Source organism: Carettochelys insculpta, chromosome 17 (genome assembly GCF_033958435.1).
Source record: "Carettochelys insculpta isolate YL-2023 chromosome 17, ASM3395843v1, whole genome shotgun sequence".
NCBI lineage: Eukaryota > Metazoa > Chordata > Testudines > Carettochelyidae > Carettochelys > Carettochelys insculpta.
Window position 1 is genome coordinate 7,401,097 of NC_134153.1, and position 54,947 is coordinate 7,456,043.

General features: G+C 41.0%; 1 protein-coding gene across 2 annotated transcripts; it reads right to left on the reverse strand.

The window, feature by feature from the left end:
- Window positions 1-4,313: 4,313 nt before the first annotated feature.
- Window positions 4,314-43,400, reverse strand: ARFGAP1 (ARF GTPase activating protein 1). Of its 2 annotated transcripts, none has more exons than XM_075012214.1 (13): window positions 43,337-43,400; window positions 37,774-37,837; window positions 36,614-36,723; window positions 31,935-32,106; window positions 30,612-30,712; window positions 29,157-29,243; window positions 28,273-28,369; window positions 24,683-24,739; window positions 22,257-22,289; window positions 19,147-19,203; window positions 16,382-16,441; window positions 14,350-14,426; window positions 4,314-13,622 (listed from the first exon to the last, which is right to left on the reverse strand). In XM_075012214.1, the coding sequence occupies exons 2-13, from the start codon at window positions 37,831-37,833 to the stop codon at window positions 13,265-13,267; spliced, it is 1,269 nt and encodes a 422-aa protein (XP_074868315.1). In that variant the 5' UTR covers window positions 37,834-37,837; window positions 43,337-43,400; the 3' UTR covers window positions 4,314-13,264. The 2 variants fall into 2 exon arrangements, with proteins under 2 accessions (XP_074868315.1, XP_074868314.1); XM_075012213.1 differs by lacking the exon at window positions 43,337-43,400 and adding an exon at window positions 42,601-43,324.
- Window positions 43,401-54,947: the final 11,547 nt, after the last annotated feature.

Sequence of the window (54,947 nt, forward strand, 5' to 3'; positions counted from 1 at the left end):
CACTTAACCCCACAGCAACCAAGGAAAAGGAATTGCTGACAGTCTCTCTTCACCAGTCCCTAACAATGCAGTTCCTGCAGGGACCAAATTGAGCACCACAGTGCAGCAGCTCAGCACAAGGCTGCCATGATGCTGGGAAAGCTCACAAACCATCTGATGCACTGCTACCCCCAATGCGGATCTCCTAATCCCTCCCACTCTCAGGATGACCATGATAAAAGCCATGATCTTCCAGGAAGTGCTGTCTTCCACACAAGGTGTAAAGCTAAGCTCCTCATACAATTGGTCATTAGTTAGGGCCAAGCTATCAACCAAGTCAGAAGGAGAGTCCCAGCTGCTATTGCGTGTAAATAAATCCCCAATCTGTTTGTACACTCAAAGTAACTGCCTTCCCACTGGGGTTCACACATTGTCACCTGCCCTTCGGACCTTCTGCAAAATGTAGCCTATTGGAGCCCATCATCTTTTCACAAAAAGAAGGGCGTTAACACCAAAGTTCCTTCTAATTATTTCTGTCCACGTGCAGAATACATTTTGATAGCTGCACCACTTGTAGAAACACACGCTGCTGGTCAAGGACACTGCGCACACACCGCAAATCAGCTGGGTAGACTTTTAATCTCTCCTCATTCAGCTGACAAGGGTACGCTAGATAACACCATAATTAAATTCACCCTAAAGACAATCCCACTGCAGCTTCATCCTTAGTCCACACTCTGAAGTGGTACATACTGTGCAAGAGCACTTCTAAACCTGTTAAGCTCCACCCCAGAGCTGGCTGCAGTTCAGCACTGGGTAATACGATCCCTGGATAGACACCTTACCTATCTTCCCCCTTTACCCACCAATGCTGGATGGTTTAATTAGCTATCAGGTCCACAGAACATACTACACAATTTATTATTTTGCAATCTGAAGACACAGTGAATATGCATACACCACTGCAGAGTCACTTCATCTAGGTTTCCTCTCCAGAGGACGCATTTTTTCCGTTTCAGAGGATTAGTAACCAAATCAACTCCTTAGAAATACAGAAGAGGCAGAGGAGCCCTGGGTAAAGCTGGATGTCTTATTTTGCAGCTTGCAATTCTGAAAGTTGTTACATGAATCACAAGCTCCCAGCACCCTGTTCTATTTTGGAGTGGGGTTGAGGGACACACAAGGGAATTCGATGTGCTCATTTATAAATGATAAATGTGTGAGTCATCAAAAACGAAAAAGCAGGATTGCTACATATTTTATTTATGTGATGGTGTTTCAGACATAATGCGGAGGATGCTGCCGACTGTCTCAGTCATCCTTATCAATGACTGCAAAGTTCGGATTATTATTTCACCAAACTTTGTTCCCCACATTGCTGCTCAGGGGCTGTTGGCAAAAGCATATAAGTCACGGCATGCATAGAACTGTCAGAGAGGAAAAAGAGGCTGGCTGCATCTTGGTATTCAATTATTGCCATGTCCCCAATTCGTACATATATATCACTTGCCTGATGCAAGAAATCACTGCTCAGTTTTTCACTGATATTAGAGGCAAGATGGGGGAAATATGTTGTTGAACCATCTTCTGTCTCTTTCACCAACTGAAACTGGTCCAGTAAAATGCATTATCCCTCCTCCCCCCACCATGTCTTTCATTATTTTCCCTGTACTTGTTTCTTCTAAATTGCAAAACCTTAGTTACAATCAAGAGCAGGAGAGAAGAATCCCTGATTTTGGGGGCTGTGTTTCCACCAAGGGTGTGACAGTGACTCAGCCCCTCTCTAGCTGACAGCAAGCAGTTCTTGTATGTTTATGCCTACGCTTCTGTAGAAGTCAGGTTCCTACCTCTGCTCCTCAGAAGAGGTTTATGCTCAGCTTAAGTAGCTATGCGCTACTGCTGGGGCTGTTTGCTGTTTAGCTCACTGCTTTCTGCACTGCAACTGCAGATCATGCAAAGATGGAGGTTAGTACACATCAGAGGCCAAAATCCTCTGCAATGTTGCAGGACTGCTTCCTGCAGAAGAGGGGTGCAAAGGTGGTTTTGTGCTCCAACACCAGGGCCATTTCACTTAAGAACACTCTTTGTCCAGGGGTATACTCCCATGGGGCTAGGTGAGCTACAGCAAGGACAGCTCCGTACTGGGAAACGGTTCTAAAGGTGCCCTAATTTAATGAGACAGGACAGCAAATATTTCCAAGGTTAGGAAGATTTATTACATAGTGCTGGCAGAAACTGATCATGCTATTCAACAGCTTCTCATTAGCCACGTGTAAGTCTACAACTGGAACATACACATCCTTGATCATTCCACAAAATACCATGGTTATTGGATCCCAATGCGGTCATCAGGGCAATGCTGGTACAACCAGAGGAAACTAGCTCAATTTTTTTTCCCCAACAGAAACTGAGTATTGCCAAACTTAAGAGTATAAATATTATGTATAAAGCTCCTGGAAATTGTAAAAATTTACAAAAATTGGATGGGGGCGGTATTTGCTTTCTGGATTTTGGGTCTTTTGAGGACACGTTTTCAAGTTTTCCCTCCAGAAACGTTAGGGCTAGAAATTTATTTATTTATTTTTAAATTAAAGCCAAGTCTCTCTGATCATTTGACATCAGAAGCTAAAGCTTAATGCAAAGCAAATATCCCAAGACTTGTGATAAGGACCACGAGAATTTGAAACACTGACAATCAACAAACTTCTGTGAGAAAAGCCATCTAAGAGCCAGGTCTCCTTCGTTCTCAGTTTCCTCACTGTTATCGGTGGGTGTTTGGGAAAAGGTTATTCCAAAATACTTCCCTTCTTTCTAATAAATATAGTCAACCCTAATTGGGGCATACTTACAGTTCACTCGCTTGTGAATGTAGCACACGTGGCCAACAGTTGTTGGTCCAATTATCTGCAGAAAGAGATCAATTCAACTAATCTACATACTTCCCTCCTTCCAACCCCCTTGTTAAAAATACCCAAACCAAGGTTTTAGTGTCATATTGGAATAAAAGAATCTGGTTCCTGCAGGAGCCACTCAAGAGTGAAAGATCACACCTCTAAGTGGATTTCAACACTACTTTGCTGTGTGGCCTTATCTCCTGCTGGTAAGTCATGCTTAGTGAGCCATGCAAAGGAAACACTGCATTCAGATACTGCTGTTTCAGCAGAAACAGAAAAAGATGTGGATGATGAAAGCAGCATAGACTCATCCAGCATAACAACATTACCTTTCACCTTCCTTTTAAAATGCCCACGTTTGCCTTTCTGGGAAGCCTAGGGTATGTGTTGTTGTAGCAGACGTTTTTATATTTGCTTGAAAATACATTTGTTTAGTAGGAAATGGGACTTGCCCCTTTAAAAATAGGAGGGGCACTTGGTAAATCAATGTATGTATTTCTTTTATGAATCCTGACCACAGGTCCCTTGCAGGGAAGACCGAGCCTGTAGGAAGCTGCCTAAGAAAGGTGAAAATTCAAGAGATAATACATTTCTCTTCAAAAGCAAAGTCTCACCCTTAAGCATAATGCTGGAAAGTGAATTTGGTGTTTATGAGAGTGGCTTGGCTTCACCCAGGCATGAGACAGATACTAGAAACATCACTGAGCGAAGAAGGATGAAAGGCCCCTCACCCACGGGGTGAGCATGCTATCTCTGCAGCACACTCCAATCCAGCTTCCCTAGCAAGAAAGATAAAAGACAGTGACAATAAAACCCACAGAGCACCATATAGCCCCGCAGGCAATTTTCCCACCTCTCTTTGGAAATGTACAATCTTCCTGCCGCCCATAGGGCTCAGATTAGTTATGCTGCTTCTCCAGGAAAGAGGTTAACTGCAAAAGGGGAAGATTGCCTGACCATGATTATTATGAAACATGCTGCCTGTGCAGAGATACATGATCACAGTATAAATGAAAGGAAGGGCAGAAAGCCACATGCTTCCCCTTGAGTATTATATATTGTGTGTATTACAATTGTGCCTGAGAGCCCAACATCAGGACTCTTATGTGAGGCACTGTACAAACATGCAGAGGGTTGCTGCTCAGAAAAGCTGACTGACTGAAATAGGCAAGAAAAAAAGTAGTAGAGGAAAGAGACCCGGAGACTTGAAGTGCTTAGCCACAGATCTCATAGCTGGAGAATGTTTTCCTGACACAGCCAGTCTCCTGATTCCCAGTCCAGTGCCCTGTCCAATATCTTATCCTGCCTCTCAATAATTGGAGTACGTCATGAACAGGTAATAGCAGATTCTGGACCTAAAGTTTCCCCAGGGGATGAAAGGCCTCACAAACTTTAGAAAAGGAAGGAGTAATTTCTCAGCTTCTGTGCTCATTCCCCTGCTCCCTGCCCCCACCCCTCCGCACACTTCCGAGTAGACTGAGAACATACTAATTACATTATAATTAGCCTTCCACTTAGCTTGCCAGGAACAGTTCCTTCTGCTGTGTTGTGTCATCCTTATCAGACGCATTTTAAAACACTTACTCTGGGAGCAACTGCTGCTGCAGACATGAACAGAGCCTCTGATTAACGGCACTGGATCTCGCTAAGAAACAATACAACATTTTCCCATCACAAAGGAGTCTCTATTAGTCTAAAGGCTGAGGACCAGGTTGGACTATAAGATGGTTAAGTATCAGAGGGGTAGCCCTGTTAGTCTGTATCCCTCAAAACACCAAGTCCTGTGGCACCTTAGACACAATGTAATTGCATCTGACGAAGCAGATCTTTGTCCACAAAAGGTTATGCTGCAAAATATCAGTTGGTCTATAAGGTGCCACAAAACTTTGCATTGATTTTATATGAGGGTTAACTCTTCTTGATGGAATCAAACCAAACCCAGCACTTTAGACCGGCTTCCTCTAGTAAAATGCAGTAGCTCAGCCCAGTCTCTCTAACACTTCCACCCCCCAAAAAACCCCCCCAAGCTCAGCCACTCGATGTCTCTGCTATAGAAGCAACAACAAGAAGGACATCAGTGCATTCAAGCGTAAGATTATTGTAGAAGTCAGATGCAGACAAAAGAGGGTGCACTGAAAAGATAGGGGAGGAAAGAGAAGTCTGCTAGCTCTGTGTCTAATTTCTATTATGGCTGTTTTGTTTTGTTAGAATACAGCCTAACATGGCTACCTCTCTGTTAGTCTTTAAACTGGGTTTAATTACAACAGGCAGTAAAATAACCCCCTCTGGAAGTCATGGGGAAAATTGGGACTGATGCTGATCATGCATAAGGACATCAGTGTTCATCCTGTCATTATCCAGAGGTGGTTCTCAAAGTGTGGTCCATGGACAACTAGTGGTCTCTGACCATCTTGCAGCAGACCACTGGCTTAAGAATTGCCTCTCCTACAAAGAGGACCTCCCCACTTACCTTATCAGCCGCATATCTATGTTTAAAGTATTTGTATTAGTCTACTGGAGCATATAAATACTAAGGTATTTAGAGATAAGTAAATGCATTTTATCAACATGGGTGGTTGCCAGGTGGCTCCCGGAAAGTTTCATGTTGAATGGGACAGGCTCAAGTCTTGCCCAAGTCTTCAAAAATGTTTGAGAACCACTGCTCCCAAATCTTATTTCCAGATTTACAGAGTGAGCAACACAAAAGGGCCCTTTCTTTTCACTCCTTGGCGCTATTGCTGTACAAAGGGGTATGCAGTGTGATTAAAGCAAACTTAGAGATCACAGATTAAATGACTGTGCCAGGGAGAGCAATGCCAGTATTAAGCCCGAGAAAAGGAAGTGGCCTATTATCCAAGGAAGATAATACAAGTGCTGAAATACCCTTTATTCTTACTCTGACAGTGGGACAAAAGGACATGGCTACCAAATGCTTGATTCTCTCCTCTTCTAGCACTATTAAGTATCAGACTATGTTTAAACCTGAGCATTGTTTTCCTCATTTTATTTCATTCCCAGACAGCACTGGCTGGCAATAGCAGCTTTGACCTGAAAAAAGGCAGTAAAAGTCACAGTTCTGCACATCTAGGAGAAAGAATCCACTGCTGTTAGTGCGAGATGTGACTCAGGAAGGGGTCAGTGCATGAACAATAAAAGGAAGATTAGCCTCTGTACTGTAGTTCAGCAGCATTTTCATATAGCAGAGACTGCTTTTATATGGCACTTTGAAGAGGAAAAGCTAAGTGCTGATTATTTACATCAGAGCTGTGATGGGAAGACTGAACATTTCCAATTTTACAGATGTGGAAACAGAGCAAAAGATTTAATGGACTTGCCCCGTCTCCAAAAATCACTAACCAAACAGAAGTTGCTCAGTCTATACATTTCTCTATTAGTATCCTTATTGTTTGTACTACAGTAGCATCTATGAGCCTTAGTCCCCAGGACCAGAAGCCTACTGTGCTTGGCCTTGAATAGAGAGTTTTGTGTTTTTATCTGCCCTATAACTTAAACAGACCACACACTCTGTCAGCAGTTTTAGGAGGAGAAAGAGTCATTGACTTTTTAATGATATGAACCTCTGGATTGACTGGAATATGATATATGTATTTTATTTCTACGGTTTCCCACCCCGCACAGGGTCACAAACAATTTAAAGGGATACACAAGGTTTGAGTGCTTCTTATGTACTGAAAGAAGAGTGGCGTTCTGCACACTCTTTCAAGGGAACATTTCAATGGAACATTTATCTCCATTAGGATTATATCCACTCCCATGGATAAGGCTCTGCAAAGCATAAATGGTAAACAGCCAAAAAGATTTACTTCTATCACAGATCTAAGTGATTAAAACAGGCCCTCTCACCAGACAAAAGGGGGAAATAACAATGGGTAGTTTTTTTTAACTTTCTTTCCTTCATCCTCTTTCAAATAATCTTCATTGTCCTTTGGTCACTGAGGACATTCCAGTCTGCACCAGGCATGGATGTCAACTAGTATCGTGATTGCAGGAAGACTTCTGATACACAGGCCTTATTTTGGCTATTTATTTTGTGTGTGTGTGCGCGCATGTGTGCGAGAGAGAGAGTTCCTCACCCCGCAGTCATTAGTTCTGTCCCACAAGTGGAGCTAATGGTTAGTTACAGTGGTAAGGGTAGCAAGGCCCCCATGTCCCAGCATTTTAAACCACCATGGTATCTAGATTTGCTGTAAGCAGAGATGGAGAAGGTTACATGTGAGAAATATCACACACAAGTTGAACATTAAGACACCATATTATTAATGTGTGCGCTGGCTCAACTCTGCTCCCACTGATCAAACTTGTATTGACGTCAATAGGAGCAGAATTAGGTTAATGATGAATGCATATGAAAATCCTACCCAAGACTAGAACTGTGATTTCAATATAATTTATTATACCTTTGCAGTATTGGTGTATGACTAATTGCTAATATCAACAGAAATGTGTATTATAAAGATATGCATTAGTTTTAAGTAGAAGACATTCACCCAGAACTGTCACAGTTTTTATACAGAGACAAAGGCCGGAATATTTCTATGAGACTGAAGGCCTGATCTGGAACCAGGACTCCCTTGTTCAAGGTACAGCTGAGGTAGACGGTGGGACGTAAATTGCAGGGTCAAATATTTCTTTAAATCCCCTAGCCTTCAGTATACAGGGCAGCAAAGCAAAAATCCACGTAGTATGATGAAGAATCACAAACAACAGCACTCAACACATGAAAACAGATGTGGACAGAATAAATTTCACAGAAACAAACCTAAGCTTTTCTGCATTTCCTGGCAGAAAGTGACTTATCTATAGTGTGACACAACAGGATCAGAACCTCTCAAAGGGAAAGCTGCTTGGCAGAGCTTAAAAGGCAAAGACTAAGGCAGATTTACACACTGTCGAAAGCTGATAGCATTGTGTTTGCCTGTCTGAGCAGGGAATAGGAAGCTCAGCCAGTTACAGCACAAACTCTGTCTGGGAGATTCAGTCACCTCCCAAGAGCTCACAACATTTCAACCACCCAACAGAGTCTAGCACTGGTTCTGATTGTCACTTCACACAAACCATTTTTCAGATAGTTTATAAGCCACCAAGCTTTGGCAGGGTCTTGGTGAAATTCAGAGCCCTGAGAGGGAACATGAATTGAGGATCCCCAAAAAAATAAGGTGCATTTTGCTCAGGGGAGAATGTTTCCCTTCCCACAGCTCCAATGTCTTGATCAAGCACCGCTCTGCTGAGCTGAACCATTAGACACCTGACAGCTGGCACCATAGCAGACAAGCAAGAGTCTCTGGAGCTTCTTGCAAATTGCCCCTTTTAAAAGTTTGAATTTGAAGGCATGAATGATAATCCTAGCTAAAACCAGAAACTGATCAGACAACATTTTTTGCTCCTCTGGATTCTGAACAGTCCCCCTCCTTCATGGCCAAATCCCAGTAGACTTGCTTCAAAGACTAGCCCATTTAATCCTGTGAGGGTTCTTACATTGTTTGAAACATGCTGTGCAGTTTAAGAAAAGCAGCGATGACAGCCAACTCCTGAATCACTGGCAAACACCTCTCAGAGGCCAATGCTTATTTGAATAAAGTATCGTTAAAGCAGTTATATCCATGCAAGCAAAGAAGCCCAAATTTATAGTTACGGGTTTGTGGCATACCTCAGACTGCAGCTACTCCCCGGCAACCTTCCATTTATTCAGTACACCTTTGCTGCCTGCTGTCAAAAGTCCCAGAATATACATTTTGATACTTCTGAAATTCTTAAAATGGAACAGGCACAGAACCCATGGAAACACTAGGTGATACTATTCCAAATCAGCCTCCACTGTGAATGGTTGCTAGCAGTTCAACAGTAATGCAGTACCACTGGATCGTGAACATGCTCATTCAACAGGTATCATAGCACTGGAAAGACACTTATTCGGATGCTATCCTGATGCCTGATTTCAGATAGCCCCATACTATCAATTTATCTGCTTCATTTCTGCTAGCAAGACCATTTGCATTAAATAACCTATTTTGTACATCCCAGAAGTGGTCATTTAAAGCAGGCTTCATTTTACTGAAGACAAATCAAAAAAAAAAAAAAAGGACCAATGGAATGGCTTTTCCTAGGCTTTTAGAAATAAGTGTAGTCTCTCCAGAAGATTGACACCATTATACTCCATTTCTCTTTGCTTTATTGTAATGCTCCTTTAAGAGAGAACACTGCAGTTCAAGTCCAGTACCACTCAATAGAACAAGGAATATTTTTCACTGAAACTGCCATTCCTGTGAACTTCACACAATACATTAGGAAAATTAAAGACACAGTACCCCACTCATTTAACAAATTTTTAGTGGCCCAAACATGGCACTGTAAGAGATTATTCAAGGCCACTACCAACCAACACTTGAGTATTGGACATTAGATTCCACTTCTTTACTTCCAGCTCTGCTCTAGATTGAAGAAACTCTCTTTGGGCTGAGATTTTAGAACTAGATCACTTACAAAGGCAAAAGGGATACTGAAATGCTTTCACTGATTACTATTTTGATACCAAGTAGGGATACTGCGTCTTTAAATCTTGTTTCCTGGATTAGAATACAAAGGAGGTTTCACTCACACTTGTTAAATTATTGCACGTATTACTACATGGAATTACATTATCACCCATGGAATGTTACAGTGTTTAAAGCACATGGGGGTGGGGGAGGGAGAGCGCGAGGGAGCAGCAGCATTATCGTTTAGGTCTAGAATCAGGGAGAGTTGGCCAAGGATATCTAGTGACAAGCTTCAAGATGTAATGAAAGCAACATTTCAAAACAGTCAACTCTGCAAACAGAAGATCCAGTTTCCGGTTTGGGAACACTCAAGAACTATGATGTTTTGCTCCTTTGCCAACAGCACTGAATTTGAATGCCCTAGAAATAGAACTGTATAAAACAGACACTGATGAGATCAAGTTAAATGAAAGGTAAACTAAAATGTAGGCTGGCTAACCTGGATGATGCAGCATCCTACAGAAAACTACTCCAGTCCCAATTTCCCAAGTGCTTGTCTCCTTTGTTTAATATCAGTTTTGTGCTAGTGAAAGGTACATGATTTAGAGTCCTGAAAACAGAAGTCCTATTTATTCACAAAACAAGTGTAGCATACTGGGGCACTACAAGCTTGCACACACTGAGAAAGTGACTGAAACTCAGTGCTTAGTCACATCCATCTAGCTAAGCCTCCACCCTTCAATTATCGGTACCTCAAGAAAATAAAGAGTGCTGGCTAAGAAGGTGCTTCTCAGGATAAGTACGTATTTCCAATACAGAATTTGTCTCTGACCAGCTTTCAAATGACCACCTTTCAAATGGCAGTAATTTCCTATCCAGCTAGGAGCCAGTAACTAAACAGAGGAAAACAAAAATTGGACAATGAAAATGCTCTAGTTTCACTTTCATCTCACCTCCACTCAAAGACATCTTAGACCATCTGGAGCCAAATGACCAAAAAAAAAAAAAAAATTTGATTCAGCAGTCCTAAAATGAATGGGCTATGCATGTGCTCAGATTGAGGGACAGGCCTAGTGTTACTAGTCCGTATCTTTCACCACTATGCCACTTTTTAACTACCCTAAAATAACTCTCTGGAAGTGTAAAGACACATTAAGACTCCCCATGAAAGTGCAAAGAACTAAAGCATTCTTTCACTTTCTCCTGGACAGAAGGAATACCACTGTCAGGGCACTCATTTTTACTATGTCCAAGTGCAGACCTAAAAACTAGGTTGAGCCAATCTTAGCTGCAGGTATAATGTAAACAGTTCCCTATTACGCAAACCACAGAAGTGGAGAGAATAGGGATAATGATGTATGCACACAACTCAACTGATTATAATAAGCTATTTCAGGAGGATGGCAAAAAAGACAGTAATAAGTAGTACACAGGAAGCTGAATCAGCTTCGCAACACTTTAAACAAAACTTCAGAAGTCAGGCAACCCAGCTAATCAGGTGGATTTTGCTGTCACTACTACTGCAATGCTTCACAAAAGGTAGAGGCTAGCCAAGGACTGGGCAATAGCACTTCACATACAACTTACACAGTGTGGCCTTCAAAGTACATGCATTACAGTTTCAAACTAGGCAGCAGACAAGTAACAGAAGTGTATGCATAAAAATACAAGAACTTTCCGTGTTTAACATGCAGTCAAGCCATGACAACAATATCTTTGAAATGGAAGAGTAGAAATTCCAATAAAATCACTCATAGGGATTCTGGCTGTAAATTTTCTTGAAAATAATGCTTCTTGTGATAGTTACAACAAAGTCTTAGATCTTGCTGTGCTGCTGCCACTGCTGTGCTGCCAGATTCCTTGGTGTGACACACAGAGAGCCTTGCATTAGCCTGGCACAAGAAAACTCTAGATAATTACTAGCATTGCATGCAGATCTCAGGTTAGGTGAGGAATTCAACATATCACCAAATGGCTACTGAAAGGACACTAAACCAAGAGAAAACCATTGAGATAAAGGGTGGAAGAGCAGTACAAAAGAGGGGATAAAAAAAACAGACCAGAAAGTATTCAGTGGATAACTGGGAAGACTATAGCGATGGAAATATATTGAACACATCCTGCAAGATCAAAATTTCACAAGAGAAACATATATTTTACCACTTAACACTATAAACCAAGAAACCATTAATACTTCTTGGGCAATTCATGATTTGTTTCCTGGCTGCTGCAAACAGTTAATTCATGGCCGACATCCACTGGCTGAACTTGAACCTTCTCCTTAGTGAGTGACAGGAAGTGAACAATAGCTGAGACAGAAAAACTTAACAAATGATCAGCATCAGCTATAATTTGGTCAGCTCGTCAACACAAATATACTCTTAGATGCACTCACCAAAAGTTCCCAAATCATGTCCATGGTACAGAGTTCCACAGTGGTATCTGAATTATTAGCCAGTGGCACCTTAATTTGAAGATTTCAAGTGACTTCACAATATTGAATCATGTTGTATAATTATGACATTACACCACAGTGACAATAAGGAGCTACACCCCACCTACAGCAGACAAGTATTTAACAAAGGACATCCTTGTTAAAAGGAAAGAACTGAATTCCTCTATTCTAGCTTTTCATATTCAAAAGTTATGGGTGTATGTACCATGAAAGGAAGCTTTTATTCGGGAAAAAAAAAAAACAAAAAAACACACCACCAAGTATAGTCCAGGCTAACTAAAGCATCTGAATTTTCTTTAGAAGCATTAGGGAAATTGTGGAAGAAATGGTGGTTTACACGATTATACAAGTGTTTCTATTTGACAAATTGAAGAGAAGATTAGTTTACTCAATCGGCTGGATTTAAGTTTCACTGTTGAATCCAGAGTTCTATTCATCTCAAAAATAATTTGTCTCTATCTTTAATAATGCTCTGTTTTCACTCTTTTCTTCCATTTTGTCTTATGTGGCTGGATCCTTCCAGTTTCACTGCTATTTTGGTCAAGATATGCTGGGAAGAGCTCAAGTAGAGAGAAGAAAGATTTAATTTTATCAAAAAGAAAGCAGGTGAAATTAGGAATCCGGAAGGAAAAAAGCTGGAGAAAGGAAGACCCTTCTTAACAGTTACAGGGAAAAGATACCAGAACTATGCAGAAAATCTGCACTGTGTGTATCCCTAAAGCAAAGTGCAAGAATAAGGAATGGTGCCATTCTGAATACTCCTGTATGGTCAGGTTGACAAAATAGTGAGTTATGCACTATTATCTAGCTCTAGTTTTCTCTCCTCTAGGAATTCTCTCTTAGAAAAAAAATATTTAAAAAAGTTCTCAAAACCTTGCAAAGTTTAAAAATGTATCTTCAATAAAAAGTGTCTTGATGGCCATTTTGAACTGCCAGATTTAATACAGTCCCAGCAGTACAGAGAGACATTTAAACTGGAACTTCCTGAACTGCAGTTCACCCATTCAATTTCTGGCTATCTCCCTTACCTCTATCACCCCACTCCAGATGTTTTATAGAACTTCATTAGAAGTTAGGAATACTGGAGGGGCAATCATAAGAAACTACACATGCAATATTGTGCCATGAATACATGCTTGCACTGATTTTTTCCTTTGAATTCTCATTTTAAAAAGGTAGCTTACCCAGCTCCAATAGCACTATGGTGAAGAGAATACATCTATTACTACCCTTTACAATGGGCAAGCCGTATCTTCACATGGTAACAATGAGAATCAGACCCTATTTGTTTTTCTAAACTGGAACAGAAGAAAGGAGAACGAAGGAGAAGCACAAGGTAACAGGTCAGTAAAGGACAACCAAGTTAATCCAGCTGCGTGTGAAGCTTTTTTCCAGAGAGCATGGACTCCTTTCTTCACCATGTGAAGCAGGGTTACAGAGTCCTACCAGTTCTGGTTATCCCATCCATCATCAGCTGCTGAAGACACTTTTGTCACCTTCTTGGGAGCTTTTTTGTTCTTGCTCTCCCCTCCTGCATTCTCCCAGTTGGTCTCCCAGTTTTCCCAGCTGTCGCTGTTACTGTTCTTGTTGTTGGAGACAGTCCCTGAACCCCAAACATCCCAGCTATCTGAGCTCTTCTTCTCTGTGGAATTGTCCACATAGGTCCAACTGTCATTGCTTGGGGATTTATGAGCCTTGGGTGGGTCTGAGTTGCCAAAGGTTTCCCAGAAACTTTGATCTACAGCGCTGTTCTGATAGCCTTCTCCTCCACTGTTCTGATAGCTGTCTCCCTCAGGTGGTCTTTAAAGAAAAAAAAAAAACAAAGAGGTTGGCATGGGGGGAATCAGCCATTGTATCATTAATATTGCATGACTGAATTAACAAATACTTATGCATAAACCTCCATCTCCAACTAAGTTTGTCTGTCATCACCTTATGAGGTATTTCTGTTAGGGAAAATGGTATTCCTGCATTTAAATTTAAAGCTGTGATATTGCTCTATAAGAGAGAAAAGCATAGAACAAGTATGCTTTACTCCAAGCAATTCTGAGATGAAAAAGGCAAGGAAGGCAGGAGCAACTGAATGCACATATTTAGAACAGAATTTGCCTTAGGTTTTAATTTTCAGATTTATCTGGTTTGGGTAATCACTTTGAAAACATAAAAGATGATATCTTCCAAGTGAATTGCTATGAATGAAAAGGAGTTATAACGGTACTATTTTAGTCTCAATATAGTATCCATGGCTGATGGTCAGCTAAATCAAACCGTGTTTGTGTGCTCCATATTATCCAGTTATTTGAGTAAATGGTTTGTGTGTGCCTCAAAACTACTAATTACTTTTGAAAACCAGGGGATATTTGATGAAAGAAAAATGTTTTTGTCTACCAAACTTAAATACCCTTGTTCTGCTGAGGAAAAAATCTTCCCTGCTACTTTCCTATTACAGGGAAAACAAGCTCTATCTTGGATATAAGTTATAAATCCATATATTTTAGAGAGCAGAGAACAAACAAAAAGAGAGTACCTTTCAGAAAGATCTTCTGGTTTGCTGGAAAAGAAAGTGGTGACGTCCCGCCATCCCTTACTGCCAACCCCCTGAACCTGGAAGGAAAGTTAAAGCCTATTAGTAAGTAAATTAATGAATTAACTCATATCCAGACCACACTCACAACTATTGTAACAAAGAACAACCTCCTGTTCATGTAAAGACATGGATTTATAGCAGGCTTACTAAGTTCAGCTCACCCATCAGGAAGCCAGTATGACAAATAAAATAGGGTATTCTTTGGTCATCAACAAGTAACTTTTATTTTTAGGCAATTGAGGGTTTTTTTATGATTTTGCAAGGTTGGGGTTAAGAAATTCGTTGACAGGATGGTGCTTAACAACTGAGAAAAAATTCTGAGGGAGGCAACCATGGCTTACTTTTTTCACCTGACTTTTGGTACTGACAGCTTTTGACTTTTCAGATAACAATGGTGTGGGACTGCTTCAAGCAGGAAGTGGGGCCTACTTCTCTATTGCCCTGGTTTTTGTGATGCTACTGTGAAAATGCAAAATATTCCCAAATCAGAATGGTAGCATTTTCCATCCTCTTTGCACTAATGTAAATGTCAGAGTAAACTACTAGGCAACACAGAATAAGGCCCTGTGTTTTTAAGCTTAGTTTCCAACTTGATTCCCATTCTCCAAACTGTTTCACAGCAGATTTTCGTAAATCAGCAAAGATAAAAATCAGGGGCTTGATGGAAATTTAGCAATATATTAACAACAGGCATAAGAAATTAGATACATGACTAGACCTATATAAAGATCTTCACAAACAAGAAAATACCGGAACAGACCTAACTTGATAATCGTAGCTTATGAAGCCTTGTTTACAACCTTTAAACCATTATGGAATTTAGTACTAAGTCTTGTGTCCTGGCCAAGCAAGTTTTAAACCAAATATTGCTACAGAACTCTGTTTGGATGCTGAGCAATTGTGAATGCGATTCATCAAATTACCATAAACTGGGAGCCACATTCTGATCTTGATCACCCTGATGTAAATCCAGAATTAATCCAAAGACAACAATAGCTAATTAAATTTGGGATCTCCGCAGAATCTGACTTTATTCATAACGCAATAGTATAAATGTACTGAAGTGGTTTCACCAGTTTACAAAAGCAATTTTAGTGCTCATGTGCGCAGGTGAAAAGTGAATTTCTTGAACGTTACTGTTGAAGGAATTTCAAAACACATTTTTACTCTTGTTATGCCGAGATCATGTGCACAACCCATGAAATGATCTCAACAATGGACACTATTCTGAGACCAGCTGGTTCTTTGAACGTCAGGGCTTGTTGCCAGGCTTTGAGCAAAACGGACAAGATGTTCATTCACTTTTTTTTAAACTTGTGGATTCCATCATTCGTAGCCTTTCAAGCAGGAAAACTCCTGGCTCTGTGACTTCTAATACTAACTGCCCATGGCAGCTAGGAGTTCAATAGCACTAGGCAATGCTGTGCAAATTACTGAAATAGCACATTATAAAATTTTGCAAGCGTCTTGCAGCTTGCAGGAGGAGGGAGCACTTACCACGTTACCAAGCAACGTCAGCATAACGGGAAAAAGGTACACATATTAATAAGGTTAACAACTTTACATATTTTACTTAAGCTGTCTCCATATTCTTTAGCAAACATTGACTGTCAAACATTTGGGTCACTAATTCTACCACAAGTCTACATTTTGTTGTCAGCATAAGCATTATTCAGATACTACTAAAAGCTGATTAATATACCTGTAGCTATTTACGCTTACAATTTGTCTGTGTATCAAATGGAGTATCATGCTTATGCCATTGCCATAATAAATCTTGTGTGTAAAATATCCCTTTCCCAGATTACTTGTGTTGAATATGGATAAACAGCAAAAAGCAGAAGCTAAAATGTCTTACTTTTTTTGTTTTACATGATATGTATCGCATGTGTCTGTACGACCTGTGCAAATGAAAAATATGGAGACTGGCTTAATATTTGGCCTCCTAATGCGTAGGCAGGCCCCTTCATACCTTGGCAGCCAGATGAGATACCCCCAAGGACAACTCATCTAATATTTTTCCCTCTTTCACCTAGATAAATCAAAATGTCTGCAGTTAGTCATGAAACAAAATGGTATCTATAGCTTAAAACAGAACCCAGGATAGCTTGCGATAACAGAGAGAGACAAAGTGTAGCAAACTAAAGTATATTTGACTCAATAGACAATGAGGTTAAAAAAATAAAATATGAAGTCTGTTACAGCAAATGGGCTGATCCACAATTCTTTAAAGTTATAGGGACTCTTTCCACTGAATTATTTGGGCTTAGAATTGGCACTATTACAGGAAAGTTAAGAACTGGAAAAATCCCCACCCCAAACAGACTGCATAAAATCGTATTCTGAAGAGACTGAAAACAAGATAAGAATGGGCTCCAAGAACACTTGGTTTCACCACTTAACACAAATCTATACCGGAAACCGTACAAAAGCTTTGATATCCCTGCCTTTGGATCATTTGGAGCACATTGTTTTACAACAGCTGAGAGAAGAAATTCCAATCAACTAACCAAATAAAAAAAGCATACAAATGACTTGACAGAGTTATATATGGGCCAGTCCATCACTGACTACTGTCAATTATGGAACTCTGGAATATAATTTTATTTAGAATAAACTAACAAAGCATTACCCCAGGGCAGTTTGCCATTATTTATCCTAGCTAGTGTGCAGTCCTTCACTAAATTGGTCTTCTAACACATGGAAATCAACAACAAGAAAAGCACCCTAAGAAAATGTACTGGCTACAATATACTTTCTACTATAACTTACAACCTAGTTATATCAATATAGAATTTACCATGTCTACCAAAACAAGATATCTTGATAATAAGATTCATTTCTGTAAAAACATCCTTTTCTGGAAATGATTCAAGATAACCTGAGATAGCAGAAAACTCAGTATAATTTTTTTCTCTGATCTAAGACTGCCCATCTAAAACAGACAAACAAACAAACCAATTTAATGAGTGTGTGATACAAATGGGATTTGCTTGGGTACTAGACAATTTTTTCAAATTAGATATGAATCCATATTCTACTGTGCTGGTATTATGTTCCCACATGAGACAAAAATTAATGTATTTACCACAATAGTAGAAATAAGTATAGATTAAATACGCAGATCATCACATTCTCATACATGAAGGCCTAACTACTGTAGACCCCTGAGTTACATGAGGGTTGTGCTCCTACGCATCCTTGCGTAACTCAAATTTCACATAAGTCAGCTGGCGGGGGAGCAGGAACCAGGGGGCAGCTTGGCTCCCCTCCGCTGGCAGGTGCCAGGAAAATGACCTTGTTAAGTTTCCTGGCTCTTGCAAGCCTAGGAGAGCTGGGAACCAGGCAGCAGTTAATGCAACTTAAATGCAACTCAAAATTGCGCATACTGGGGCTTTACTTTATACAAATGTTGGAACTTTGGAATGGTGTTACAAATTAACAGGGAAGACATTATTTAATACATTATGGAGAATCTATTATTAAAATAGTAAAATTAGCCACCTCTCACTCAGCGTTGGCTGCTTAGCCATGAGTGTGCATGTGTAAGAGAAAGAGAGCACCGCTGCCCAGAGATTACCTGGAAATCACACATAGTATTCATCCATGTATCTCTAGCTAAAGTGTAAATAACTGTACATATGAGGAAACAGTTTTTTCCTCTCTTTTGACATTTTTTTTTAACTATATTCTAAATTCCAGGAAGCAATACATATTGAACCTCTCTAGCCCGGCAACAATTGTTCCAACAATATCTACGGTCCATCAGGATTTTAGTTTGCTGGATGTCCACTTATTATGGGTGTGGCCAAGTTTCCTGCAGCTCCAGGAAGTTTGTTTATAGCCACCAGTCCTGGTTCTCAATGTTCTGTGCTGTTATTTAGCTCTAATTTACCCCAGTCTTCTCAGAGACCAGTAAGCAGTGGAAGTGCAGGTAAGACTGCTAGACGATATTGACCTCCTGTGGTTTGGCAAATTCTCTGGTTCAGCATCAGTCAGGTTCCCAAAGGTGCTAGACTAGAGAGATTCAATCTGTATAATAATTTCAGAAGTGACACTAATAGTTGTTTTCCTAGTAAAATGACTATTTAGGATAAAGGTGAAATATATTCTTTTTTATGAATCCAGTATATTCTCTTTTATGAGCATCAAAAACCTTTGATATTAATCAATTCAGGCAAGGATCTAAAGAGAAAAATCAAGGGCATATTTCTTTTAAGAACTGCCTGTAATCAGTTTGAAATCATATTACTGCTCAGATTATATTAATTCTTATGTAGGTGTGAATGCTCTGATATACCTTCAAGAGGCTTATTTTAAAGGAAACAGTGCTAGCGGTCAGAAGAGTGATGGGTATGAAATTTAACGCACATTAAGGTAATATTCCTCAACGCAGATCACTCTAGCCAAGTAAAAGATGCCATGAGGGGCTCTGAATGTGATCCCAGCCACTCTTCCATCACATGAAGGATGATGGCTATTCCAGGACATATCATGGGAAGATGAACAAAGCAAGAGAACACGGGGATCTCTCAGGATGGATCTGGCCAGGAAGCCCCCAAAATGAGGAAAAATTTGAACATTTCTTTGAATTATTTGGCATTTTTCTTCTGTTATTATGCCAGTACATGTAAAATAACCAAACAGGATGGCAACAAACTACTTGTGGCAGGAAAAAATAAAATTACTTCCTAGGTAATACAAAAATATAAGTAATGTACTTATTTCCAAAGTTACCTTGTCCTGTGCAGGTTTGAGAACATTTTCATTTAAAGTCTGACCTAACTCTGACGCCTATTTAAAAGCAAAACAAAAGCAAAGTCAGTTATATTTTCCCCCATACAATACAGCCAACATTCACTGCTGAGAAACTAGCCTGCAGGAAACGCAAAGAACATAGGACAGAAAAGACTTAAGCTTTGCCTTATACAAGCAACATAGCTAAAAGCACACAAAATGTAATGCTGTAGAGAAAATGCTACAGGAAACATAAGGCACTAAGGCTGCTGAAGGTTCCTACAGCCCAAGAAAGAGATCTGTCCTTGAACTGGCACAACCTTTCAACCAGCAATAATCAGAAGGCAGGAATCTTGCTAAGCCATGAGCTTTAATAAATATTTTGAAAACCTCTGAGCAACTGTACCCTTATATGTTCTTGTTAATGGGATTACCAGGAGACACAGGAAAGAATATTAATTTGTTCACAATGAAATACTCCCTTCCTGTGATGCGGCAATGTCATCTATTAGTAACTAATTCCCTGTTTCCAGGCAATACACCACACAGGCATACCAGGTGAAAGGATGATTAAACTATTTTATGGCTTAAGGCCCTCTCTCTGCTGAGATACTCAGACATTCTACGAGAACCATAATTATACCTAGGATAGATGCACAAGGTACAAGGTATTTTAGAGAGGAGGTTTAAGGCATGCAAATCTAACTTGTAAAAATGGGAAGTCACAAATGACTTTGGCAGAACAATATTAGAACAGAATGACTTGGAGTTTCTCATAACTGTTAAAATTATTCATTTTCTCACTGTCCATCATAAAACTATCTTTAACTAATTTTTGTATGACAAATACACTACACTGATTAGCTCCTGCAGAGTTGTTTATATGCTAAGCCGCTGCCATTTATTCTCTTAATAAACAAACAGTTGCAACAATCCAAAACACAAAAATCCCCACAGAACTAGAAATTGCACATATTTATGTCCATTGGACATTGTCTAATTTATTGCCATAAGAAGGTATAACTAAGGTTAATGATCAAAGAATATCAAACTTGCTTCTTAAGAAATGGCTCATTACAGATACCGGAGAGGACCATTTTGTACAGTAACAGAAGCGCAAAAACTTTTGCAGATGGATACTGAAAGGGATAGTGAGTGACAAGATTGTCTCTTCTTTTGAAGCAATGGGTACTGGCGACTGTGAAAATGAGGATACCAAACTTGATAAACCTATGATGTAATCTAGAACAAACAAAAACTAAATTCCTTTTGTGGAGCTCTCTAAATTCTGGCTTCAAATGGCATTCCAAAGCTGTTCCGTGTATACATCATTCCTCAATTCTGTGCATAAAAGAAGAAACTGACACCATTAAGGTTTGCAAGTAGGAAGGCTTGCAGCACAGAATGTTCTCTAACATATCAGAGGGTAAAACTGGCTCTTTTTCACTAATTTAACTTATTTTTGATAGGCTTGAAAAGACATTACAGAATGATGCACGCAATACCATTAAAAATGAATTAAAGAAGAAATAAAAAAAAGACAGCTCAAGAGCAAAATGAACATATTCAGCACAAACAGTGACAAAGCGCCCATGCACGTGAATATATGTGAGGGCTTTACCGGCTCTGACTGCTGCTTGTAGCCCCAAAACTTTACCCAGACAGCACAAGAGAGAGAGAGCAAGGAAGGTAGAAGAAGCAGCTTTTAGCAAAAAATTTTAAGCATTTTTCAGGCAACTTAAGTAATGTGATCATTTTCCAATTCCAGCCTCTACTGACGAGAGAAATAACAAGCAGGCATCTATTTAATGTCCAGTGGCTAAAATTCATGACAAATTCTGTCACAGTTCAGAGTCAAAGAGATTCAAAATGTGTGCTTTAAACCAACAGATCAGGTTGTTAATTACCAAATTTGAGCTGCCTTTGTGCAGCTCAGGAATTGAAGAACAATCTACTAAAGAGCTGGTTAGCAGATCTGGTGGGCTTCTACATTTAGTTCTCTATATAAAGAAGCACGCCACACTAAATGTGGCATTACATAAAGAATAGGTTTCAGAATGGGAATTCATAATCTTTGCTAGATATGGCAGGAGAGGAAGACCTGCTTAACTATTTTTTTCTCGTTCAAGCCAAGCAATAAATAGCTTATGGCTTTTAGCTAGGGTTCAAGTTGAAGTCCTTCTAAGGGACATTTTCTTTGTTATTCAAAAACATAATTGTCACCTATAATATGAGATAGTGACTTACTAGCATCTACAATCCTCTGATGACCACTAAGCCTTTCCTAATCCTGTTTTGAACAATATCCAACGGTCGCTCAAGATGCTGTATGCATGAATCATCAAGAGCAAGACTCTTACATATACTATACATAAACTCATACCAACCCAAAACATAACATGCCGGTTTTGGAAGTTTAAATCATCTCCCTTGTGTAACTCAAGAAGTAAAGCCAGATTTTTGTTTTCCAGTTTGGGATTTTCAAAAGTGTTGTACAAAAAAGAGATCATGTTTATATCAAAGCTGTGGGAAATTCAGGTTTGACTGTCCCTGGTTTAATCCTCATTTTTAAAGGATTTTTTTTCTTATATTTGAAAGTGTTGCTTGTTTACATATTTTAATTCAATAATATTATTCAATGCACTGTTAATTTCAATTGATGCAATGGAACCAGCACAAGCTCCTATTAGAACACCTACGTGCAGATCAGCTACCTACAAGCATTATATTCAGATTACCTACATACAAAAATTAGAAGCCTATATTTCAAGGAGAAACCATCCTTATGTTTCCCAAAAACAGAATATTGTATGGTATCAAACCATTTATTCATTAAATTGTTTAATTTCAATAGTAAGTAAGTACACCTATTATGTATACTGTAAAAATATCACAATTACTGTATGACTAAAACCTAATAGGTAGTCTTTAAAAGACAGTATCCTAGCTTACTGGTATATAGTTGCAAATATTAGGCACTGAGGATACACACTATGGTTTCATAAGGACCAAATCCAAGCTATCTTGTCCTGCTGATATAAAGAAAATTAGTAGGAATTCCTACTAAGTCCGATCACTGTAAATGACACAGAGCTACTCATTTTAATCACCTTTTGACTTGCTTGAGATCCAAATTTGGTAGCCTGCAAAATGAAAAAAAAAATTTTGATTAGATCAAATCAATTTTCTCCCCCTAATCAACGGACATGGTTGGTGAAATCATGGCCCCAGATGAAGCCAATGGGAGTTTTAATATTGACATCAGTGGGGCCCAACATGTTATGCCCTGTTTCTTAGGGCATGCTTAGCCTTTAAGAGAGCACACATCCATCCTTGTATGAACATATCAAGTGTAAACAGAAGCAAATAAAAACTGGTATTCAAAAAAACCTCATTTTCATAAAAAAAAAATCCCTGCCAAATTTTTCAAAAAAAAATTGAAATACTGACTAGCTTTAATTGTAATGCTACAGCTATTTATATAATTACCAAGACAAATATAAAATGATTTATCAAAAAGGACATAAGGACAGGGGAAAAACATATTAGCCTAGTTTTGCCACAAACTCCTTCTCAATTCAGAATTCCAGAGACCTCACCACCAATGTGCTTTCTAAGTAAATCAGTCTGACTTTATAGTTCACACTAAATCTACTGAACTAAAAATCTTGAAACACAAAACAAATGACCGAATCTACAATTTAGAACTCAGTGTGAAATTTTTGCAGAAAGCACTAATTTAGCTCAACTCCGCACTGATTTGTGCCCTTGCCCCAGAAAAGAAAACTCTTTTAAACAAAAAGCCATTAATAAATGTTGTCTCTTGAAATCTATCTACAGTGCTCCAGTTACTTACAGAAACGCCTAATCAAAAAGTATCAGTAGTAGTATCGATATCCAAATTATGAAATTCTCAGGCATCCACGGGGTGAGAAGCCAACAGCGGACGAAACAGGCACAAACTGAGGTAAGGGGTGGTTTGTCAGTGGTTGTCATTACTGGATAGTAAATTATATTTAATTCTTTGTGGGATGTCTGGAAGTTTTGGATATATACGGTTTGTTTAGTTTGATTCTAGGGGCTTTCAGTTAGGAATCTAGCTCTGGCAGCTACTCCCTTTCAGGGGCCAACGTCATATGGCCAAAAGCTGAGAAAGTGCTGGAAGATGGAGATCTCGTAAGATGGTGGGGAGGAGGAGAACAAGTTCTATATTCTGACCTCACATGGGTGGGAAAGGGAAGACAAGTCTGGAACGTTTATAAGTTGATGGTTACAAGGCTGTATTTGACACTTCGTGGGTCAGCAAGGACCCCCTACGCTTTGAAGTGTGTTGTTGAATGCAAGGTCAAATGGATCACAGCTCATGATTTAATCATTAACATTTCGTGAAAATATGCACACAAAGAAGGCAGAGACTCCCAAGGACAGATCAAATGCCTTAAGGTATTTTTAGCTCTCAATCACTGGCCCATCCGCCCTCAAAATCTAAAAACTCCTTGTTCCACTTTATTCTATCTGCTTTAATTTCAGACTGTATTACTGCAACATAGTATATATAAAGCATACTGCTCATCACTATAAATCTGAAAAGCAAACAAAACTGAAGCCCCCATCACTGCAAAAAAAAAAAAAAAAAAAAAAAAAAAAAAACAAACAACTCAGTAGAACATTACTTTTAAAATTCTGTTCAGAAGAATGCAAACAACTGGGAAAAGGTAGCCTAGAGCTCAAAAGGGAAAGAACTGGAACATAAGCACATTTGTGAACATGATTATGTCACCAGAGTGTTTGCTTTTCACTGTAGGTTTAGATCTTGAGACCCAAGTGTAGTTTTTAGAAACAACAAAAAAAAAACCCCACACAACTTCTTATGTACTGTGCATATAACTGTATATGAAAACTCGTACCAAAGAACATGCACAGGTTTGCTTATACAGGTTGAACCTCTCTAGTCCAATACCCTTAGGACCTGACCAGTTCCAAATGAGAATTTGCTGGACCCATAGGAAGTCAATATTATCTAGCACAATACCAACATTTCCACTGCTTACTGGGCTCTTACAAGACGTTTGGAGGTAAATTACAGATAAGTAACAGTACAGAACATTGAGAGCCAGGACTGGTGGCAGTAAACAAACTTTATGGAACCACTTGGCCACACCATGGTAAGTGGTTGTCCAGCTAACTAAAATCATGGTGGTTTATGGATGTTGTCGGACAAGAGAGTGCTGGCCTGGATAGGTTCAGCCTGCACGTAGTACATAAACATTTCCATTATTTAAAAATTCTCAGTGTTACATCAGTTATCTGGAGAAAGAGCCATATTATGTCCATGTATAACACAACACACACACTGTGTATGGGAAGAAGGACAGAGGTCAGGGCAACTTTTATTATTTATTTCAGGATAAACCCCTGTCAAGATGCCAAATCAAACTAGTAGAATTCTTAGGGCATTTGTCAAGATGCCAAATCAAACGAGCAGAATCCTTAGGGCATTTAAACAATAGACTGAAACAGCATCTTGTTTACTTACACCCTCTTTAGCTGCGGAGGCAAACTTGCTTGCTCCAGTTGTAAAACTACTCCAGCCCTTTAAAACAAAAAAACAGGAAGCGACTAAACTTAATTTGATGTGTAACAGTGAAACAAAGTCAATACATTCTGTGGCATATGCTGTCTTATATGGTCATAAGAGATTCTCACTAATTGAGACAGATTTGCTCATGGTGAAGTTCCACTGAATTGTTTAAAAAAAATTACTGTGATGAATTTCCCATGTTTTCTTGTGCATTCCCATATCATAAACTCTAATTATACTGACTAACATGAACAATCCTGAACACCACAAGTTATTGTAATGGAGAAATAACTTCACAGAGCTTTTGTTTCTCTCTAAATAAAACATTTTTACAATGATAGCAAGAGAAGGCAAAGTGTTGGTAGAGCCTGAATAAGTACATAAACAGATGGAGGCTAGTTTGTGGTTTGGAAGAGTTAAGGTCTGGTGGGGGTTAAGGCCAATGGGTAGAGTTAATGGTATAAACCTGGAAGAAGCAAAAAAGAGAACCAAGAGCAAGCTAAAAAAAGGTTAAGGGCTCAAAATCTATTTTTTTTCTTAGTTCATAAGAAAGCATAAAAACAATGATTTCTGGTTGTTTTTTGACCTTATAACTACCACTAACATAAAGTTTTGTTTTGCATATTTTTCCCCCCCTGGGAATCACCACTGAGTTCAGGAAACTCAATCAGTATTCTCAGACCTTGGTTAATGTCAGATTGTGGAATCTAAAGATTTTTTTTTCTCTTCCAGTTATTTCATCAGGCATTTAACAAGGAACTACTAAGAAAAAAGGGACAATTTTAAATATTCTCATTAAACTTAACTTCCTCTCTCAATTGTTCAGATTGCAGTTTTGATATGTGTTGTATAATTCTATTCATTACACAATCATGCAGAATCCTCTAATAAAAACTGGAAGACAAGACTTGAATTTTGAACGTAAAACAAACAAAAGTGCCTTGGCATACTTTTCAAGCTTTCTTTATAAACATTTAAAAAAAAAGGGAAGGGACACGAAGGATTTTTTCTCCTCCTTGCAGGTCACTTGAAAATGAATTTGTTAATTTGTGGAGCTGCACTACTTCAGTACTGCTTAATAGCAGCTGCATGTATCAGATAAACCCTTACATCTTCCCTTTATAGCTGATCTATCACTGTTTCAAAAGTGACCTTCCAGGAAACCTAGACTAGCTAGCAGGCTGCACAAATAGGCCTCCACACCTCAGTAGGCCACAAGACTGTTGTAACCGAGACGCTTTCCTGAGATAGGGTACTTTGTTAACTGCACTTGCATACCTAGTATTTGTGGGTGTACTGACTGAGCTGCAGCAGTGTTTTTGACTGGCTGAAGGAGGAGCACATGGCTCTCAGTCAATACAGTGTATAATCAAAGTGCAGTTCACTTCACATGCCCTTGCTTTGTGTGTGTCACTTTAGTAATGCCAGGAGGTGGGAAAAAACTAAACAGACAAAAACCAGCAGAATATGGCAACCGTAAACAAAATGTTTCACAGGCCACTCATAAGACAACAAAGGGCCACATGTGCCCTGGGGATTGTGGCATGCTCGCCACTGCTTGAAAGACTCCAGTGAAATCCCTTCATTAGTAATCTTATCTTGCTTTATTTCATGCTTATAACAAAAATGACAGAGATGAGGATGATGTACAAATAACAAGGTGATCTCTCTTGTAATTCTGATGTTAAATGCCTTGAACTAAAAGTCCAGATATTCTTTATGGACCAGGTTGGATAGCTATTTTTCTCATCTCAACCTCATCAGCAACTAAACAGCAAATTCTCCATCTGATAACCCATGATGGGGGAGCCTTACATATATTTGATTTTTATAGGTTTATTCCTTTCATATATTATAAGGAAAATTGCTTTTCCTCATTTGGATGAGAATTCACGCAAATGAAAGACTTCAACGGTTTTGCAAAAGTGGCTTATGCTAACACAGATGGGTTTAAGCTGCAGTTTGCATGTTTAGTCACAAGAGGGCATTTTAGTCACTAGCTGCAAATTAAACCACATCTGAATAATGGCTGGCAAAGATATAAGATCAGTGGCTGACAACCTTTCCAAACCACTGTACCCCATTCTAGCCTCTGATTTGTCTTGCATACCCACAAGGTTTCACCTCACTTAAAAACTCCTTGCTTACCAAAAAAAAAAATCAGACATAAAAATACACTCTATTATTGAAAATTAACTTACTTTCTCCTTTTTACCATATAGTTATAAAATAAATCAACTGGAATTTATGATATCTCTCTTACATTTCAGTGTATAATATGCATAGCAATATAAACAAGTCAGCGTGTATATGAAATTCTAGTTTGCACTTACTTTGCTACAGCTTTTTAAGTAGCTTGTAAAAACTAGGCAAATATCTAGGTGAGCTGTATTCCCGCAGGGTTATGCATTCCCTGGTTGAAAACCACTGATTCAGATGACAGAGCAGTATTTTATTATAAAAAAACAGATACCAAAACCATGCACTTATGAACTGTGACGTTTATAGAATTTGATTTGTAATATGAATATTGCTTTTTTTTAATCCTTCTATGGACACCTTTTTCCATGTGACCCTTACACTTCTTTAGGGTTCTGTGCCACATGGAATTTTTAACCCATTCCTTCCCCATATTTGAAAGGTAAAAACCTATTTGGAGGGTGGTGTACACATGAATGCAGAAGCCTGAATGCCTCTATAGCAGGTCATGGTGCTCTAATATAAATCTTGTACACACTGTGTCATAAACTTTAAGAAGAAAAACACTGAGGCATTATCAAATATGAGAGCTGCAGAAGCAGGAAAATCTTCCTAACCTGATAAAATTATCTCTTATGGGACTATCAGGTCAACGAGAAGGATTAGGAATATTATAACAGTCACAGAGGATGCAGTAGGGAATTTTGTTGTTGTCACTTAAAGATGAAATCCTTCCAGCAGTTCTGTGGAATACAAATAAAGTCTGAGCAGCTTGGCTTTTGTGTATTCCTAATGCTGGAAGTAACCATTTGTGTGGTATTTGAGTTCTATAATTCTAAGGCTGACAAGAGTGTTGAAGGGAGATGAATAAGGCTACTGTATACCCTTACAAATCCCAGAAAAAAAATTCAAATCTTCCCACATTTTTCCTCATATCAGGTATCACCAAACTGTCTGTATTCCTAATGCCCACCATTAGGAGCCCTGGTAAACAGTTTGCTATTTACCGTTGTAGATTTCTTAACAACAGCACAGTGGTCAATTTTTCAGTATTAAGAGGATTCCAAGCATGAACTTCTTAGAACTATCCTCACCTGCCTTTTTAACCAGCATTTTAGGCTTAATGGGTTGGAGGAGGCAGGTCTTTTGATCAGATTCCTTTGAGAGAACAGTTTTAATAGAAATTAGCAACGTTCCTGGGAGGCACATGTATTGTATATTTTCCAGGTAGAACTATTAATTTACTCTCCATTCATATTCCCATCATGTGGGCTACAAATAGAGTAACATACTGCTAAAAAAAAAAAAAAAATTATCACGGAAAGCTTAGGAAAGAATCTCCTTACAGAGTATAGCGAAGACATGGCATTATTGAGGAAGTCGTCATCCTTTTTCGGGGGACTGACTGTGTTCCCAAATCCCACATAGCGATTCTCTTGGCCACTAAACCACAAACCATCGAAAACAATTGTAATTATTATGCATTTCATTGAAACGATCAGACCAAACATACAAAGCATAAAATACATCTGAATTTTTGTTTCTTTGTTTTGAAGATTTTTATACACCTTCAAGCATTTGGATCAGAAGTGAAGGTAAACTATGTGCACGACTCCGCCACACAGCTCTTCTTTTGCACCTCATTTTTTGGCATGTAAGGACACAACTACACTATTATGTAAAGCAGGTGAATGTGCACAGCAAACCAAAAAAGCCTCCTTGCATATTTCATTACCTCAATGAATCTTCTCCTGCCGTATAATAGATCAGTTACTTAATTTAGAGCTATGGTCTCTTTTTCTTACAACTCTCTGCATTAACTGAAGAACCTAATGCCAGCATTATTCAAAACCTGAGTTACACACACTTTGCTCTAGGCTAATGAGCCTGACAGCTTCATAGTCCAAGAGGCTACCATGGTGATAAAGCTATTGTCTATACTTGACTCATGAGCCTCAGCTTCACTAGACACAAACCTTCCCTTGATACACAGGAAAGAAAAGGCCTACATTTAATGCTTTTATATCAACACCTTTGTCGCGTGTTATTTGTTTTACACCCAGTGAGGACGTGACCATGGTTTGATATAGTCCAATGGATCAAGAGCCATATGTCGCTTTCCGTCAGTTTACAAGGCCCTAGTCTAGGGCATTCTCAAGGGCCGTGACACACTATGCTTGAAAAAGAAGTATCTAATTTAATAACATTATGGTAAATCAAATAACTTTACCCTTGATAGGAGCCGACATCATCGTTTAACCAATCTTCAAAGGCTTTGTCAGAGGAGCCAGCTGCATTCTGGGGCTGTCCAACAGAACTAATAAAATGAAGAACTTTTAGAGAATTAAGCTACATGAATCAAAAGAAAACAAATGACTTTGCTTCAGATTCCCATGCTGAGCAAAGACAGATAGAATTTTACACCCATCAGATAAGTGTCTCTTAACATGTGGAGTATGAAAGCTATAGACAAGTCCACAAACTAGACTCGTTTTTGTTTGCTGGCAACTGGTGGTCATTACATAACTTGCCAGTCATGAGGCGCTAGTTCTGCTTGTTTCTAATTTGTTGTACAGGTAATCCTGGCTCTTTATTGCCAAGAAGAACCAGAAGCAACAGAAAGAAGGTATGCTTCTACCAGAGATCCAGAAACAGAGAAAGGAAAATATAGGCTACCTTCAGGAACTGAAGCCACCTGCCAGAATAGAGATGAGGCTATTAGAGGTGAGGGTGGTAGAGGGGATCAGGTGTATGCCCATGACAGAGGGAGAACATGGTTCATGCAGCCACAGTGAAGCATAGTCAAGGAAGAAAGGGAAAGAGAGAAAGAACAGGACAGAAGGAAAACAAAAGCAAAAATAGGCAAGACATTTGCTGTATACCAGACAACTACAAGACACTATAGTCTTTCACAGTCTGAATGCAAGGAAATACTGTAGTTGCCAATTAGGAAATTATGCAACCTCCCATAAGTGGGAAGGAGTTTACTTATTAAAATTGTAACATGTACTGAGAGGCAGTCCACAAGGAGAAAGTTTAGATACCACCACAGTAGGCCAAAGTATCTGAAGCTTGCCCAAATTCTTAGCTAAAAGATCCTTCCCTAGAAGTTTTTAAGTCCCAGCTTGACAAAGTCCTGGCTGGGATGATTTAGTTGAGGTTGATCCTGGTTTGGACAGGGAGCTGGACTCATTTACCTCCGGAGGTCCCTTCCAACCCCAAGATTCTATAATTTTGTATACAAGAAAAAGATTCAGGGGGGAGGAGAGGGTAGTCAAACTAACATGCCATTACTTCATACCCAAAGTCAGAGAAGAGCAACTTCTCTAAGTTAGCCCTATGGTTGGATATTAAAATGCAAACCATGGAGATTGAAGCAGAAACATAGTAAATCATGAAATGGCAAATACCTAAGAAAACAAGTCAAACAAATAACAGTTCTCCCATTAAAAATGTTTTGTCACCAGTTTTTTTCCAGATACAGTGTCCAAAAAATAAGAAGGCAAAAAAATTAACCAGATTATGAAACTAAAAGTACTGCTACCTTAGGCCATCTGATCTCTAGCAAAGAATGCTGCCAGTGAATACAAATAATCTGTCATCAGAACAAGAACAGCTGACACTCAACTGTCATGCTTGGTAGCACGATCAAACTGGATGAGAACTGGATAACTAGAATACATACCGATGAGCTGAAGACAGGGCTGGCTTGGGCTGAGGTGGAACCCAGTTTCTGGCAGGAGATGTTTCAAGAGACCATTCCTTGCCCTCAGCTAAAGTAGCCACCTAAAAGGGGAATTGGGGGTGGGGGGAATATCAAGAACATAGTAAGGTCCTAATTTTCAAGTAAAAGGAACATGTAGACATAACCTCCAATAGAGTGTTAACAGTAAAATGGAGCAACTGCAGGCAAAATAGGGACTGCTGCTGGGGGAGGAGGTAAGATGGTGTTTAGTTATGTTCTCTTCACAGCACTCACAGACCCACAGCTCTGCAAGGGAGACCTCTCTCATTGGGGGGTCAGTAACATCCAAGTTGTGATCCTCTAGACTCCTTGAGAGAGGATAACAACACTTGGTAGGAACCAGACAGCCAATGAGAGCAGCTGCAGAGGCAACAAAACCAGGGTTTTGGCTATTCAGAGATATTCCTACAGTTCTGCCTCGACTCACCCCTCAGCTCTTTGCTCCCTCATGTTCTCTCCACCTTAGATTCCATATTGGCCCAATTTACCCTATTCTTTCTTGGCCTCTCCTGCTAGATACCTGTCCAACTCAACTCTCCTTCCCAGCTTCCTGAAATAGTAAAGATCTAAGGACTATGAGAAACAAGGCCTCATTAACTACTGAGACATTCACTTTCTAGCTGCAGAGTGTCTCAAACCAGCAATTTATACGTGGCACAATTACACCTCTGCTGGCAAAGAAATTTCAAAAACATGTAGGCGCTCGAGCCAGGGAAGAATGCAGCTTCTCAACTTAGTGGGGCACTCCTGCATAAATGTACAACCTCTCTGTGTTGAAGCCTCTGCAATTTCCAGGTACATATTTAAATCGTGAGGGGATATATTTTGGAAATTGCACATAACCTTTTGGGATGACATTTCCAACACAGGAAAGGATTTTGCTGCTCTCTCTCTGTTGGTCCCATCTGTTCTTAACAAGTTTATCTGATATCGTGGATCCATCAAAAAAGTAACACTAGCAATTAATTTGACCCTTTTGTATAAAACAGTCTGCTGCAAACTGGCAGATATCCATTAACCTCAACTGAGCTACAACAAATGGCACCATTGATAATCTGGTGACTCTGGCCAAACAAAAATCCAAGAACATTAAATGAACATTTCTGGAGAACAAGCTTTTTGCAGTGAGTCTTATCCTTTCTCAGGAACTGCAAAAGGTTTTTACAAAGATGTTAGAAGATTTATTAAATGTTTGTCAAGCACTTTTTGATTTTCAGATTGGAGTAGTTAAGGATGCACAAGCTATTATTCCTCTCCAGTTACCTTATCTCTAAAGAGAGCGGCAGCTCTGCTGTTGTATTTCTCCTGCATTGACCAGCAGGGGTCATAATCTTCCTGAGACTCCAGAAATTCTCGAAATTTGCCGTTACCACCAGCCTTCATCTTCTCTAGCTCAATATCCTTCCACTTGTCCATAGTGACAGAGCGTACAAAACTGAAATCACAATTAGAGAGGAAACACCCCACTTTACATTTATCACTATAATCTCCTGTTACTATATTATACAACAAAATTAAAACACTTCATTGGCTGTTATATCAAAAGTTCAGCCTCTAGAAATCCCATGGCTAACAGTTGCATTTTACCAAGAGTGCTTTCTGCTCTGAAGGAGGAAAAACTTTATAGTGAAAGCATCTTACAAGTTTTCCCTGTTGGAAAAAACAAACAGCAAGTTCCTCTTAAAAAATGGAGGTTTCCCACAGTTTTCTAAATTACCTATTAAAACCACTTAACAGAAAGTATTTTCCAAGTGTTGTCCAAAATGTGTTTCCTCCTATGTACTACCACTCATCCTTCAGGGAAGTACTTAGAATAAAGTTCAGGTACTTTACAAGTCTGTCTTACACAGCATTACCAAAAATAACTGCATATAAGGGCTTTTATGAGTGGTATTAGTGTCCTTCAGCTTTGTTTTGGGTCATAAATTAGTGCTGCTGCTTATTATTCCACACAAAAAACTAAATGTTGAAACTTAATAGCCTATTGCAGCAAAAGTAAAAAGAAAACCCTCCCCATCACCATCTCCCTACAAAACTTCGTTCCATCTACATCCCTATGCTCATTCCCTCCTATCCTCTCTCGGTCTTTACACTCCTCATACCTCCCTTTCTCTCTGGGCTTCTTACCTTCTTTCATGTAACCACATGGAACAGTTTCCACTTCTGAGTCACTGAACACTTTAAATTCCCCATTCACCTTCAAAATCATCCTTTAAAAACACTTTTAATATCCCTCTAACATTACTGTTCTCATTTCAGAATTTTCTTTTCCCTCCCTTAACTGAATCGTTCCTTGTTCTGCCTCCCTTTGGTAGATTCAGACCCAGAAGCATATGCACACTTGAATGGGTACAGAAAACAAGAGAGGTTGTTTTTCATTTTAGAAGAACATAATGTACTTTGTTTACTCAACAGGAAACTCTATAAACATAAATGTTATGTCTGTGTGAGTGTGAGCATTTACAGTACTATATACATGCTTTATAGTAGCATTACAATTGTATTAGTTCAATTCTAAAACTACCTAGTGTACCATTAGAATTCTTTACTTTATAAATATATCATCACTGACCGTGAGCTCTGCGCCTGTTGGTGTCTGATGCCTCTCTCACTATTTCCTTCCATCTTTCCCTGTCCAGTGTGGAGTGGCTTAGTTTCTGTAGACTAGCTCTACACCAATCTACTATACGATCTATCCATTCTCAGTGGGGTCTGCCTCTCCTATTCGAACCATCCATTATGCCAAATATCAGGGTCTTGATTTTTCATTCGCCATTCATTCTGCAAATATACCCAAATAGTTGTAGCTTCTGTTTTATAACCTTCTGCAGCAGGTTCTCTTTCAGCTGTACCTTTCTATATAATTCCTCACTGTGACCTTCTGCATCCATCCTACTCTCAGAATCTTTCTATAACAACTCCTTTCGAACGCCAATATTCTTCTTTTCGAATCTTTCATTATCACCCATGTCTCACATCCATACAACATGCTGCTGAATACACACATTTTCAAGACACTCAGCTTCATTCTTAAGCTAATTGCTTTTCCAGATCTTATCCATCCCCTTCAAACGCACTCTTGCTTTCGCTATTCTAGTCGCTATTTCCCTCTTACAGTCTAGATCATACGTTATATTGCTCCATAGATATGTGAGCCTCTCTACATTTTCTAATTTAAATACCAGACACTGATCTTCCTTTCTATCTCCAAATACTATTGTTTTTATCAATGCTCATAATCAGTCCATACAGCTTCCCTTCTTCGTTTAACACCTGCATTGTTTTCGCTAGCTTCTCCTCACCTTCCTCAATGATAACTATATCTGCAAATCTCAAGTTGTTAATTCTTTTCCCATGCACAGATACCCCTTCTACCTCTTCCTTGATGTTATCCATTGCTCTCTCCAGATGTGCGATGAAGATACTTGGCGATTTTGAATCTCCTTGCCTCATACCGCTACTTGTTTTAAACCAACTTCCCACATATTCTCACTGCTGCTTCCCAATTGTCATTGATATCCTTCAACAACCGTATCAGTTGACTATCCACTCCATATGACTCCAACACAGCCCAAGTCACTTTCTGATCTACACTGTCAAATGCCTTTTGAAGAAAAAAAAAAAAAAAAAAAAAAAAAAAAAAATCGACAAAAAAAGCATATACGTTCTTGATCTTTCATTGAGCTTTTTCCGCTATCAGTCTTAGTACCATTATTTGCTGTATGGTACGTTATCTTTTCTGAACACCGCTTGCTCATCTGCTACTTGTTCTATCTGTGATCTTAGTCTCTCCATCAGTATCATCATCAGCACCTTACCTAGATGACTCATTAGGGCAATTGTTCTGTAGTTTTTGCACTCCTATGTACTTCCTTTCTTAGGTATTGTCACTAGCACAAATCTTGTCCATTCCTTAGGCACCTTCCCTTCTTTCCATGCTATATTGCAGTTGGTGTATTTCCTGAATCATGCTTTCTCCTCTGTATTTGATCATCTCTCCCGTGATCTTATCATTTCCAGGGCTCTTGTTCTTTAGTCATTTCATTGCCTTTTCTACTTCCTCCTTCGAAGTATCAGTCTCGATCTCAATGCTCAGTGGAGATATCTCTTTCAGTTCTTTAATCAGCCTCTCTGAGACACTTGGGTCCAACTGTGCTTTGTATAGGTCAGTGAAATATCTTGTCCACCACTGCACAATCTTCTCCCTGTTCATAAGCACTTCTTCATTCTCATCTTTGATCACTATCTGCTTTGGTTGCCATTTCCTAAACACCTCCCTGGTCTTACCTCTCTCTCTCTCTCTCTCTCTTCACATTGCTCCTCTCACCATTTCTCCTTATCCTTTCTGGCTGCTTTCCTTACCTCATTGCATTTCACCCTATATTGCTGTTCCGCCATCTCAGAGACATCTCTTCTGATCATCAACGCTCTCTTCTCTTAAGCCAGCTTCAGCGTCTCCTGGGTAATCCACTTCTTATTGATCTTTTCTTCTTCTAGAACAGTCTGCTCAATTGCCTCTTCTATTGTGATGGCTATCCTTGCGACTCTTATCTAGGACTTTCTCTGTGGCGATGTTCTTAATCTTCTCTTTGAGCACTGCTCTGTATGCATTCCCTGTCTCTTCCTCACATAGCCTCGCCACGTCTCTTCTTTTCTTAAACTGGCTTACATTTTCTTGAGTTTTACCTTGATGTTTAGGATCACTAAACTGTGGTCTGAGTCTATATCCTCCCCTTAAAGTTTGGCACTGCTGTACTGACGTTGTCCATCTTCTTCTTATCAAAATCATATCTATCGTGTTCTTGGACTTCCCGTCATTCAATCGCCACGTCCACTTCCTACTGTAATTTTGTTGGAATCTCGTGTTGCAGATCACAATCTCATGCTCTGTAGCAAACTCTAGTAGTTTCTCACCTCATTTGTTTCTTTCTCCATACCCAAAGCCTTCCCATGACTCTCTCCCAACCTTCGTTATCTGACCAAATGACTTTGCAACCACAGATCTCTCCTGTTACCATCCAACGCATCTCTGCCAGTCCAAGTATAACACATTGGTATCTCTCCATCTCCTTCCGAAGCAGCTCTAATTTTCCAGTTGCCCACAGTGTTCGGACGTTCCGTGTTCTAATGGATAACATACGTGCTAGTTATTTTTTTCAGTAGCCAACTTATCGACTCAACTCGGATCGCTCCACTGGTATCCAGGACCTTGTTTATCCAGGCGACATCTGAGCCGGCATCTTTTATCATTTAGTTGTACTGGCATCAGATTTCATTCGTATTGTTATTTGACGGTCAGTGCATCAAACACACATCTGACAAACTCTCCTCCTTCATCCAGGCTTGAGACTGGCATGGAGCTCATAGAGGCTTCATGACGGAGTTTTATAAATATAGACAAATTTTAAATAATAAGATAAGTACACTCACAGGACTAGAGATCTAAGTCTCACCATCACATTTAATTTGGTTCATGACAAGGCAACATATCATGATAACCAAACTTAACCATGTGTATTTATCATTCTAATTCATTTTTGGTATCTAGCTTTTACAGTGGATTAGCAATACATCATACAGTAAAAGCCCAGCTATCCGGGTAATCTGGCATCCAGACAACTGGCACATTCAGTTAACCGGCTTGTCCTGGGGCTGGAGGCCGAAGGGGAAGGGAGGCAGAGCAGAGCAGGGATGACTGCTGGCTCCAGCTTGAATAACCGGCACATTTTATTACCCAGCATCCCCAGTTCCCCAGGGATGCTGGATAATAAAACTTGTACTGTACTTTAGATATGCTGTTCTAATGTAGCATGGCAAAACTTACATCTCTCTCTATTCCCCCTCCATGCCCCCACCAAATCCTTGCAGTGACCTTCATTTTTTTTTCCTTTTTTAGGAGAAAATTGTAAATTATCTGGTCTGTGTTTGCTCCCAAGACTGACCTGAGGTGAACTCCCAAGCCTCTGTGTTTTCCTGAGCATTCCAAACAGATCCAGATTCCATAGGTCACACTCACCCACTGGGGATTAAATGCACCACACTCAAAACAGACCTAAAACAGATGAAAAAAATTGTTCATAACCATTAGTCATCATTTGCGCCAGGCAAAACTTTCAAAGTACAGCTAATGAAAATCATAAAAACCTACTTACAGCAAATAAATTCAGAATTCAGAATTGTTAGTACTTCTTCCCTGCATACATAACTTCTATTACATAGTCGTTTAAAAAGAATCTTGAGAATTTAATGTTTTATAGGCAGAACACCATTTATGTTAACTAACTCAGTTTTTAGAAACAGTCATTTCTGTATTTCCATATCTAGAAATACTGAACGCTGTACCCTCATGGCACCGTATAAATGTATTATAAAATATGGACATGTGAAACATATAAAATCAAAATGTATGCTTTCAAAAAGTGTCCAACAGGTAAGGAATAACTTTGGTGGAATTGGTTTTACAACAGAGAGAAACAAAGTTTTAAAGTTAGGAACATCAATTCAGTCCTGTAAAGCTAACAATCTGATAGGCAATCACAAACATAATGGCAACTAGCATATTTCTAACACAAAACCAGACACGCATTTTTTAAAAAAATTAACATACCTGTGTACTGGGCAGCTTCAGTTCTTCTATAGCAATGGCTTTTAAATACAGTTTATCATAATATCATATGTGGGGTTGAGAGTTTCAAATATCATTACAAATCCCTATGGTGTACAGGACATTAAAGGCAAATTACCATGGTTGTACTGAAGATCATTTTGTTTGGAATATTATAGTATAAACATAAAATACTTCAGATAGAAAACTCTATTCTTAAAATGCGCAATATCTCAAAATAAAATTCTCCGAGGGCATGGCAGACAAACCACCAAATCATGAGAACCACTCAAAGGAGTTATGTCCAATACTTAATATTTTATCAACCTTATCACTTTTTGTAATACAATTCACATATCTGCATCTGTACCTTAACATTCACTTGTTATGATGACACCATTAGTAAAAATATCTCTATACAGAACAAGACCACTTGTAAGAAATGGGTTAAAAGGGATGCATTGTTGCTCAATTAAATATGCATGTATAATTTCTTACATTGTTCTCGTCTTGCACTCTGACTTCTTTAAGAACTTTTCTTGTTCTTGGACTTGCCATGTTTCTGTAAAAATGGAAAAAACATTTTAAAGTACATATTAAGAGCTGATCAAATGCTTAATCAGCAGTTGTACAAGATACAATAGATGTCCCTGCACAAAACATTTATAATCTAAATACTGTAAAGAGGCCCAGTCAATTGTGTATGTTCTTTATTACGAGGAACACTTATGATTAGCATACAGTAACAGATTAAAGGAAAAATATGTATTTTTCAGCTTACTGTGTGCATTTAGCACTTTATACAAAACAGTAACAGTAAATGACTATGCATCAATGGGATACCTCTAGCAAAGAGCTTACACAGAGCTCAGGCTGTATAAGAACACAGCTAGCAGCAGCCGAGCCAAAACCTGAATAGGTACCCAGTCATAGGTAGCACGCACATGCATAAAAATGTAATGGGAGGCAGAGATGATAATCCAAAATAATTCTAGTGGTGTTTCCCTCAAGCCCAACCATTCAACCTTCTTGAAAGACTTTTATAAACTTCTGGGGCCCAGGGGAATTGTGCACCCAAAAGTGACGAACCAGCATCCCAGCAAACTATCAGGACTCTTATCAAATGTAAATTAAAAATTCTGTACATGCTATCTCTGAAAAACTAATTTTAAAAAGGTTGACTTTCACTTTTAATATTACATTTTAAAAAAATACATTCTGACTGTTGTAAATATTTAAGTGAAATATACTTTAAGTTCTAACCAGGTATGCAATTTTGTACTATAGACTTAAAAATTTGCAAGTGTCATGCAAGGCTAACAAGTGCTAACATGCATGAAGTAGTTACACTACAGATTTTAGGCTATGCATTCACCAATGAACTTGGATTTACATGCAGCACATTTTTCAGATGTATTGACAGACATTAAACATATTCTGGTAAATGAGACTGTAATCTACATGCAATTAGTTGCTTAGGATATAGGGTGGAATATAACATTACAATCTGAATAAGACCAAGCTACTCAAAGTTTATAACAGAGTTTTAGGATGCTTTTCCACAATTAAAAAAAATAACAAAACTTTAATTTGTGTCATCACCGCCCTACAGGTTTACAGTATACACTAACCTGGACCACCTTTCTTATGAATTACCACAACATGCAGTGCTCCAGAAAAGAAGTGGAAGGTCAAGGGCTGGTATCTGACTATGAGTTATTGCAACATAATTTGTTTAAAAAAATACAAAAAAATACAAAATAGCAATTACACATTATTCCTGTTGAAAGCAGAGGTTATTTACATCTTTGCAGGATTTCAAATATAATTAGATGTTGCTTTTAATTCACTGCTATTGAAAATAATGTGATAACACATGTAATGTTTGTACAGCAGTGTTTAATTTCATGCCGTCCGGAGGACAATCTTTTGTTTTTAACCATATATTTGTCACCTAGCTTTGTTCCTTTTTAAAAATCAGATCATTAGTTATTTTTTATTGAGCCAAAAAAGATTATTCACTCTACAGGCCCTTCTGTCTAAAAATGTAAGAATTATTAGGTTACATTGTAATTAATACTTGATAAAGCATCATGTTTCAGCTACCCTAACTCAAACTTATACTTATTGCATTTTTTTCTCTTTGTTGGTTCATTAATCACAACAGAAACAGTTTATGTGTAGTGAAAAAAAAGACAAGTAATCTTTTTCATGATTAACTGCACCGTTTCTCCAAATGGATTTTGAAATTAAAGTTTGCCTTATATACCTTGCCCACAGTCATTTGAAGAAGAAAATATACTGATATATATTTTGATTACAGACTGTTCAGAAACTTCATCAAATAAGCATCCATGGATCTGAAGTAACAGGTGGAGGCTGGCTACTCGAATCAGAAAATCTCATATTTTCATTGACCAGGGACCCAAACAGATGCCACATTCTAGAAGTTAGGCTCATCCTTTCGTTAAGATGCACTTCGGTTCTGGTGAATGAGGAAGTGTCTAAAGCAAATATTTTGATCTACACTTGCAGTGACTCAGAGGGGAGAGATCTGACTGCCCTGCTCAATCTATTTTGCTTCTGTTCTCCTACCCCACTTCCATCTATGATTCTGATCAGCATAGCTTGACGGAGGAGGTTAAAAAACAAGGTCAGGCTGTGAAGCTGCTCTGCCCCAACACACAATGCTGCAGCTAAGAGGCAAAATACAGGGGACTCAAGTGCAAAAGGAAATTAAGTTCCTGATACAGGTGTCAAGGCTTCAGAGTGAGATTTCCTTATGCAAGAGAAAGCATTGCACTGGTAGTGGAAAAGTTGCGACTCCCATGCTCTCAGCAATTTTACAGTACTACAAAAGCCATGAATCTTCACAGCACTTATGTGAAATAGACAAATACAATCATCATACAAATGGGGAAAAGGAGGCAGAGAGAGGTTAACAATTACTCAGGGCCAAAGAAAGGCCTATTGAACCAGGACTAAAATTCAAAAGTTCCCTGCTTCTGGTTCTGTGGCCAGACTATGTGTCCCTCCAGTATTCTTTGCAAGTGGCAATCTAAACCCCAAATCATCAAGTTCCCATTCTGTTTATTTCCCCCATATGAATGCGACTCAGTTACAGATTCCTCTGTTCCAAGCATAACATCATCATTGAAGTCAACTGAAAAATACAGTAGAACCCTATTTATCTGATCCTCCGTACTGACAATCAATGCACAAAGGTCCCGAAGTGGGCAATCTCTTCTAACCACTTTGCGCTTTCCCATTCTTCAGTTTATCCAGAATTCTGCTTTTTTGACAAGGGTCCAGTCCCAATTAGACTGGATAAATGGAGTTCTGCAATAGTCCAAAAGTTAATCCACTAGAGTAATACAGGTTGAACCTCTCGCTTGGCACCTTTGGGACCTGATTGGTGCTGGCTCAGAGAATTTGCTAAACCACAGGACATCAGTATTTTCTAGTACATCACCAACATGTCCACTGCTTATTGGGCTCTTATAAGACATTTAGGGGTAAAACACAGCTAAATAACAGCACAGAACACTGAGAGCCAGGACTTCTGGGTGTAAACAAACTTTATGGTACCACAGGAAACTTGGCTACACCCATGATAATTGGTCATCCAGCTAACTAAAATCATGCCGGATTATGGATGTTGCCAGACAAGAGAGTTCCAATTATAGAGGTTTAACCTGTACCAGTGTTCACGGTTTTACACGTGCATTTACAGTTACTGGTCATTTCCCAGAATTCAACTGAGCAAACTGGCAAGAACAATTAAAGCCCATAATTTTGTTTGGAAGTTCGGCTCCTCAAACCATCACTGTGGACACAGAAGACTAAGTTACAGCACAGCTAAATAACTGGTTCTTTGTGAAGTCACCTTATCACCACTGCATCTATTTATCAGTATACTAAACACTCTCTTCCTGATTTTCTACAAATCAGAAATACTGAAAAAGCAGAGAACAAATTATAAAGAAAAGTAACAACATGTGGAAATACATTTTCTTTGCAGAACGTAACTGTTTAAAGTACTACCCCTCTAATATTCCAGGAAAAAAGATTAAATGTTAACTGGAAAAGAGAATTTACCATAAATACATGATTTAGACAAAAACATATACAAGTTTCAAAGGGGCAGCGCTGCGTCTACTACAGCAAAAACAAGGGATCTTGTGACACTTTAAAGACTAACAAATGTATTTGGGCATAAGCTTTGGTGGGACGGAGCCCAATTTGTCATGCATCTGATAGTCTTTAAGGTGTCACAGGACTCCCCATTGTTTTGACATGTACAAATTAATTATGAAATGTTAGTCTAAATGAGAGAGTTAACATTCTACAGCAGAGCTAGTTTTCAGTGGATCAGTATATTAAGTAGTTTCCTGGTGTGGAATATTCACATCATCTGTTCCACTCCAGAGAGTAAGTATACTCTGTGCATTTTCCACAGTACTGATTCATTCCACAACCACAATGTTACCCATGCACTGAAAAAAATCATACCTATTGTCTTATTTATCCAAAACCATATACTAATCATTCTTTCATTTTCTAAAAGCCAATGAATGATGTAATAGCAGTATCTTAGAAGTGTCATTACGACATTCCGTGTTTAAACCAGCTGCAGTAGGACTTTGAAACTCTGACATTGTGGACTAGTCGTATGGTTCAAGTTCTGAAGTGTTTTGCAATACACTATACGAAAGACACTGCACCTCCTTGCTCAAAGAGAATTTGCCAGACTAGCAGAAGTCCCCTGCGTGGATTGCTAAGCCTGCATCACGCACCCGGCTTCACCTCTCCCACCTCCACTGGTCTACTCACCCTGCCACTGCAGAGGGGAACACAGATGGAATTTTGCCTGGCCCCATGCTGCTGCAGGAGCCTCCTGCCCCACACTACCCCTGCAGGGCTCCCAGCCAAGCTCCAGACCCTGCATGGCTGCTTGGAGACATGGCCTCCTCCAGACAGGGTCCTGCATAGTTGCCCACCATAAGACTGCCAGCTGCTCCAGTCCTGGCCCCATAAGCCTGCTGGGGGGTGCCAGTTCCTGCATGCTGTCCTGCTGGGGTTCTCTGGTCCAGACTGCAGGTTTTAAAAGGATCAACTGTACACAACAAGTAAACCATGTAATGGGATAGGTTCCAGATACCTTACTGTACATACTTCAATCAGGATTAAAGATCTCTTAGGTCATATGGTGGCATCGGTCTGCAGGGCAAAACCTTATAAATCAGCATAGGTGTTGGACAAATATTCTCAAATCATTTTGTCAGGTTAAATGCTTTGACCCACTGACCAGCACAAGCCTCTTACCGAAACCAAGCTCAAAACGAGAGCGAAACCTGTAAACCAAGATCCTGTACCCACAACCAGGCTCAGGTCTTGAACACCGTTTCAGTACATGGCCAGTCTCCTGAGAGGATGGAGCGGCCTCCTCGCTCGAAGCCTTATTTGAGGGGTGGGAAGCAGAGGAGCAACGCAGGGCACGGAACCTCACTGCCGGCAGGGTATTTCTGTCTACGTTTTGCGGCAGCACCGTTAGACCCGTCTGCCTTGAACGCACGAGAGCAAACGAGCGGTGCCCGGGGGGAAAGGCAGCACTCCCCCTGGGCGGCTGCCGTGGGCCCGCTCCGCACGGATGACTGGAGCTGGGGCGGGGGGCGGCTATCCAGGGCCAGGCTCGTCCCAGCGGCAGGAACAGGGGCCGGCAAGGCGTTGCCCCAGCCCGGGCAAGGGGCCCAAGCAGCGGGGGGCTGCAGCGAGCTCCCCGCAGAGCCCGACCGGACGCGGCTGCAGCGATGACCTCACCCTGCCCGGAAGAGCCCCAGTCGGGGGGGAGGGGAAGGCCAGGGGGCGCGCGGCAAGTCAAGCTGGGTGCCGGGATCGGGCTGACGGGGGTCAAGGAGCCGCGGGGGAGAGGGGAGAGGGCGGCCACGGCCTGAGGGAGCTCGGGGCCAAGGGGAGGCCAGGGAAGGCCGTGGGGGGTCCCCTAGCGCAGGGGGCCCCTCAAGCTGGAGCTCGGCCTCCCCTCCCGGGGCCGGCTTGGTACCTGCGGCAGCGCCCCCGGCTTTCGCTCGCACCCGGCTCCTCAGCGCGCAGCCGCAGCCGGCCCCGGCGACGTTGCAGGTTCGCAAGGCAGTGTGGGTGAGTGAAGGGTTAACCCCCTCGGCCCCGGCGAGATCGGCCTGCGCGGGGAGGGCGGGGCGGAGCGGGGCGGGGCGGGGCGGTTGAGCTGCCCAGGCCAGGGTTTCCCACACGGGGGGGCGTGAGGCGACCCGGTTCTCCCCCCACTCCGAGAAGCAGCCGGCCTCGCTTGCAGCTCTCGGCCCCTTGCTACTTCACAGGGGTGACCCGGCGCGGATGCTGCAAAAAGCTGGCTGCTGCTGGACGCCCACGTGGAGCCAGCTGCCTCCTGCAGAGGCGCGTGGGTGGAGGGGAGGGAGAAGGAGGGGATTAGATGGGGGCTGGGGGAGCCTGGCTTGCGGCAGGGGAGGGAGATGGGGTAAGAGCCTGGCTTGGGGGCAGGGGAGTGGCTCGGGTGGGCAGCTTGTGGGGCTTGAGCAGCTGGCCCTGGCTTGGGTGGGCAGGCGGCTGGCTGGCGGGCAGGCGGCTGGCCTGTTGTTCGGGTGGGCAGCTCTGGCAGGGCAGGGATCAGGTGGATGGGTGGCTGGCACGGGTGGGTTTGGCTGCTGGCACAGGGCGCGGGCAGCTGGCCAGCTGGGGCTGCACCAGGCGTCCGCGAGGTGGGAGATGTGCTGTTAGCCTAGCCAGTCCGTAGTCGGCCTCTGGCCTGGGATGGGGTCAGCACGGTGTCCGGCACCCCAGCCAGGGCTTCAGCTGGTCTCTGCAAGGCCCGGGCCGTGCCTGCAGCTCTGGGGCCATGCCATCAGCCCATTTGGGGTGGAGCTGGTGCCTGTGGGGCCCAGGCCATGTCCCCAGCCGTCAAGCCTCTGGCTGGGCTGGTGTCAGCCTAGCGGAGGTCAAGGTCCAGCAGGAGGTAATGAAGCCCTGGGGCACAGGGAGGGACAATAAAGCTTTGGTGGTTGGCGTGCAGCCCTGGTCAGGGTGGCACATCTCCACTGAGTCTTCTATCCACTATTTTCCAGACAACTTTTCTGGCAACCCCATTCATAAATTAGTAAGCAGTCCACTCAGGGTTGATATCGATACATTGTCAGAAGTATTGAAAGATTGCAAGAACAAGCACTTGAAATAACATATGATTCAAGCACAGAAGAATTTTGAAAACACAAGCTTGGAGGAATTTTGGATAAACTATTTCCCAGTGTACTTGAAAGTTGGGGAAGAAGTACTATGTATTATTCTTCCATTTCTGTAAATATACCCCTGTGAAAAAAGCTTTTCAAGGTTATTCACATTACAAACAAAACAAAGAAATCGATTGGATATTAAAACTATTTGCATTGTGTACTTTCATCTTTCAAACCTAGGATTTCCCAACTTGTGAAGAAAATGCAGCATCATCATTCACATTAAATTCATTTTGTTTCTGCTGTTAAATTACATTTTTATTAATGATTGGAGCCAAGAAAAACTATTTGTGCTTATTTTTAATTTTAAATAACATTTTTATATCAAGTTTTTGTGTTTATTTTAAATTATGAATTGAATTTTTTGTTAAAAAGGGGGTTGGATGATGGTAAAGAAGAGGTGTGGGGGCGTGAAGGTCTCTCAAAAATCAAAAGGGGGTGTGATGCTGAGAAGTTTGAGAACCACTCTTCCAGGCAGACAGCAGGACAGAGCGCAGGACACAGGCCGTCAGCCGGAGCGGGGCAGAGGGAGGCGGGAACAGTCCTGCTCTGAGGCAGGGAGTGTTGTTCACATTGACATGAGACAAGCAAGGGGCCCAATCCTGGAGCTCTCACACCTGCTGCAGTGCCACCCTTGCAGCTTCTGCCCTGAGCAACCAGAGCGCTCATGAGAGACAGGATCGGGCCCCTGGCGAGCCTGGCCCTGGAGTGACTTGAGTGGTGTGACAAGCATGATGTCTCCTGAGCAGGGCAAGGGCGAGCCTGAAATGGCTGCACCCTGCCCCGCCGCTCCCTGAGGACAGCGGCTGCAGCGGGCGTGTGGCAGTTGGAGCCAAACGCCGAGCGCTAGTCAGTGACCTTAGACCAGCGGTTCCCAACTTTTGTGAGATGGTGACCCATTTTGACAATTCAGTAAGCCTGTGTGATACAAGGCCATTCAAACCTGGGGGGGTGTGGAGCGGGAGGGTCCCCGGGAAAATTTTTTTATAAATCTTGATTCACACCCCCCCTCGGGCCCCAGGCTTAAGCCCTCATAGCCCCAAAAGACTCCCTGTCCCCAGGCTTAAACCCCTCACAGCCCCAAACACCCCCCCAGCCCCCAGGCTTAAACCCTCATAGCCCCAAAACGCTCCTCTGCCCCCAGGCTTGAACCCCTCACAGCCCCACCACCTACCTCACATGAGCACCACGGCTGCTCCTTCGCTGGGCCACCATCATTGCTTCCTCCTCCATGCCGCTCCCTGCAGCTTTACTACTCCCCTCTTTTACTGCTCCTGCCGCTGTCGCCGCTCTCTCCTCCAGCTCCCAGTTCTCTGCCCTGCTATGCTGAAATGGGATTAAATTTAATTGGTTTAATGGCCGGATCTCTCCTGACAGCCATTGAGCCAATTAAACTGAGTTCTATCTCAGCATGACAGGACAGGAACTGGGAGCTGGAGGAGAAAGCAGTGGCAGCAGTGGCAGGAGCAGTAAATGGCTCCTTAAAGAGCCACATGTGGCTCAGAGCTGCCCAGCTTGCAATCCTTAGAAAATCTAATGGCGACCCACATTTGGGTCCCGACCCATAGACTGGGAATCCCTGCCTTAGACCCTGTGGAGCAGTCCTGTCCCTCCCTGTGTCAACCCCCGCCAGACAGCCCGCCGCTGATTGTCAGTGCAACGCCTGCCCCAGCCTTGGTACTTCAGAGCGGTCTATTGTCTTCTCATGGACAGTGGTTCTCAACCAGGGTACGTGTATCCCTGTGGGGGTGGGGGCAGGTACCCAAAGCACTTCCAGGTGGTACAGTAACTCAGTGTTTTTCAACCTTTCCACGAATGAAAAATTGGACTTATTTTATGTTCATCTATTTTTTTTATTTAGCCTTTTTACCCAATCAATCATAATTGCCAATGGGCTTTTTCTGCCAACCCACCAGTTATGATTAAGTTTTTTAAACAAATGTGCTGTAATGGTAAAGAAAATGTGTGTCTGAAAATTGTAGATCCTGGGGGTTCTTATACTTTTTTTCAAAGGGGTACTTTATTTAAAAAGCTTGAGAAACACTGATATCAGAGATGAACAAGAATAGCTCTCACTACTACCAATAGTACTTACATGCATAATCCTTCCCTTACATCAATGAGAAGACAATGGACCCCAAATACGTGTACATTGGAGTTGAACCATGAAACCTAAAGTAAATTCTTCCTGCAAAATTTGCTTTTCCAGTTAAGGACAAAGTGGCCTCTTCTGATTAGTACCATTATTTTCTGGTACTGTGAACTAATGTGAAATGAGGTTCCCTTTATATACACACTATATGAGAATTTAATTAGAGTATTAATCATACTATTTCTATAATTGATATAGGGTCCGGTGATCCGTATCAGTATTGATTATGCAGTGTGTCTTACAGGACCTGTATTGCATATTCAGTACTTTATGCCTGCAGCCTCAAGGGAGCACTGTTGTGCAACATTTTTCATATGTCATGAATACTGCAGAACTGAGATATTAATACTGTCTCTATTCTCAGTTAATTAACCAAAGATGAACATTCTCACACTGTCTGGGTAGCAGACTCTTCCAGTGGCAGACCTGACTGGCTGGATCAAAATTGCCACTAATAACTTGGGACCACGTTAACACATTTGCCTGCTCTTTCCCAGAAGATATGATTTATTAATTGCATGGAACAATAAATGGCTCTAGATGCTTACATTTGCCCCATGGTTGCAATCCTTCCTTGTATGAGAGAAGTCTTCACTCACACAATAAATCCGAAGTGGGAGTAAGTATTTGTGTTATAGAGGGTTACAGAATCAGATCCGTTCATTCCATAGGAATGAGACAAAGCCAGAACTATGTCTCTCGTACACAGCATACGAATGCATCCATGTAGTTGCCTAGCAAGTCTTGTTTGCTCTGTTCCTAGAATCCAGGGACAGCTACATTACTCCATTGCTGTCTGTGAAATGGGGACAGACATCTGTAGAGTGGTAGTAAGAAAGCATTTATAATATTTAACCTGCAGGGTTCAGGAAAAGGTCAAATTATATGTTCCCCTTTTCCTTGGTTGACTGGCTACTAGTTGGACTTCCAATATGAAACACTGTTAGTTATAATATTTTATCACCACACCCAATTTCAAATACAGTAAAATGTGAGAACAAGAAACAAACTGTAAGACAGAAGGATGCAGTAGAAGGAAAACTCTCTTTTTAGAAGATTTTTCATACTAGTTTTGATGGATCTTTTCTCTCTTTAATTTCCCTTGGGTGGGAAAGATTAAATTTATGAATGCACAATTTGACCATAATCAGTTCCTGCTGATGCCCAGAAATCCTTATCTCTTCCTAACTTTGTAAAAGTTGCTGTTGATTTCAGCAATAGGATCTGCCGTGACTTTAAAGAAATGATATTTCAGTTCCAAACAAAAAATTGAAAATTTAGCAGTGAGGCCGTTTGAATCTGATTTCCTTCTGGAAACTAGGACAACTTAGATTGAGTGCTAACAGAGAGGTAGCAGGGTTAGTCTGAGGAAGTGGTCTGTCCCATGAAAGCTCATCACTGAATAAATAATTTTGTTAGTCTTTAAAGTGCTATATTTCTGCTGCTTTGTTTTGTTGAGTGGGATTTTATTTGTTTTCTTTTGTTTTTCACTATATCATCAAATTACTTTTAAAAAAGAAACAAAGGAGAGCACTTGGGCCAGCTATAATTGCAGGAATAAGTTTCAGGGATTACAATACTAACATCACATCCTAGATGCTGAAAAGTCCCTGACTATTAACTTCTTGTCTCACAGAACAACTAAGATTAGCTACTACGTCAGCATAACACTCAATGTGAAACAGAGCTTAAACTGGAAGGCAACAAGTGAGAATGTGGTCCCTCTTCTTAACTTTTTTACATAATTCAGTATAATAAATCCAAGGACTAATCTGAAAAGGAGGTAGAAAGTAAATGCTGCCGTTCAAATTCTTCACTGTAATTCATTATAATTTATGTAGCAATAAAAATAAAATCATAGAACAAAACTTGGCATTTTTTAGCTCCCTGTATGTCTTCAGTAGCCTCCAAGGCTACATCTACACTAGCCCCTTCCTTTTGGAAGGGGCATGGTAATGAGTGAGTTGGAAGGATGGTAATAAGGCACTGCCATGAATATGCAGCACCTCGTTAGCACAACTGTGGCCGTGCGCAATTTGAAAGTGCTGCTTTCCAATCACACGCTGCCTGTATAGACAGGAGCCTTTCTAAAGGACCCTGTGGACCTCAAATCACCTTCTTGCTATTTGATTTTAGGAAGAAGGGGCTTTCGAAGTCCAGGGGGGTCCTTTCGAAAGGCCCCATCTACAGGGGCAGCGTGCATTTTGAAACCAGCAGTTTTGAAGTGCGTGTGGCAGCCACTATGCTAATGAGTTGCTGCATATTCCTGGAAGCACCTCATTAGCATATTCCAAAGTGAGTGCCGCATTACCATAGCCCTTCCAAAAGGAGGGGCTAGGGTGGCCACAGTCCAAGAGTGATAACTAGAAGATTATCTATACCAGGCTGGCCTGCGTCAGGGAGAAGGCACCTTAGAGAGCATCACACAGTGACTTGTCTTTAAAAAAAAAACATTAATTACTGTGTTTTGTCTGTGGTTTCAAAAGTGCTGAGTTTGTTATTGATACTTAGTAGTCGTAGTAGTAGCATCGTTCAGTCTACATAGACTATGGATCGCGCCCTTCGTAGTTCCATTTGGGATCATCATTTGCAGCTGTGTTGCATTTCAAAAGCATTGCTTCTGGAACAGCAAGTGGCTGTTGTTATGCAAATGAGGTGCTGAGTATGCAAATTAGTGCCTAATTTGCATTTTAATGTGCCACACTTGCATGCCCCTTTTGAAAGTGACGGGCCAATGTTGGTGTAGCCCTAGTGTAGACAAGGGCTGGGAGAATAGAATAGTTTCAGGAAATACATTGATGACTCAGATTCACTATCCTGGCTAGTCATATTTCTGTCTCCATTCACAACACAACCCACAACTGTTATCATTTAATACTTGTGTTTATCCTACTGTTCAAATTATTAGGACATCCAAACCATTAGCTTTCTCCAGTGACACCTTCTGACAGGCTCAGCAGAAATTTTAGGAGGGATTAGCACTCAGATAGTTCCCTTGGTCTGGAAGTTAGGCCATGTATATTTTCCAATTTCAGACATGAGTTAAGGGTGAAAGTTTCTCAGCTTTAGGCCAGACAGATTCACACTTCTAATATTACAAAGTTAGAAATCACATGCTCACCTAAATCAAGTCTGAGCTTTTATGTAACAGGTAGCTATTATTGCACTTTGTCTATAATAGTCAGTAAGTGCATAGGTAATGATATCATCAACCAAAGCTGCTAGGTGCTTTTATTATCTATTTCATAGCAATAAAGCTTTCTGGGAAAGTCATGAGACTTCTGCACTTCTTGGAGGCTGAGAGTCACTCAACCAAAACACATCGGCTATGTCTACACTTGCCCCTTTGAAGGAGGCGTGGTAATCTGCGTGGTGGGAGATTACTAATGAAGTGCTGGGATGCATATGCAGCACTTCATTAGGTAAATTCTCCCCCACAGCAACTTCGATGTGCCGGCATGCCCTGTAGACGTGGGCACTTCAAAGTGCCTGTGCTACTTCGAAGTGCCTTCGCTGCCTAACGCTACACGGCATGCTGGCACTTTGAAATGTGATACTTCAAAGTTGCTGCAGGGGAGAATTTGCCCAATGAAGTGCTGCATATGCATCACAGCACTTCATTAGCAATCTCCCATCACCCTGATTACCATACCCCCTTCGGGGGCAAGTGTAGACATAATCATCACAATTTATCTTATGGAGGTTAAGGTCATCAGAATGGCCCTGGGCTGATCCTGCTCAGCACCTGAGCCTTGAAAACATGGAACCCATTGCAAAATCAGGTCCTCAATGGATTCTGGAGACTAACAATGGGTACGCCAGCTGGGCCAAACCCTGTTGGTGGGGATTGGAGCAGGAAGCTTGCTCTGCTGCTACCTATAGTGAACCTGCTTTCTGGATAATTAGAATTCAGTGTTCAGTGCTTGTCAGTTTGGCACGTCAGGAGCAGTCAACCACTCAAAAATAAATGTCTGTGAAAAAAATACACTGCTTCTTCAGTCTGGCACCCGAGGATACCGCCTGATGCTTCTTAATTTACCTTACTATGAGGGACTTGTCAAGGCTGGTTGCATAGCATTAAAGAATATTCAAAAGGAAAATATTAGTACAAGATGCACCAGAAAATGGGAGTCTTTTTTCTTTGTGTCTGTGTTTGCACAGAGTGGTTTATGATTGTACATTTCCTGGGACAGCTATACTGTAGGCATGTGCCATGAGATACGTATTCCTTACTCTAGACACATACTCCTCACTCTACACACACTGCACTCACCACTTTATTGGCTTTTTTAAATGCAATTTTCCTTGATCTTTTCTCAACTGTGTCACACGGAGTTTGTTGAAATTAAACAGGAAAGTCCATAACGCTTTGAGAGTAAAAAAAAGGAATAAAAAGGGGAACATCCCGTAAAAAAGAGGGGCCCTAGAGGACTGCTCCGAATTAGAGAGCTTGTGACTTGAAATGTTTTCACATCATTCCAGAAATGCAATTGTTCCATGAAACCGTTGAACAGTCATTTAGTATCAATACTCCATGGAACTTGGCAGCTGCACTCAATTACCACTTGGTCACACTGTCTAGCAAAACTGCAGCTGGAAATATGTCAGCAGTCATGCCAGCTTCTCGTATTGCATGAGCTGAGATGTTCATGTGTCAGCTGGGACAGCCTGAAATAATCCCTCCCTTGGCAATCCTTCATACCCACCCAAGGCCAGGCCTGTGAAGGCACCTGTAGATTTCTTAGTGGAACGTTAGCATGTAAATCTGTGAATTGATAGAACCGTGAATCTGTGAATCAATAGAACCTTGAATGCACATCCAGAAGCATTCCAGCAGGTCACTTAAAGTTCTCAGCCAACAGGATTATAAATTACATGAATTAGGGAATTAAATAACTGGGTAGTGGATGCTCTTTAATACCACTTTTCAACTAGAAATATGATCTGTGATATAAATATTAAACTAACATGAATGCTATTACTTAAACTGAAGAAAACCTGGAAATTCTGAATTCAGGCTGCCACTGTACCCTCACTTTGTCCTTCATGCTGGACAGTTTTGGGTACTGGAGGTGCAGATAGATGACAGTATAGAGCCTTGATGTAGCTTGGCAAATCACCTAACTCATCCATTCATCCACTTATCAATACATTTATACTTAATTCACCTGTGACTTAAGGGTTTTGTGCGGAATTGAGAAGAAGCATAGTTCACGGTTTCAAATGCTAGTCTAGGGCGCAGGAGAACTGGGTCCATTCTCTGTTCCACTGCAATGTAGTGTCAGCATGATCATCACTTTTACACCCCAACCCAACATTTTATGCAAAAGGTTGCAAATCTCTTTTAGAGCCATTCACATCAATAGTGTCAATGTGGATTTATGGTGCCTTTAATATGCAGGTCCATACCTATGCAGTCACCCTGAATGCTCAAATCCTTCATGGAATTGCAATGTGACCTTATCAAAAGTGCTATGCCTTGGCTGCTTTTCTCAGAGACATAAATTAGTCATATTATAGCTTCCTCACACACACACACAAGGTATTTTTAATACTTCGCAGAAAAAGAGGGGAGGAGGATCATAGAGACATAAGCCTTGACATTCATGAGATATTTCTTTACACATATAGGTCCAGATTCTCTCTGTGATGCAATTCATTTGCCCTGTACTGCCCATGAATATTGGACCTAGTAGTCTCCTGGCTGGTTGGCTACGTGTACACTATCCCCAAACATTGAAATGGCCACGCAAATGGCCATTTCGAAGTTTACTAATGAAGCGCTGAAATACATATTCAGTGCTTGATTAGTATGCAGGCGGCTGTGGCACTTCGAAATTGACGCGCCTCGCCACCACGCGGCTCGTCCTGACGGGGCTCTTTTTCGAAAGGACCCCGCCTACTTCGAAGTCCCCTTATTCCCATGAGCTGATGGGAATAAGGGGACTTCGAAGTAGGTGGGGTCCTTTTGAAAAGGAGCCCTGTTGGGACGAGCCGCGCGGCGGCGAGGTGCATCAATTTTGAAGTGCCGCAGCCGCCCGCATGCTAATGAAGCGCTGAATATGTATTTCAGTGCTTCATTAGTAAACTTCAAAATGGCCATTTGCATGGCCATTTCAATGTTTGGGGATAGTGTAGACACGGCCGTTGACATATAAAAGGATTATACAATCGCAAAGAACTCACATGGCTGATATCTTAGGAAGAATGACCAATAGAAAGAGTGTGTATCCAGTTCTTCCTGTATCAGCCCCTGTATCAGCCACTGTAGCCATTTGCCTTTGAAGAAAGTTAGAGCAGCCTTCAGGTTGCTCTAATTTATTTAACAACATAGAAGATGTGTACGGCTGCTCAAGAGGGAGAGAGTGCATAAGTGATTAAAGTCATGTTTGTGCTATGTCCCTTAACCCCTTTTATTGTGAGTTTCACACAGCTTGAAGACGTGTGGCTGTCAGCCTGCCTAGCTTCCCCCAGCAACGGGCAGCGAGGCAGGCTAAGAGCCCCTCCCTCCGCCTTCCCAGAGCAGCTCTAGGCACTGCTCTGGGAAACTAGGAGAAGGGTTTTAGACCCCCTAAAAACCCCTTACTCCCACTCCCAGATCTGCCCCCCTGCAGCCCCAGCTCAGCCCCAACCCACGCACAGGGCTCCCAGCCCTCAGCGCATTACAGCCCCGCACGGGGCTCGGGCTCCAGCCCCCTACCCACCACCCCTGTGGACCCTGCTCCAATCCCTGCAGCCCTAACCCACCCCAGGTTAACTCCTCCACCCCAACCCCTTGCCCAAGCCCCCCAACTTACCCGAAATTTGGGATATACGAGGGCCGCATGGAACGCAACCCACGCATATGCCGAGGGACTACTGTATAATAGAAAGCCTGTCATTAGCCATACCAATATGTTTGATGCAAAAAATCCAGTATATAAAAAAATCAGAACAAATGCTGCTGAACTTCTCCCTCCACTCAACTACCTGAAATGTTGTTTTTCCATCATTAGCAAGCTCACCCGCCCCACCGTGCAAGTCAGCTGGACTACCTCCTTTCATTGAGCTCTAGTGATAGGTTATTATGATCTTGTAGAGGGATCAGTGCTTCCTGTCTGGGGCCAGGCATCTTCAACTGCCAATTAACTTCAGGGAGAGTTGAAGGCGCTAAGCTATTTGCAGCAGCAGGTCCAAAGAGAAATATGGGGAAGAATACAAAGCAAGAACCATGCTAGCTTACAAGAATGAGAAAACAAAACAAAACAAAACAAAACAAAACATATATTCAGCCAGGGAATTTTCACTGCTTCAGTTTTTATTATTTTTAGTCCTTCCATAAATTATAAATATCTGAAACTATTTCCAAAAGATATTGACATTACATTTATAAAACAAAAAACTGGTGACCCTGCAGGGAGCGCTGCATGGATGGACCTATGCACCTACACGAAGCTCTTTGCAGGACAGGGGCTATAACAGCACTAGGGAAAAGTCCTTTGCCCACAGAAGAGGGATGGCCTGGGGAATGCCTGTGCCATTGTAATCCAAATTGTGAGACACTTCACACCCTCTGGTGGGACCATCTTGCTCAGCAAAAGTGTAATTCCGTCTTGATTCCCAGTCAGCCTCGGATACAGCCAAAAATCCATATTTCCAAAATCCCCAAAAGGCTCTGCTTCCAAAATGAGACTTTGCATGCCAGAGTATAGGTTGGATTGCAATGGTTTGACCGAGATACAGGAAAGGTTTGGAATGAGAGAACCTCAATAGCAGCTGTGCTTGGGGGTATCATTCTGATAAAGGGAATCTTAGCCAACTCTAGTTTCACTGTATGAAGGCAGGCTCATCCTAGGCAGAATGGGGAAGGATAAAGCACAGAATTAGGATCTGCTTTCCTGGGTCTCATATTCCCAGATCTGTCCAGATGTTCTATGTGACTCTGGGCCTAGCTTTTCAGAACTGGTCATAGCCTTGATTGGCTGCCCAACTTTAGATACTGAGTGTGAAACCCTGGCCTCACTGAAGTCAGTGGGAAAATTCCCATCCATGTCAATGAACCTGGGATTTCAGGTCAGGGGCCTGATTTTCAGAGGCACAGTATATCTACAGCTCCAGCTGAAATCAGCAAAAGCTGTGGATGTTCAGCAGCTCTGATAATCAGATCTCTATACGGCATCCAAATGTCAGGTATCCAAAATCTGAATTCACATTTCAAAATATGGGCCCTAAGTCTCTCTTGGCTACAGGTTCCTACT

Excerpts from the sequence above, each read along its gene's own strand:
- ARFGAP1 (XM_075012214.1), bottom strand. The coding sequence starts at position 37,833 with ATGGCAAGTCCAAGAACAAGAAAAGTTCTTAAAGAAGTCAGAGTGCAA. Across the intron at positions 36,724-37,773 it reads GAGTGCAAGACGAGAACAAT|GTCTGTTTTGAGTGTGGTGC; the intron begins GTAAGAAATTAT and ends CATCTGTTTTAG. Across the intron at positions 30,713-31,934 it reads CCGCTCTCTTTAGAGATAAG|GTGGCTACTTTAGCTGAGGG; the intron begins GTAACTGGAGAG and ends TTCCCCTTTTAG.